Source organism: Thamnophis sirtalis, unplaced genomic scaffold (assembly GCF_051295495.1).
Source record: "Thamnophis sirtalis isolate CommonGarterSnake01/CBP01778 unplaced genomic scaffold, rThaSir2_p1.2 scaffold_6, whole genome shotgun sequence".
NCBI classification, from domain to species: Eukaryota; Metazoa; Chordata; class Lepidosauria; order Squamata; family Natricidae; genus Thamnophis; species Thamnophis sirtalis.
Genome location: NW_028261386.1, coordinates 24,958,049 through 25,030,137, shown reverse-complemented (window position 1 = coordinate 25,030,137; position 72,089 = coordinate 24,958,049). Strand labels below are relative to the sequence as shown.

Below are 72,089 nucleotides of genomic sequence, written 5' to 3'. Positions count from 1 at the left end.
TGAGTCTGGCAGAGTGAAGATGCTACATATTTGCTAGATCACACAATTAGCCCCTGCGAATAAAATACTTGTGTGTATGTGTGTCCTATTTTAAAATTGACATAATGTAAAACAAAATTGAGAAAGTTCTAAATTATCCTGGGAGCTTTTACTAATTGTATACTTTGGAGATACAAGGAAGGCAAATAGATCAGTTTGGGGAAAGGATATGGTCTGAATTGTTCTTTGAGCCTAGGAAGATCTTGGGCTCTGATCTCTTATTTCCCCCCACCCCACATTGCTGTGCTGCATTAAACAAGAACATCTCCCCCCAGAGGATAAAGCAACTCACGCCACAAACTTCCCTGTCCATCTGGCTCTTCAGGGGGCTCATGCAAGGAATTATCTGGCAAGTCAACATCTGAAGGAGCTTCTCTACCTCTTTGAAACATTTTTCTGTCTCCTGAAAACATTTGGCTATGTAAAATGAACCTTCAAATCCAATTAGCAATGCACATTGTTAGCAATGGGAAGAATAAACTTCATGGGCTCCTTTTTTCTTCCATATTATTTTAGTACTTTTCTAGATTAAAAATATAAATGAAAGTAGCAAAAACATTTGATGCATTAATGAAAGAAAATCCATTTGAAAGAAATGTTAAAGAGAATGTTTAAAGAGGTATTATGAGGGTTGCTGATCAGCAGGAAAAGGAGAATAAGGTGCCCAGGAGTTGGTTGGGTTCGTAAGTGAAGACCTGCTAGCAACTTTATTGGATAATATATAACCTCATTAAGTTCTGGACTGATGCTTCTCTACAACCATAACTTTAACTACACGACTCTTGGATTGCCTACTTTTGATAGGCAATTCCATAAAAGTATTGGATTTTGGACAGTAAGCCCTGCAAATTTTATCACAATATTTAAGGGAACATTTAAACTCTTTCCTCTCTTAAATTTTCAAAAATAGCTGGGCTTAAATATCTTTGCCCAGTATTAGTTCAGCCAATGTTGTTTCTTTCTGGCTCATAATTTTATTTTTCCCCCATCTCAAACAGAACAGGAACAAGATAAGGTTCGCTGTATTTCACTTCTGCTCCCAGGCGTGCTAGCTGTGAGTCTCCTCTGTAGTGAGGACCCTAGAAGTCTATATTGATAAAAGACTTTCTTTAAAGTCCTTCATCTATAAACCCACCACAATTCATAAATTTCATTTAATTAATGTTTGTAGGAACAGATCTTCAGTGCCAAGATTTCAAAACAGATGGTTCATTTCCTGACTGTCTCATGACTATTGCAGCAGTCTGCTGGCTGGATTATCATGGCTTTGGATGTATACAATCCAAAGTATAGCTCTGGTATATACACATTTGTCATAATAAAAAAAGACCAACTAGAGAACACCTGTGAAATCATCAACAACATCTTCAGAAGATGAAAACTCACTAGGAAAGAAAATAAAACCAAATACTTTTCTTGGGTATCCTCATCAGAAGAGGCCTTGATGACAAATTAAGTAACACCTCCAACGAAAGAAGACTGTCATAAACCAACCAAATACTCCACTACAAACAACAACCCCAGGTCCCACAGGAAAAGAACACTGTTTAGAGGAACACAATCATACTGCAGCAACTTGAACATCAGAAAAAGGAAAGAGATTGTCAGCTCTGGAAGCCATCTTTACCGTTGGAGCTTCGGGGCCGCCACATTTAGTGCCTGGGAAAATGTGAGGGGTGGGGATTACACAGAGTGGAGGACATTAGCCACAACAATGGCTTTTCTCTGGGAGTCAGAGGCATTCGGCTTGCACCTGGATGGGAGTGACAGGGGGTTGCCTCCAGTTGGGACGGTGAATTGATTGGACCATGTGATGGACTTGTGGTTGCAGGAATGGATCTTTGACTTTCTTTTGGGTGGGGAAAACCTGGAAGCTTTCAGATTCGGGTTTTCCCAAATCCTGAATCTGAAAGCTTCCAGGTTTTTCCCACTCAAAAGAAAGTCAAAGATCCATCCCAATATGACAGCGGCATTAGCGGCAGCGTCGGCAGTGTGTAAGCATGGCCGAGCGCGGGTGTGGCATTGGCGACATTGGCGATGGTGGCGTGGAAGCCCTTGCCGAGGTCAGGAGGTAGCGGCACCACGGAAAAGCCGCTACCCCGCGAATGTCAGCATGAGGGCTGATACCCATGGCATCACCCTAGCACACAACCAACTAAAGCCCTCCAAAACATTTTAAGTTAACCAAAAGACCCAGCAGCCTCAGAAGAAAAATCCGGAGTCATCTACACCATTCAGTACAAGGCAGAACACATCTATTAACACCACCTAGCAGTCAGAAGACATGATGAAATCTCCTTAATACTACACTTGATATCAGCCTCTCTAGGTAGGCCAGACCAGACAATTCCACAAGAAGGCTCAAACTGCTTTTATTGAGATTGCTATAATAACAGATCCTTGTAAGTAGGATTGTGGTGCACCTCCTCTTTGTTTTGTGAATTAGGGAGGCCTCTTAGCCATTTCTGAATGTTATCCTATTTTTTTAAAAAAATATTTTGGCGAGTTTATGGTTCCTGCATATTTCCATCAAGGAGATATTCCTTACTCTCTATACTTGCCATCTTTTTCCACTTCTAACAGTTCAGACTCCTCTTTATTAAGTTGGAATTCAAAGTAGAAATCATACCACCCAACTTAGAATTATATCCTATAAAATATAATGAAAACTTTTCATAACCTATAGTAAAATTACAGTACTGAAACTATCTGTAGATCTGATTAGTCTCAGTTCTGTTGATCTTTTACAAATCCCTAAAGATATGGTAGTGTTTCCAGGCATGGGGGAGGGAGGGAGGGAGAGGGGGGGGAGGCTGACTGACTGACTCCTGCATGTGAAATATTTCTTCAGTCCTGAACTAGGGCCTTCTGTATATTAAGTCACTTCTTGTAAACAGAAACTGTTGGTCTCTCAGTATTATCAATATGAATTCCCTACTGGAACAAGTTGAACAAGGCACAGTCAAAATTATATTCTAAAGAGTCTTTTTGTAAATAAAGATCAGCTATCATATTATTTTGATAATTATAGAAGTAGCATGTACTATCTGTTCTTTTTTTCTTTTTCTTTTAGGTAATATTAGGAAAATATTGATGTTTTATTTTGATAAATCAAATAAACAAGAACTATATTAAAATGCAGTACTATGAGTTCCGTGTGATTTGATATGATATTATCTAAAAGCGACAAAATTGCTACTTTTCTGTTAAGGGGTGGGGTGGGGTATGAATTTACAGTTGTCTTAATCTTTTGTCATGCATTATTGTACCATAGATTGACAGATCTTGAACACACTATATTTCTTAACCTACTTGCATTCAAGCTATTGTCCTTTGGTCTCTTTTGCTAATTTATTGTTGTTTAATGCTAGTCTAATTAAGCAGGAATGTTGCTAGGCAGAATACATTTGGCTTCAGTTTTAGTTTTTACTCATAGATATTTCTTCCTCCAAATATGCCCATTAGGAATGAAAGTCTTAGACTGGGGAAAGTTGATGTCAAGTCTTTATGAAATTTAGAATACTACTGTATGTCCTACATATTTCTTACTATATACAGTAAAATATAGTATTGCTTCATTGTAACTATATACGTTACCAACTTCATCATCCTTCTAAGCTTTAGCTGTTAAAAATGTGCTGATTGTATGCATTACTCAGTGCTTGAGACATGGAAATAATCAAGAATTTTGAGGAGAAGCATTGAATTTGTTCTGGCTCCTCTGAGTTTCTCTACTTTGGCTATGCCTGGGTGTCATTAATGCTGCCTACAGCCAGCAATTTGCATAATGGATAGTTCTTTATTAAGTTTGTTATTAACTTATTCCAGCCTGCTATAATAGATGCTCTTTAGAGAATTCTAAATATGAAAAATCCATGGAAATTTGCTTTTTCTGAGGCTGGATATCCAGATGGAAAAAATAACTTCGTTGGGGAAAGTCAAGGATGTCCAGATGTGTCGCTTCTTTGTATACAGTATGTGTTACCTTAAAGTCTGATCTACCAATCCCATAAACTAGCCTACTCAAGTAGGACCACAAGGATGCATTAAGATTGCAGTTCCCAGAATTCCCTACCTACATGCACCAATACTAAAAATTCTATAAATTGTATCTAAGGAGTCCCTATTGGGAACATCTAATTATAGCCAATTCTTTCCCACCAATCAATAGTGTCCCATAAAAAGTGAGCTAGATAACTCTTTCAGAAACAGCTCTGGGCATCTTTGGTCACAAAAACTGTGTTGGAAGAAATATCCATCTGGTTCAGTTCCAAGTAGGGAGAGAGACACTGGAAAAATGAAGGCTGATTGGAAAGATGGTTTATTGATGAACATAACCACATGGGTTTGAGGTCCTGGGAAGCTGACCACAAAGATGTCAGGTTCCTTTTGGATCTTTGGCCTACCACACTTCTATCTACTATGCTGTTTCTATAGTGGGGAAATGGGAGAGGGATAGTAAGATGTAGAATGTGATGTAACCAAAATAAAATTCCTTTTAGATTGTCAAGGTCATCCTTTGTCTTGGTACCTCTGAATCTGACCGAAACTGGATGGGTGGAACTGCCAGCATGGCAGTGGAAGATTGGACCATGTGATGGACTTGTGGGTGTGGGGGCAAGATATTGAACTTTCAACTGGGTGAGGAAATCCAGGAAGCTTTCAGATTCAGGTTTTTCCCGATGTGCCAACATGGCTCTCTTAATAAATTGGAACTTCGAGCAATACTTTGCCTTGGACTCTGATTTAATTTTGGATGCTATTTGGAACCCTGACATTAGATTGGGGAGTGAGGGTTATTTATACCCTCTTGGGCCTTGCCCTTTAGCTTCCTGTTCCTGTGCAAGAAATGTATTCTATTGATTGTTGTAGGGATCACTACTAACTTTGTAGGTTGTTTGAGTCCCAGGCTTGGTTGAATCTTGCTGGGTAATGCAATGAAGGGGCTTGTTGTGCCATGATGTGAGGTAAAGGGCTAATCATACGTATGTCCTGAGGGGTCATGTCTTAATCCCATCACTCTGGTGCTGAAGGTCTTTTGTCTTGTAGATAGGCTGTCCCAGCCCTGCTGGGGATATGAGGAAAGTTGGGGGCTGCTTTCCAAGATTATGTTTCTCCTTTAGGGAAATATAATATTCTGCGTTTTTTAATATTTCCCAAAATATTTCATTCTTCTAGGAGAGGGGTGAGTGCTAACTTTTTACAACTGGTTAAGTTTAGCAGCCGGGTCAAATTATTCCTTTCACTACTGCAGTGTAACATCTTTCTCATTTATATATACATAGAGCAATCTTTTTTTTTAAACAGTGAAATCTTGCAAGGCTTGTAGGCAGCCCATTTTTCCATCTGTGGAGGAACTCTAGCTTTTCCCTGAGCTCTTGAACTTCAGTTGACTTAGCAGATAGTTTATGGGAATGATGATTTGTGACTTATCAGGGTGAAATTAATTATGTTAATTTCCCCCTTCTCTGTAGAAGGGAGGACTAGGAAGGAAGAGTGCCAGTATATGTGGATTTTTAAAATTACTTGTTCCCCTTTTGTATAGAGTGGTTATTGGGGGGATTTGGGTTATTCCAGGAAATGGAAATATGCCATTAGTACGTTCTAATCCTGCAGCCTGCATTTTGTTGAGGATGTGTTCCTCCTCTCTTACCATCTCTTAATTTGTTGCTGCAGCAAAGTACTGGAAAAAGCTGGGAGCAAAACTAATGTTATAATGTCCTATCATTTTTGCAGCATCAACAGGATTTTTAATATAAGAGGAATTAACCACTAGTTATCTAGGCAGCCTAACTCTATTACACACCCTTCACAATTGCAACTATTATCATTATTATAAAAGAATGCAGTAACTGAATACTGCACTCTGTCCTATCACACGACAGCTCAGACATGCTTTTAATAAGCACAGGCTGGGAGATAACAGCTTTCTCACTGGGAAGGGGAAGTAAAAAAGGTTTTTTTTTAATTTGTTGATGAAAAGAGAAAAGTGAGTTACGACTTGGAGTGGAGGCAGAAGATGAGCCATGTTGGACTAGCGAGCTTTTGAAAACTGCTGATGTATCCAGAGGAGTCCAGGAGAAGACCACTTAGTAGCCCGCAAAACATAAAAGGAAAGGGGGCCAAGAGACATGATTTCTTTGCTTAGTTGGCCCAATGGAAGGTGAAGAAAAAAAAAGTCAAGTCCTGACAACTCTGAGAGATTTCCAGCTGTGTAATTAATGCCTTTACTTAAACCTGTGAAGGGAGGGCAGCTGTAAAACTAGCAACACAGATAATGGATATTGTTTTGCATATATTATAATTTTAAAAATCACAAAGTTTTAGGGCTAAATGTCTGATTACCTCCCAAGAATCCTCAGAGGCCAAGGACAGTTGTTATATTTGGATGGTGAACATGACTAAACAATCTCACAATTTTTGAAAATGTGGATTGAGGGGAATCATACCGGCAATTTGTGTAGGATTTCAACTGTGTGGAATGTACTAAATGTCATAAAAAAGGGCATAGATAGCCTTTAGGAAGCTTATAAAGTGCTGCAAAAAGGGGGCAAAAAACCGGGGCATTTTTCGTTTATTTCTGCCCTTCCCAGCCCCCAGGAGCTCTTTGAAAGCCTCCTACAATCTATGCGCCACCATTTTGGTGAAGGGGGCAGAGTTTCGGGAGGCAAAAAATGCTGTATTCAGTGTATAAGACTCACCCAGATTTATAGCCTCTTTTTTGAGGGGAAAAAGGTGTGTCTTATACTCTGAAAAATATGGTAAATCTTTTTTGGATGTTCCTGTTCCTCAGCTGGAGGGGAAACACTGACTGACGTGTTGTCTTTCAGCATTTCAAGGTGGGCCATTTGAAACAGTCCAATGACAAAGTTCACGTGAAGTAAAAGGCAGAAGCTTGTTTGATTTTGGCTCAGTGTGTTGAGAAAACCTTATCTTTATAGTTTGTAAATGATTATTTATTACTTAACCATAATGGCAACCAGCCAGTTACTCAGTAAAGTATAATTTAAAAATTGTGGTGTAGTGCAATGTATGAATCCGGCCAATACATTTTTGTCTGAGGCCGCTCAGAAATTGTTTAATTGGGCACTGCTTTGAATCTTGCATTTTCCCTATAGCAGTGTTTCTCAACCTGGGCGACTTTAAATCCTGTGGACTTCAACTCCCAGAATTCCCCAGCCAGCTATGCTGGCTGGGGGATTCTGGGAGTTGGAAGTCTACAGGATTTAAAATCGCCAAGGTTGAGAAACATTGCCCTATAGCGTAGCAAGCAGTGATTCATGCACTCTGTTCCCCCATTTGTAAATTTCAGAGATATTACACTCCAGAGCTGGGTGTTTGGACAGGGAAGAAAGCATGGGAGGGGGCAAGTGGTAAAATATGGATAATAATATCATCACAAAAATATGGCAACTTGCATCAGATCACAGATCACAGGACTAGCAGTGGGATTACATTACTATGGCTGTGTAATCATTTGGCAGTGCTGTGGCTTGTGGTGGATAGTTGGCAGTATTTTGAGGTAAACTTCAGAATTCAACTTTTTACTTTCTCACATAAAAATATTCCAGTTTGCAATCTTTCTCCATGAGTGTACATTTGGCTACATATATCAAAACATCATGTAGCCGTAGAACCACATAATTGGAAGGATTAAAAAAACAAACACCCACTTACTTCTACTGTTACCAGCTGCAAACTTCCCTGTTATCACTGAAGGGACCTCTATGCCAGTGGTGGATTCTGGCACCGGTGGCATCCACATGGATGCGCGCAGCACACACGCACACACACGCAGCACGCATGTGCGTCTTACCACCTCCGCGATGCTCCATCTGCTCAGCGGAGTGTTGCGCAGGCACTGTACGTGCTGTGCATGTGCGTGGAAGCGCCGAAGACTTAAAAGACGCGGGTGAGCCCTCTGGAGCACCGTACTGGAACGGTATCAGGTGCTCTGGGAAGGCTCTGGTACGTCCGTACCGGGGCGTACCGCCTGCAACCCACTATTGCTCCATGCTGATTGTCATCCTTGGAAGGTATTTCAAGACAGGATACATGACTAGATGAACTAATTCTGACTTCATTGTAATCTTGAAAGTCTGAAAGTACAAACTTCCTCCTGCCATTTGTAACAACTCAGTCCATCAGGGCAGGTTCTTTCTGCCTAAGGTGCTGGGGGGCTCCTGCCTATCCTGAGTGATCATTTCCTAGACAGCATCTCTTCCCCTCATTCCTCAAGGTCGCCCACACATTCCATTACATCACTACTTCAGAAGGATATTAGAATATCTCTGCTCTATTGTGCATTAGGTCCTAAATTGAAAACAGCTTAGCTGCTACCATTGTTCCAACTACAATGTGTTTATCTCAGTAAATTTTGCTAAAAAGAAGTCTGTGAAAGTTGTGCTTGGGAGAAGAGTCACTTTCGATTTAGGCAGCTGCTAAAGATCAAGGCTTATACTAAAGCTGGTAATTTTAATACTTCAAATTAGATAGAATTGCACATGCCCCACCCCTGTGAAGTGCATGCGGCTCCCCCACATCTGCCCCCTGCATCTGTGCATAACCCCCCCCCATGCTCCCCGCATGAGCAGCAGAGATCCGACAACCAGCTGGCCGGTGGGTTTATGCGCCTGTGCGGTGGAGCGGAACTAGGGTGATGGCACACATGCCATAGGTTTGCCATCACGGCTATAGAGGCTAGCCAGCAAATGACCGATTTTACGTTTTATTATTCAGTAGCTTTTAGCCATGTGCTTTCAGGGGCTGCAAGCCCTGGATAAAATTTGGCATCTGTCATCTAGTGGTAAATTCCTCTCCGCCCCAGTTATTCAGATCATGAACAATGATGGAAACAGAGTAGAGAGAGGCAGTTTGGGCCATTGAAGTCTACCTTGTGCCTCGTTCCTTTTCTCTGAATTGGTTCCAGTTTATTAGACTTTGTCTCAAAATCTGGTATCCAGAAGTGAGCATGATAGAAAAGTGGCATCTGACTAATGCAAAATAAAATAAAATCTTTGTGTTCTGTGATTTGGAGAGCATTAATGCAAACTGAAGTTGCCTTTGTCTTTTACATTACATTGTTGACTCAATTGGTGATGATTTGCTGAAGGCCCTGAAGATCTTGGACACTCCTTTGAAGCAACACAAATTTAAGCAGGTTGAGCTACTTATTATCAGTCCTGAATTCTTATCACAGTGCTGAGTAGAGTACATCTGCTTCCCCAGATGTTCTGGGATTATAATTCTCAAACTTTACCCACCAGCATGATGCATGCAATACATATGCGTGCAAGTTGAACACATCTGGAGGGCATCATATTGGGGAAGGTTATAGTAGGTGCTTTGCTTGGCAAATGACAAGGAAGAGTGAGTAGGAAGGCTGCCTCTCTCCCCCTGCTGTTCTTGGCTCTGCAGCTCATCAGAACATCTGGAATTATTTCCTCCCCCCTTCAACTCTGAATGGAATTGAGCAAATCTGTTGCAGATGCACTTTGGAGACAACAGTCAGCATTTCACTCCAGCCCCTTCCCTCCCTTCTCTCCTTCCTTTCAGGAGAAATCCCCAAGCTGGCCTCTATGAAAATGAACTTCTGTCAGTAGGTTGAAAAATGGAAGGCTTCTGCTAAGGTCTATTCCAGAAAGAGAAACTACAGATCTTTTCTTCTCCCTTGTATGTATGTATGTATGTATATTAAAGGGATGTATGTATGTATGTATGTATGTATGTATGTATGTATATTAAAGGTATATATATATATATATATATATATATATATATATATATATATATATATATATATATATATATATATATATATATATATATATATATATATATATATATCTATCATATAAATAATATATTATATTATATATATATATATATATATATATATATATATATATATATATATATATATATATATATATATATATATATATATATATATATATATATATATATATATATATATATATATATCCCTTTAATATTTCTAGGAAATATTAAAAAGTCAGAATATTATACGTCCCTTGTTAGATCGGTGAGAAGCAGCAGATGAGAGGCGTGAGTGAGTTTCAGCACTTTTTATTGCAAGAGTAAGTGACTGCGCTCTGCCGGCTGAGCTGCTGGAGCTCGCCTTTTAAGGAGCTCCGGCAGACCAGCCGGCCAATGAAAGTTGTTTAAACTTCCGGGGTTTGGGCAACCAATCCCCGGGGAGCATGTGAAAACATGTAAATTTAACAACATCTGTTGGTACATAACACCCCTCCCCTCCTAGAATGAACAATTTCCAATCCCCGGCCTATGTAGGTGACGTAGTCTTTCAGGTAGGCGGGGCGTGCCGGTCTCCTACTTGCCCTGTGCAGATCACTTGTCCCTGGGAGATCAGCCGGTGCGGTTGAACCTGCTGTTCCTCTGGCTGCCTGGGAAGGAACCTTCTGGAGCTCCTCGCCCCATGGGTTGAGCTCCGGCGTGGTTCCTTTGACTCCTGAAATTCCATTTATTTGCAGGATGGCTTCGGACACTGCTATGTGTTCACGGCTCAGCTTGGATGGTTGTCTCTCGATCTCTTGGCTTGGTGGGGCTGGTTCCTTCCCATCTGCTTCCCGGCTGGCAGTTGAGCATGCTCTGCGGCGCGGAGACCTGGGGTTCTCCGGGAGTTGTTCTGAGCTGGCAGGTGCGGTCCAATCAGTTCCTCAGTTCAGCATCCCCCAGGCAGTGTCAGAGCTGATTGATGTGCCTCCTCCAGATTCGTCCATCCTCTAGCTCCACTCGGTACAACTTCGGCCCGGTGATGGCACGATTTGGCCTGCCAGCCAAGTTGGGTACCCGGCGTAGTTGTGGGTGAATACCTGGTCGTTTATGTTGAACTCCCAGGTTGATCGAGCGGAATCCAGGGGATTCTCTGAAAGGTACCGGTTGAGTCTGGACCTGTCTTCTCCCATCAACAGCTCTGCTGGGCTTTTGTTGGTGGTCGCTTGGGGTGTGTGTGATATGTTGGGTGAAAAGGAATTGGTTGACCTTTTCCTGCCAGCTTCCTGGTCCCATTTGGGTGAGAGTTTGTGAGCCTCACCATTCCCTTGGCCTTTCCATTGTTCGCTGGATTGAATGGGGTGATGAGAACATCCCGGATCCCTTGCTCTGTGAGGAATGCCTCCATTGTCTTGGTGGTCAGTTGTGGGCCATTGTCGGAGACCAGGGTGTCCGGTAGGCCATGGGTCACAAAAACTTTCTGGAGAGCTGTGATGGTGGCTTCTGCCATGGTTGATTGCATGATAATGACCTCCAGTCATTTGGAGTAAGCATCCACCACGATCAGGAAAGTCTGCCCTTCCACTGGTCCTACCAAGTCGATGTGGATGTGTGACCACAGTCCCTTGGCTGCTTCCCATTCTTGCCCGGGTGCCCGGGGTGGGGCTGGTCATGTTTTCTGGCAGGGTCTGCAAGTGTTTACCCACTCCATGATGTCCTTATCCATATTGGGCCACCAGATATAGCTCTGGGCTAGTGCCTTCATCCGTACTATCCCTGGGTGACCCTCATGGAGGGCTTCAATGGCTCGCCTCCACAGCCTCTGGGGTACAATGACTCTCTCCCCGCATAACAAGCAACCCTTGATAATTGATAGTTCTGCTTATTTACTCTGGTAGCTCTGGAGCTCCTCACTCAGCTTCTCCTGTGGCCACCCCCTTAACCCCCAGTTCAGAACCTTTTGCAACCCCTTGTCCTTTTGTGTGTGCTCAGCAATGTACCTGGCAGTGACCTGGCTAGCTGGGTCAACATCGATTAGCAGTACTGTCGTGGTGGGGGCGGGGGTTTTCACCAGCTCCGGTAATGGGCAATGGCTGAGTGCATCGGCATGGCTAATGTCCTTCTCTGGGTGGTGGATCAGCTCGTAGTCGTACGCTGTGAGGAAAATGGCCCTTCTGGTCATCCTTGGGGACATGTACGATGGTGTTTGTTGATTCCTGGTGAGGAGCCCCAGCAGTGGCTTATGGTCTGTGATGAGTTCGAAATGTCTACCATAAACATACTCATGGAATCTCTTGATCCCTGTGACTGCAGCCAAGGCTTCCTTGTCTATGTGGCTGTAGTTGCATTCAGCCGGGGACAATGTCTTGGAATAATAGGCTGTGGGAGCCTCCAATCCATCTGGTAGGTGATGACTGAGGACTGCTCCAACTCTGAAGGGGGAGGCATCACAGGTGATCCGAACCGGCAAAATATGGTTGCACTGGATGAGCATGCTGTTGGAGGATAGGAGCTCTTTTACCACTGTGAAGGGCCGGTCTTTCTTCTGTCCCCAGGTCCATGGCCCTGTCTTTCCCAGGAGCTTGTGCAGTGGCTCAGCAATGGTGGCCTTCTGTTGTAAAAAAATACTATAAAAATTCAATAGTCCTAAGAAGGCTTGGAGCTCTGTCTTGTTCCTTGGGGTGGGGGCTTTTCTAATGGTCTTTACTTTGCTGTCGGTGAGGTAGATGCCAGACCCGTCTATGAGGTATCCCAGGAATTCTACCTGCCTCATGCTGATTTTACATTTCTTTGGGTTCACTTTAAGTCCCTTCTCCTTGAACCTCCCCAAAGTCTTGCACATGCATTCCATCAGCTGCTCTATGGAATCCCCTGAGAGAATATGTCATCAAAGTATGGCACCATCCCCTGGATTCCTTGCAGTAGCCGTTCCATTAAACACTGAAACAGTCCTGGGACTACGCTGACTCCAAACTGCAGTCTGGTGCATTTGAAAGCCCCCCTGTGGGTCACAATCATCTGTGCTTTTGCGGTGGCTTCGTCCACAGGCAATTGTTGGTATGCCTGGGCCAGGTCCAATTTGGTGAATATTTTCCTAATTCCTAGGGAATGCAACAGATGTTACACAACTGGCACCTGGTACACGCTTTGCTGTAAGGCCCTATTCAATGTACACTTGTAACCCGCGCAGAGGTGGACGGAACCATCTGGTTTCACGGGGGTTACTATTGGGGTTTCCCATACCACGTGGTCGGTCGGCACGAGGATTCCTTAGACAATTAGTTTGTCCAATTGCTCATCCACCTTGGGCCGTAGAGCAAAGGGGACACTAGGTTAAATGAAATGGGTTTCCCTGTATATTTACCTAGGCCCCTGTCAAAGACATCAGTGAACTCTGCCAGTAGCCGATCCAGGTCGTGGGTTGACATTCGATGTAGGGCGGTGATGTTTAGCCCCAGGGGCTTCAACCATTCCACTCCCAGTAGGGATGGTCAGTGGCTGGCAACAACCGTGAGGGGTAGACGGCCCTGGAATTTGTGGAACACCATCTCAACCTCCATTCTTCCTAGGACTTGGATCTGGTTCCCCTGGTAGTCGTTCAGCCGGACGTTTGGTGGTTTGAGGAGCTTCTTGCTGGCTGTCGGGTTCAATTTCTTAATTTTTGCCAGGACACGATCGTAAAATATGATCCTGTGACAAGCTCCATCTTGCATGGTCCCCCTTCAATGGTCACCATGGCTTGGAACTTTTCCCCTTTGTAGGTGTCTGAGTGGCCCACAGTGGTGTGATGGATCTCCCTCTGGACTTGCTGCTGTTCCTCTCTCCACCTATTCCGCTGTTGTCTGGGTCATGGGTGGTTTTGCCTCCCCTGCAGAGCCATGGGTCTTGGATGAGACAGGGTGGGCTGGGATGCTCTGCACGCCTTGGCAATGTGGCCTTTCCACTGGCATCTGCGGCTGATGACTTCCCGGAAATGGCACGTCGCTCTTGAATGGAATCCCATGCAGCCCAGGCAACATGGCTGCCTGCCCTCTATGTCACTTGAGCTTTGTCTCCTCTCTGGGTACACGCGGTGGATGGCGTTGGCATCATCCTCTTCATTGTCGCACTCCGGAACTTCGGATGCCCAGTTGGGTTCTCTGAACGTTTGGTCTACCCCACTGGTTTTCCTTACGTTCGCTGCCAAGTTATCCAACAACTCAGTTGCCCGGGCTTCCTCGACCACATCGAGGAATGAGACTCACTCCTTGAATGAGACTCCCCTTCTGATTTGTGGCCTTCCCAGTAAGCTTCTGACAAAATCAGTGGGGAAAGCCAATTCATTTAACAACCATGTGATTAACTTACCATATTTTCAGAGTATAAGGTGCACCTTCCCCCCCTAAAAGAGCATGGAAATCAGGGGTGGGTTCCTCCCAGATCGCCCCAGTTCACGTGAACCGGATGGTCAGTGAACCCGGAAGTAATTAACTTCCGGGAACGCCGGTACTGCTCCTGGCCCCGTTCGCTGGGTGCCTGCAGGGTTTTTCTTTTTAAAAAACGCCTCTCCGGATGATCTTGAAAACCTGCAAGGTTGCTTTGGAAGGGGATAGATGGGCAGCATTTTCCCCTGCCCCCCTCCCTGGGTGCCTGCAGCCTCGGAGCCTGCAGCCTTAAAGCAAGCCTTTGCACAGTAAAGAAAATCTCACGAGCGAGAGAAGTTCTTAATTGCCTTTATTGTGCAAGTTGCGGAATGCTCCGAGGCTGCATGCAACCAGGGATGGGGTGAGGGGAATACTGCCTGTCTTCCCCCTCCCAAAGCAACCTCGCAAGTTTTCAAGATCATCTGCAGAGGTATTTTTAAAAAGAAAATGGTCTTCTTGGGAGGGGGAATGGGCTGCACTCAGAAGAGCCGGTGCCTGGGGCACCCTGAAACAATGTATCCCCGCCACCTCCTTCTACTCAGCAAGCGGGGACATCCCGTCTGTGCCCGCTTCCACTGCCGCCACCTCCGCTCCCAAACGCAACTGTCAGCTGCGAGCAGGTGCCTGAAGCTGCTGCTTGCAGTCATTTACGGCTGCAGATAGATTGTGCCTGTAGCGGGAAGCTCTTCGCCCTGTGAGAGCTCCTTTCCAGCACTCCTAGTTTGGTAACATCATCAGTGCTAGAAGGGAGTGGGGTTGGGGGGGGGGAGGAGAAGTTAGGACAAAAAAGAAAAAGATAAAGAGGGAGAGGACTGTGGGATCCTTGGGTGTTCTCTGAACATGGTGGTTTTTAATTATTTTAGGGAATTTTTATTTATTTATTGTTTATAGAATGTTTATTACAAGAAATGTTATTCCTTTTTGCAAATGTTTTATTTGTGATGCAATATGTTGCTTTTAAGTGTTCAGACCAGGTTTATGTGTCTCAAAGTCGCTGCTTTTCTATGGGCAGGCCAGGTTTGTTGCAAGGCAGTGTGTTTCACCCTCCTTGTTTAGGTAATTCTGAGGTGGTTGATGGTTCTGTGAGTGCCTGTCCTTTATAATTTTCCACATTGCCTTGATGGTTTTTATTCCAGTAACTTTGTCTTTCCTGTCCTTAAGCTTAGGAAAAAAAAACTGGTTTCATTGGCAGTCTTTTTTTTTTTGGGGGGGGGGGGAGAGATTCTTATTTTTTTGGTGTTTTCCTAGCACTATCATAGTTTGTGTGTGGGTGTGGGTGTGGGTGTGTGTAATGTCCCGCCGATATCTACGCATTAATAATGATCTAGTAATATTAATAATATCTAGTAATTAGTAATATCTAGTAATAACATCATCTTGGCCACTCCCACCAGGTCACATAGGCGGCAAGCCACTCCCATCCAGTCACATGGGCAGCAAGCCACTCCCACAAAGGAGGCCACGCCCACAGAGTAGGTTCGAACAATTTTTGAAACCCACCCCGATGGAAATGTTGGTGCATCTTATACAACAAATGCAGCCATTTTATTGGTCTCCCAAAGCTCTGCCCCTGCATCCCATTCTTGTGAAAAATGGGCAAAAACGGGCCATTTTTTGCGAAAAGAGAGGCATTTTTGCCTTCCCCCAGCCCGGCTGAAGCCTGTAGAGTGCTTCTAGGGGCCGGAGAGAACAAAAACTTTTTTTCTTACTTACCTCTTTGAAATCTTGGTGCATCTTATACACCGGTGCATCTTATAGTCTGAAAAATACAGTAATTGCAGTGATCTGCTTAACAACCGTGGCCAAAAAAATATATCATAAAATTGCACACAATTCACTTAATTGTTATCTTGCTTAGCCACAGAAATTCTAGTCCCAATTGTGATCCTAAATTAAGGACTATTTGCAATAGGCATATATCTCCTTCATCTTTTCTTCTCTCTACCTATCTTGTTGGGTGTCTTTTGGAAACAGGTTCATTTAGGCCTATTATGAACATACTGTATCTGCTTGCCAGACAGGCTTAGGCATACCCAGAATGGAGAGGTGCTCTTGCTTATGGTCAAAATAACCCAGTTCCTCCCTCTGCTGAAGATCAGAAAAGTTTGCTCCTTTTAAAACTAAAAAGGTAGACCTCAGGGGAAATCATGGGAAATTATTTAGCAAATCAGGTTGGTAAAAAATAGGATCTGCCCATTTTTCCAGTAGCCTTCAAATTAAGGTATTGAAGAAAGAAACGCCCAAATAATTGCAGTGTATGTAAGACCTGTTTCACAAGTCTCTTCTTTTTGAAGAAATAAAAACATTCTACCCAGGAATTTGTGCTATTATCAGGTTGGTTTATGTTCAGTGCGTGGTGCTAAGTTTAATATTCTTTATTTCTTTGTACAGTATAAATTAAGCAATTGCACGTAAATTTATTCTTTCAGATATGGTCTATTTGAAAAGATAGGCTTTTTCCTTTAAAATATTGTGATTCATAGTAATAATTTTGAAGTTCTGAAGAAACTCTACAAATATTTTGTAGCAAAACAGCACTAAGTTTTTTTCTTCACAGAGCATTGGATTCTCTTCTAGGTTGCTTTGGGTTCCAATTTTTAATCTTTTTTTAAAATAAAGTTTGCTTTTATTTCTTGCGAGATTAATTTATCTCCCAAAGAGGACTGAAATTCCTTAGATTCAAATTTCTATGTTTTGTAGCCAAGAAATTTTTCATATGTTTACTACTTAATTGCTGGGAAAGCAGTCCTATCACACAAGATGATCGGATGTGAAGGGGAGGATGCTACTTGAAATTCCCCTGGGAGATAGATGTTAGCAGCAGAAACAACCAAGGACTACCCCGAAAATAGGAGGGATGGGGCAAGATGTGAATTTCCACAGGGCTTCTGTGCAAGGAGGTTTGAGACCCCCAGCCTTTCACCCTTGGAGTTCAATTGTCTGCTGCAAGGTAATAGACATGATTATTTCTAATGAGTTTGCTTCAAAATAGCACCAGGTGATATGAAAGAAGTGTGGGAACTTAAGTGGCAAAGTAGCTGAGTTATCTCAAGTTCACTGAAATACAGTATAAATGATGTACGCTACTGTACAAATTCAGTACAGAGCCCATTTGGGTTATTTGATTTGCTTATATTTCATAGGTAAACTAACATCTAGCAGAGTTTCCCTGGGTAGTTAGAGCTTTGAATTTACATGTTAATCTTAGTCCTGGAAACTGTCTGATTGTAAAGTTTTAATGGGTTCTTGGCTGATATACTATAGTTACATACAGGAGTGAAATTCAGCAGGTTCTAACAGGTTTTGGAGAACCGGTAGTGGAAATTTTGAGTAGTTCAGAGAACTGGCAAATACTACCTCTGGCTGGCCCCAGAATGGGGTGGGAATGGAGTTTTTGCAATATCCTTCCCCAAGAGTGAGGAGGGAGTGGGGATTTTGCAGTATCCTTCCCCTGCATTGCCACCAAGCCACCCCCACAGAACCAGTAGTAAAAAATGTTGAATTTCACCATCAGTTATATAGTTATTTAAACTATAACAAAGACTTTAGCCACCCTGAAGTTAGTTGGCTTCTGTGCTATCAGTTGCTATTCTGAACTGCTGCAAAATGTTGGCTTTTCACAGTCTTCCAGGCTGTGTTGGGGGAGGGCAGAATTAAGATGCCTGGGATAGCTGTGGGATGTTAGCATCCCTGCTGGAGTGGAGGGGCTACTAGGCTCTGCTTCTACTTCCAGCTCTTCTGCTGTTGATTTCCTGGAATCCACACCCACTCCTTCTACACCATCAATCACCTGCTGAGCCACACTTTATCCTCCCTGATGTTCCACACAAATTCTTCCTCCCTGATGTTTCACAGAAGAATCCACTTCTATCTCATACTCACTCAGCATCTTCCTTTTATCATTGTAAACAGGGCGTGGGCCAATACTTCCTTTCTAGCAAAGGAATAGAAGTCATGCTGACCAGGGGTGGGTTTCGGCTGCTGCTACTGCTGGTTCGCTCAGGGACGTGCTGCATGCACCCGCTTGATGCACGCTATGCCGCATGCGCAGTACTTAAAAGATCCTTCTTCGTATGTGCAGAAGCAAAAAGGAAGATGGTGCCACCTATGGCGCTGCCAAGAGAACCAGTTCAGGGGCGTGGCAGGCCAAGTTACTACCTACTTGGCTGAATCAGTGCAAACCAGTAGGAACCCACCCCTGATGTTGACCACTGGATGGCTTTCCCTCCTGACTGGCCTGAAGTCACCTATATGGCTTCTGTTCCTAAAGTAGATCTACGACTCCCCATTCCTGGTTCTATATCTTAACCATTAGATCAAACATGTATTTTTTTAAATTCCATTCAATTGTGTCCAATTCTGGGAGGCTGCCTGGACAAGTCTCTTGCAGGGTTTTTTTGGCAAGGTTTTTCATCAGTGGTATTGCTTCATTCCTAAGGCTAAGAGAAAGTTACCCAGTTGGCTTTGTACTCAAGGCAGGGCCGGAACTCATGGTGTTTGGGTTTCAAGCCTGATGCTTTAACCATTACAGCTCTTATTATTTAATCACTTAGCATTTTTTCACTGTTGTGTTCAGGAGCTTATCTTTTCACAAGGGCTCCTGAGGAACTCAAAATATCTAACAAGCTGTTATATGGGACTTGTCAGACTTTCCATTAAGTCATCAATGCTTTTTAACATCTCTATGTGGCCTCTGCTTGCGGTCATCAAGTGATTTGGTATTGATGACTATCAAAATGCTACCAATTCCCAAATTTGTTTTTCCATTGTTCTCAGAATACTTCAGTCTGTCTCAAAGTGCCTATCTATGGGCAATAATGGGTTGGATCAGGATAATGAATTAAGATAGAAAGAGATGCTTATCATGGGGAGGGTATTGTTATGGCATTATCTGGTATCTCAGACTGAGGTCATGCCCAGGAGCCCAGCTGCAATTAACCTTAACAGCTCCTTTTATTTCATTCACTGGCCCTGCTCCCATCTATTTCTGCCTCTTGAGTCCCAGCTGATCGGGAGGAAATGGGCATTTTGCAGTAACCTTCCCCTGGAGTGGGGAGGGAATTGAGATTTTACAGTATCCTTCCCCTGCCACACCCACCAAGCCACAGAACTGGTAGTAAAAAAATTTGAATCCCACTACTGGTGGTCATCCCAGTATTTTGTGGTTCAGATGTAGGAGATATATGGAACGTTGAACTTTCTTTCCCATCCTAGTGAAAGCTGTATCTGGCAAGCTCTTAAATGTTAAGGGTCAAAGATAAGATATCAAACTGCACATGTGTAAAACTTTTGTGGTATCTGTAATCATAAGTTGCTTAAGGTACCTAGCTAGTTGTTATGGTTTCAGACCTTCACTTAATTTCGATTTAAAACATGTTTTTGTTTAAGCTTTACTATGGGCTGCTGCTGCTGTTGAGGGCCAGCAACACTTCAGGAAATTATTCACAGTATTGCCACATGTCCGAATGATGCTTTTTTGCAAAGAAGATTGATAGCTGTTAGGCAGAATGGCCAAGTCTTGTAGAAAAGTCTCCAAGGGAAAGAAACCCTGCTTTTCTCTCTTGCCAAGCATTCACTTATTCCAGGATGCAACTGGGTATTTCTTATTCCAGTCTTGCTTGGCCCACAGTATCATGGGTGTGGTGACTACACATTGATCTAATAAATAAAGTTACATGTATGATAGCTCTAATCTCTTTTGCACTGTTATAAAGTACATGAAACTGCTTACTGTTTGTTTAGTTATCATTTGCATTGGCAGCTGTAAATATTACATAATGCAAAAACAAAATAAAATGTGTTCGATAGATGTTATCCAACAATAGGAGGGAGGAATCTATGGCTCTCCATGTTCCTGGACCAAAGTTCCGTGCGGCCTGCCATTGATGACTGCTGAAAGTGGTAGTTCAGCATCATCTATTGTCTTATTTATTCCCTCCCCTGTTTATTGTGAGCCGCTCGGAGTCCTTCGGGAGTGGGTGGCATACAAAACCAATAAACCTCAAAACCAATAAACCTCAACCTCTAAAGCAGGGGTCTCTAAACTTGGCAACTTTAAGCCTGGAGGACTTTATCTCCCAGAGTTCCCCAGCCAGTTGCTTTAGAGGACCATAGTTTCCCCATTATTGTATGCTGTTTCTTATCTATTAATTTTATAACTCATTAATATGAAATTTTGCATTATACTTTGATTTTTTTAAAAAAAGAATATATAACCATTTGATTTCCATGATTCCTTGAACTACTGAATCTATAAAACTATAAACACATAAAGTTTGAATAGAGAGCCGGTTTGGTATAGTGGTTAAGACGCCAGGTTAGACTGCAATTTCTAGTCCCATCTTAGGCATGAAGCCAGCTGGATGATCTCAGGCCAGTCATTCTTTCTTAGCCCTAGGAAACAGGCAATGGCAAAACATTTCAGAAATCTTGCTAATAAACTGCAGGGACATGCTGTTGCCAGGAGTCAACACTGATTCAAAAGCACGGACAAAAAAGTTTGAATATGAAAGGTACTTAAAATGGTGTTATTGCCATTTTACGTAATTATATTACTCCATAAACCTGTTATGGCTGTGAAAGTTGGACCATAAGAAAGGCTGAGCGCCAAAGAATTGAGGCCTTTGAACTATGGTGCCGGAGAAGACTCCTGCGAGTCCCTTGCACTGCAAGGCGATCAAACCAGTCAGTCCTAGAGATCAACCCTGACTGCTCTTTAGAAGGCCAGACCCTGAAGATGAAACACAAATATTTGGCGACCTGATGAGAAGGAAGGACTCACTGGAGAAGAGCCCAATGCTGGGAATGATTGAGGGCAAAAGAAGGGGATGACAGAGAATAAGGTGGCTGTGTGAAGTCACTGAAGCAGTAGGCGTGAGCTTAAATGGACTTCAGAGGATGGTAGAGGACAGAAAGGCCTGGAGGAACATTGTCCATGGGGTTGCAATGGGTTGGACACAACTTCGCAACTACTGTAATAGCAACAACCTCTGTATAATTGTAGTAGTGTAGAAATACAATAAACTTTGGTTGTTGTTATGAATAAGCTGCTAAGTAAATTTAAAGTGCTGGTCTTAACAAATCAAATTCCTTAGGCCATGCCAAAAATTACCTTCAGGACTGCAGTTTCCCAGTAGAATCTGCCCAACTGCATTGATTTTCCTGGGAAAGCTCCCATTTTGAGGATGTGAAGTGAGTGGAAACTAGAGGAACTGCTTTGGGAAATTTATTATATGTCATATGTTTATAACTTCAAACTAATCACAAATGCTTGTAAATTGCTCTATGTATCCTGTGAACCAACATGTACTTTCTATATTAGGACTGCTACAAAAATTATAATACATAAAATATACCAGTAAATAAAAATTTGCATTCTTCCCTTCAAGAAATATGGGTAACATACATAACTGGAAACAGATGCAGCATCAGTTTAGTGATGTGCTGTTTAATCCCCCCCCCCAAATGTTTATTTTTATTTCACAACATTGCTAACTTTATTTGCTCCAATGCATTTAAAGGGAAAAATTCAGTGCTGCAAAAATTCTAGTTTTCCTGAATTATTTAAATCATTTTCAATAAAAAGTAAAACACTGTATTTTATGGACGTTAATGATAAATGAAGGAGGATCTCTTTTTTACTCCATGTTCCATTTTCTTGTATTTGCTATCACTGCCACTTCTTTTGTTTTTGTTTTTTATCTGTGTGTGTTTGTAGTGTAAAAGCATCAAAATCGCTATTTTCTTTTTTGTTCTTTGTGAAAGAATGATGGCTGTCTATTTGCAGACAGATGTTACATTTCTGCCTGATATTTCTCCTGCCAAAATAATGGTGACTGTTTTCCAAGATAGATTTTTGGCAAACCGAAAAACTAATGTTAATATAGAAACCTTATCCAAAAGGGGGAAAGGGGGACTGTGGGGAGGGGGGGAGAAGGAAAGGGGGAAAATACATATATACTACTACTGGACTAGATATAAACAGCCCAATAATATTTATTGCTTTAAATTTAGTTCTTCTCCCCATCAGTTTGACTTCACCTGATGAACAATTTAGATAAATTAAAATAAATACATTAATTAATTAATTTTCCATTTTCTTGTATTTGCTATCACTGCCACTTCCTCTGTTTTTGTTTTTTATCTGTGTGTGTTTGTAGTGTAAAAGCTACAAACACACACATAAATTAATTAATTAATTAAACAGGAAACTCCCTGGGCAAATAACTTGCTTCTTCGCCCCTCCGTGGCTGAATTCCAGGGGTGACTCGATGGCGGGAGAGAGAACATTTTTGGGAACTTTAGCTGAATCACAGACGAAATGAAATGAAGACTGCCGTTCTCACGCCTTCACAACCAACAGGGCTGGACCCTGGGGGTGAAAAATCAGGGCGGAAAAGTGAAACCGCAATGCAAAGCGCAGCACCTTGGTCGGTGCCAAATCTGCCCGCTCCGTCGGCTGTTAAAGGCCAAGGCGAGGGCTCGCCGCCGTCACCCGTGACTTCGTCAAAGGCGCGAGATTCGCCGGCGCCCCGGTGCCTTTAACTCGGCTGCTGGCTGGGACTTTAAAGGTGCAAGTTTCTTCCGTGCAGGAGCGCGTCAGTAGCCTCTCCCTTTCCCCGCGCCCTTCACACGAGAGCGGCCTACGGGACCGGGCCGGAAACCTTTAACCGCTGCTCTTTCATACCTGTCTGGAGACGGACAGGTGGATCCTCGGAGCTTTCCTGAGGTAGAAGTCTAAGTAACCAGGAAGTAACTTCCGCCTTGCGCTTAAGAAGAGGGAGCCTGCTGCCCGCAGCCACGGCCATCTCCCTGATTGCTGTGGGGAGCAAATTTCAGACGTGGTCCTCGGAAGGAAGCACTTTTTCCTCGCTAGCAAAACGAGACCCTCGGGGAACCCGGAGGATCCGTCGCCTCCTCCCTCGTGGTGAGTGTTGCCATTTCTTCCGGCACCTGCAGCTTCCAGGGAGATGAATGAACGCCTTGGGTTAACAGCCCTGGACTCTCCGAAGTCAGCTTTTCCCTAACGGGGGTTGCCCTCTAAGTATATCGGTCAGCTTCCCAACCCGTGAAGGGCTGTGAGTAGCTTGGGGAGCTGCTGCGTTGGATAAAACTCCGTCATAATCTACTACAGCTTCTATGCCAGCTGAGAGTTGTTGGGAATCCAAAAGTGCTAACTTAAGTAAGATAATCCTGCAAGTTCTGTCTGGATGAGAATGATCTCCAGTGAGCCCAGGAGGTATTGTTGCCTGAAGCAAAAATAAAAAACAATTTCTCCCTTCCATTCCACTTCCAGAAGAGGGTTTGATCGTTTAAGCAATTTTCAACACTGGCAAAATGTTAAGAGCTCTCCCTGGAGACTAAAAGTTAAGGAGGTAGTTCAGATTGGAAAATATTTCAGTTTCTGGTCTCCCAACAGGCAGGAATGGCTGAAATAACCATGGGACTTTTTAAACTACTTGGTTTAAATTCACTCATTCCGAATCTGCAGAAAATCAAAGTACAGTAGGACAAATTTTGCTATCCTGGTTGTTGACATCTATCCTGCCTCTTGTTCCAGCCACTACCTGTGGCTTGATTTCTCTCCAAGGGAATCTGTGGTAGAACTCAAGTAACTTTGTGCACTTTGAGTTGGCCCTTAGGTATTACTGGAGTAAAGAGGAAAAACACTACAGCAAAGAATGACTTAAGCCTGCCTCAATCATGGTTTAAGGAGGAGATGAAGATCTAGGAACAAGCAGGAAATAAGTATTTATTTAAATTAACCTGCTTTGCCCGCCCTTCTCCTGTTCATTGTTTCCTTCACAATAACTATGTTATAGCAGTTATAACATGCCTCCACTCCCATCCCTGAATTGTCCAGTTCCTGGTGAATTATAAGTCAGATGCATTCTTGATATTTGGCAATAAATATATTGCCCAATTTTACCTTTTATTTTACTGTTGGATCAGATGGGTAGTCCATAAAGTCCAAAATTCTGTTTCTTGCAGCTACAAACTGTGGGTAGAGGCAGGTGATAGCCTTCTAAAGATATACATAATTGTTGTTGTTAGTTGCAAAGTCATGTCTGACCCATCACAACCCCATGGACAATGTTCCTCCAGGCCTTCCTGTCCTCTACCATCCCCTGGAATCCATTTAAGCTCATGCCTACTGCTTCGGTGACTTCATCCAGCCACCTCATTCTCTGTTGTCCCCTTCTTCTTTTGCCCTCAAGCATTCCCAGCATTGGGCTCTTCTCCTTCTCATCAGGTAGCCAAAGTATTTGAGTTTCATCTTCAGGATCTGGCCTTCTAAAGAGCAGTCAGGGTTGATCTCTAGTACTGACTGGTTTGATCACCTTGCAGTCCAAGGGACTCTCAGGATACATAATAGATATTAGTAAATATGCTGCCAGGGTGTGAAAATATGGTAGGTTTGGATAGGTTCATGAGATATTCTGTTCACAACCTAGCCAACTAATCAGAGAGTAGTTAGTATTTGTATGAACCTGGCCTGGGTGGTTGATTTACATTTCAGATTGTGCATACTTGGAGTAATTCTATGGTTTAATTTATCGGATTTGGATTAATTTCATGAGAACAAAACATTATCTTGGCCAATTGCTATTAGTCAACTGTTTTTCTGCCTAAATTAATTTTCCAATCTGCCAGGGTATGGTGGGGTTCAGTACAGAAGACACCAAGTTGTAGTACGTTAAAGTGTTATTATTTTTTAAAAAACTAGCTAATAACATGTTTTGGAGGAGGGATTTTCATGCCTAACAAAAATCACAATATGGAAGGGTCATAAAATATACTCCCCCCTCCTTTTACAGATGGGTTGCTTTGTCCCATGATTTTCTTAGCCAAAAACTTGTGGAGAATGTGTCTGAATCTTGGATAACTGTCACAACTGATGAAAGCTCCATGGGTTGAGCTAATAAAGAAGTGTAAATGTGCAGTGATTTACAAATAATAAAAATGTAGTTAATCCAAAAATTACTTGCTGGTGTAGAGCGATGAATAACAGCCTGCGTTTCTTATTTTCCTGCAGGTTTAATCTAAATTAAGTTAAACATTCTGTAACTCAACTTTTCTCATATACATAGGGACCAGTTATTCCCAGAATTCCCATGCTGCTTAGGGAATCTTTGAAGGGGTCCTTCAAACAGCTTCTTCATGTGCTTTCCTCCAATTGTTAGGTTGGGAAGAAGAGAATATACATGCACCCATAGACTGTGTTTTCTGTGATTTAGGAATAGGGCTCTGCTGTTGTCCAAACAAGGTTTGCATGGAACACTGCAATGAGTGTAGTAAGTGGCTTTTTTGGCTGCATTTCCACCCCTCGCTTATGTTATCAACCCAGTTGAAGAAGCTACCACCGATACGTATAGCAGCACTGGCACTGTGCTAAACTAATGTTTTAGCCACAAGATAATTAAACTCCTTCAAGATTGACAGTGATGTGGGAAACTAGAGGAGTCCCATGCAATTCTGGAAAGGGAATCTCAGTTGAAAAACTCCCATCTTGGGGATAGGGATGGGTAAGGAAATCCTGACATTTTTTACACTATTGTTCAACTGTTGGCTCATCTGTTCTTTCAGAAATTAAGAGGACTGTATCATTCCCACCTAAGGAGTGGAATATTGAGACAATAACTTCTGCATTTTTGTTTTAAGAGTTATCTAAGCTGTTGGAGTCTTTTCCTGAATATTCATTCTGAAATTCTTTCGAATTTCACCAATTCATCAGCAAGGGTCACTCTGCATCCTAGAATAGATGGCCTTGCTCATGTGCCTTCATGTCTGCCTTACATATTTTTGATATGTAGGAAGGTAGGGATACTTTCCTTGAACATATTAATGCATCATTGTTATTTAAATATATTAGAATAGAGCCAATTTAAAAAGATTGGCAATTTTGCATTGCCCTATGGACTCATGCAAATTAACAATAATCTAGAAAGTTTAATGGTAAAATATTTAAGGTCGGATATTCACGTATCTGTTTGAAAAACCAGAACCTAAAAAGCTAGCACTTTGGCTCAGCCCTCCTTTGAGTTTTAGCACGATGCAAAACCATATCGAGTTCATTCATGGGGAAATATCAAAAAACAGACTCTGGACACCCTCCTCAATAAAGAGGCCTTGAAAGCATAAACCAAACTGGTCATCATTGTTTCTTCTGCCTCTCCTAGCATTCCTCTATGAGCTTCTGTAAGGGTAGATTTCATTGATTAGTTAGTTTATATTTCCGCATACCTGGCAGTGGTGAAAGTCATTTTTTTTACAACTGGTTCTGTGGGTGTAGCTTGGTGGGCATGGCAGAGGAAGGATACTGCTAAATCTCCATTCCCACCCCACTCCAGGGGAAGGATATTGCAAAATCATCATTCCCATCCCACTCCTGGGGGAAGGATATTGCAAAATCTCCATTCCCACCCCACTCTGGGGCCAGACAGAGATGGTATTTACCAGTTCCCCAAACTAATCAAAATTTCCGCTACTAGTTCTCCAGAACATGCTGAATTTCACCCCTGATATCTGGGGAATTTCATAAGGATCTTAAGGTCCCTCCCTTTCTGTATTCATGATTCCATTTTGGTGTTCAGTTGGGAAGTAGAAGGAAAGATGACTGCATAAATGATGGTGGTTCCCCCCTCCTCCAATGTTGGAGTTCTAACTTATTGTGTTTCTCGCGTCAAGACTGTGTCCAGGCTTCAGGGACTTCTTAGCAGAGTTCCTATCTGGATAGTACCAGTAGCAAGTTCAATTGCTTAGACTTTCTGTCGAACTTCTGCTTAATTATGTGATGATGCATACTATCACATTTTTTTCATTTACATTTACAGTATATGATAAAGATATTTTATGAGACAGAGCCAGAGGATGTTTACATAGTGATAGAGTTAGCAAATGACATTTGTAGACTATGTACCTGTTGGATGAATGTCTGGCAGGACAAAAGGGGAAAGGAGATTGATGTTTTAATCAGAACGTTAAAGGGAAGTAAAGTATTTAAATGTTGTTCTTCTGAAAGCAAGAACAGGAATATACAACTCAATAGTTGCAATAAGGTTCAATTCAGTGCACTTTTCTTAGAAATAATGCCTGGTGTCAAGGATCAACTTGTTCATAGATAATTCTTACTTTCTGTTTTGTATTATAGAATGTTGCATTTGATCTAGTAAAAGCAATAGCTATTAGACTTATATACCACTTCACAGTGCTTTACAGCACTTTCTAAGTGGTTTACAGTCAGAATATTACCCCCAACAATCTGGGAACTCATTTTACTGACCATTGAAGGTTGAGTCAACCTTGAGCCAGTCAGGAGTGAACTCCTGGCAGTCGGCAGAAATTACCTGCAATACTGCATTCTAACCACTGCGCCACCACAGCTCTAGAATTTTCTGTGTAGTAAGTCAAAATAACACGGCACTCTACATTTGTAAACTGTACCTTTCAGCATAAACTGAGGTTCTAGGAGGGAAATTGATTAAATTCCACTTTTTAAAATTATAACTCAATATATAAAGAAATCATCTGAACATTTTAGATGATTGACTTGTTAGTTTCTTTTGGTTATCCATTTTAAACCCAATAGCCATTTATTATTTTTAAAATTCTAATTAGAATACATGTTTGACCGCATTTCTTATCCATTTAAAGTGTACCTCTAAAACATTTAAGGTGCATCTTCAAATAATTTTATGATTACTATTAAAAATCTGTACTATTAAGATTCATCATGCAAGTTGACTTTCAAGAAAGCAAATTCAGATATATTAATTGAAGAGTAAACCCGCCCATTGTGTATGACTAAATTTGTTTTTCAGAAACAACAGCTCAGTGAGCATAGGTATGTTTGGTTTAAGGGCTGAGTCTTCAGTTGGTTCAACATTGACAAAACCAGGAAATGAGAGGCTATTGAAACCTGAATGCATATGCCCTCTGGCCAGTAAAGAAATTGTGCAAGTATAACTATATATAGAAGACACATATGAATGATATTTGGAACGCTGACAAAAGGACTTGTTTCTTGAAGGACTTCCTGTCTTCCATTGTATTTTCTTTCAGTTATACATCTTGGCTGTCAACACCTTCTCCTGTAGCAACACCTGCCCTCTAGAACAAGGTTTCCTCCAAGATGTGAATCATCCTTCTCAGCTGTTGTTTAATGTGCCTTAAAGTCTTAGGTCTTCACTGGGATTTTTGGCAAAGGAGAGTGAAGATTGTTTGCTTTCTTCTTCTCCAGTTGGTTGTCAGTCTCGCCATCTCCTATTTGTTACATTATTAACATTTTAAATTGGTTATTACATTTGCCTTGTTTTAGATATGAGCTATCCAGAAGCGTAGGGAATTGGGCAGCATTCAGATTTAATTACAAAATAAAATAAAACTGCCAGATTTATCTTTCATAAAGAATTGGTTTATTGCTATAAACCTATTTAGGAAAGATTGGATTTCCTAGGATGAGTAAAGATGCCATAGATAAAGAGTGTCAAACTCAAGTACTCGTGCTTAGATCTGGCCTTCGGGGCCTCCCTGGAAACAGTAAAGGACCGGCCTGTGGTGCCTCTTCCAGTGAAAACAGAGCTTGTGAGGAATGCACGTGGCCTCCCAAGCTCCATTTTCGCTGTCAGAGGGTTGCAGGAGACCGAAACGGAGCTCAGGACCCCATTTTCACTGGCAGAGTGCTCAGGCCACCACAGATGCCCCCCAACATGAGTGATGTCATGTTGGCCATGCCCAACCCGGCCTCCCGAGGTCAAACATAACCCTAATGTAGCCCTCAGTGAAATCAAGTTTGACACCCCTGCCCTAGATGACCATTTCTCTCTGCTATGTGAAATAGCCAAATCTTACTATAGAAGTAGTTGGAAGATAAGGGGCTTGTCAATCCTTTAGAAAATGGGGACTGAGAAATCACCTCAGAAACAATGCTGGGAAGATCTTAGTAGAGATCATCATGCAACAGGATCCTTGACATTTAGTAGATCAAGGGAATAATGTGAATATAATGCACCTAGATTTCAGTAGGGCATTTGATAAACTTGACTACATTCTCCTTTTTGATAAAATAGAATAAATTGATAAACTGGTGGATGATAGACAATACCTTATCAACAGTAATATTTCTGAGAAAGATCCAAGGTGTCCTGATAATTCTAGATTAAGCATGAGCTGCATGTTGCAGCTGGGGTAGGCGTGGCCTGTGCCCATGGACCACCAGTTTGACACCCCTGGATTAGATGATAATCAATGAGAAATACACCAGTGAATCCTGCTCAAGCAGGGGATTTGACTAGATAACTTCCAAAACCCCTTTCATTCCTGCAATCCTAACTTCTAGCAGCATTTAGCTCCATAGACCTGATTCCACTTCCTCTTACTGACCTTATGTTTGTGAAACAGGAAAGAGATCTTGAGAGCGTGCAGGGTGTTGCAAAGTTGATATCTCAGTTCATCAGTTCTGTCATGGGATTTATAATTCCATCCTGTTTGCATTAAAAGTAAAGGTTCCCCTCGTACATATGTGCTAGTTGTTACCAACTCTAGGGGTGGTGCTCATCTCCCTTTCAAAGCCGAAGAGATCTATCTGAAGACATCTCCATGGTCATGTGGCCAACATGACTAAATGCCAAAGTAGAGTAGCAGTAGCAGTAGACTTATATACCGCTTCATAGGCCTTTCAGGCCTCTCTAAGCGGTTTACAGAGAGTCAGCATATTGCCCCCAACAATCTGGGTCCTCATTTTACCCACCTCGGAAGGATGGAAGGCTGAGTCAACCCTGAGCCGGTGAGATTTGAACCGCTGACCTGCTGATCTAGCAGTAGCCTGCAGTGCTGCTTTTAACCACTGCGCCACCTTGGCTCAAAGGCGCATGGAACACTGTTACCTTCCCACCAAAGGTGGTTCCTATTTTTCTACTTGCATTTTTACATGCTTTCCAACTGCCGGGTTGGTAGAAGCTGGGACAAGTAACTAGAGCTCACTCCATTATGTGACGCTAGGGATTCGAACCGCCAAACTGCCGACCTTTCTGATTGACAAGCTCAGCGTCTTAGCCACTGAGCCATGCACTGTTTGCATTACATATGGCTGTTCCTTTGATCCACCTTATCATCCTTCTGAGTGGAAATATCTCTTTCTTTTTTTCATCCCAGATTGCAGAGAAAGGGGTAAACCAACAACTGTTGTCACTTTTGGGTGCAGGTATGTCAGGGATTAAAACAAAATTGTTTTCTGAAACAGAAGGGATCTTTTTTTAGTGTTAACCTTACTCATTAGTCACACAAAGGATGCCTACTTTTCTACTAAGTTTTATGGCATAGAAAGCTTCATTTGATCAAGTCATTCTAGTGGATCATTTGACTCCAGATTTTCAACAATGATTAGTAGCAGCTTTCTAATTTACTTAGCGATAAACAGGGTAGAGTATGAGCCATTCTCTTCTAAAGTATTTGTTTTTCCACTGAGCTATAGCCATCTATAAATCTAATTGATTAATTTGCACTGGATGCCAATAAAAAGTTCCTTCTCTTTCTTGCACTTTCCTTCCTTCTCAGCTTGCTGCTCAGTAAGCCACAACTGGGAGGGACAATTAAATCAAGTCTGTCCTGCTGGGGCTCCTGCGTTGCTCCCTCTGGCTCACCCAAACTGGATTGTCCTGTTTGTCATTTACAACACATGCCATTAGGGTGACTCCAGCAGCTTCTACTTGGTGGTCTCTCACTATTGTACTGCATTCTGGCATGGAACATTTGGACAAACTTGGCCTTCCCCCCCACCTTTTTTTTTTAAAAAAAGAGGAGCTTTTTAAAGCAATGCCACTTCCCCAGGAATGCTGCTTTCCCTAATGTATTACATCTGTGCTGCCCTGTTTCCATTATACTTCCAGTACTAATTTTCTTAATTGTCTGTCATTTTTAAATTAAAATGAAGAAAGCTAGCTAATGGAGTGTTTAATCTCTTTCTTGGGAGAATATGCCACTATTTTTGAACAGACTAGTGGTGGGACTCAAAGATCATCTCCTAGCATTGTCTCCTGGGTCTTTTTTCATCCTGATCTCAGGTGTGAAACTGTAGGATCCTGTTACTAATTCCTGACCATGAGACTGGAAAAGTCTCATTCTTTTATCATGTCCATGCTTTTTAAGTGGATGGGCATAGAGGCACACACATTTCTCCTGATTGCTGTAAAATCTCTGCAGTCACATATGTTCTCAGGCAGCCCTGATTTGCTGGGAATTTTTGCTACATAAGAACAATAAAACATTGTTCTTATGTAGTTCCATAATTACCTTTTGGGAGATCTTTAGAAGAAGTGGGTTCCCCCCCCCCATATATATAAATGAGCATTAGGTAAAGGTAAAGGCTCCCCTCGCACATATGTGCTAGTCATTCCCGACTCTAGGGGGCGGTGCTCATCTCTGTTTCAAAGCCGAAGAGCCAGCGCTGTCTGAAGACTTCTCCGTGGTCATGTGGCCGGCATGACTAAACGTTAAAGGCACACGGAACGCTGTTACCTTCCCACCAAAGTGGTCCCTATTTTTCTACTTGTATTTTTTATGTGCTTTCGGACTTCTAGGTTGGCAGAAGCTGGGACAAGTAATGGGAGCTCACTCTGTTACATGACACTAGGGATTTGAACCGCATTGATTTAAATGAGCATTACTGCTTTGTTAAATAACAGTATCTCACCACCCATACTGCAGCTACCATTATTCATTCAAATCACAGCTAGAATAATATCATTATAGAAAAGAAGAAAAATAGTACTTTTAAATCCAGGGTAGGAAATAAATGAATAGGGAATACAGAGAAAATAAATTATCAGTGGATAAGAGGATGAATGGAGTCCATCAGAACTTTTGGTGTTAGAATTGAATTGGAGAAAGATGCTTTACAGGTAATCCTTGACTTACAACAGTTCATTTAGTGACTGTTCAAAGTTACAGCAACACTGTAAAATGTGAGTTATGACTTTTTTCCACACTGACGAACGTTGCAGCATCCCTGTGGTCATGTGATCAAAATTCAGATGCTTGGCAACTGATTGACGACCGTTGCAGCGTCCTGAGGTCATCATTTGCGACCTTCTGACAAGCTAAGTCAGTGGGAAAGCCAGATTTACTTAACAACCATGCTACTAACTTAACAGCTGCAGTGATTCATTTAATAACTGTGGCAAGAAAGCTTGTCAAATGGGGCAAAATTCACTTAACAAACGTCTCACTTAGTGTGAGATTTAAACTTCTCAGTTGAAAACATTAGGAGACTCCATGAACAATAAAAGGAGCTTTTTTATTACTTTTGCAATAGTAAAAGGGTGTTCTCCTGTGAGCAACAGGAGGGAGCGAATAAGCCATATTCAGTTTCAAAGCAAAAAACAACCATCCCTTTAACGCTCCTTATTGTCATTGGTCAGCTTACGTCAGATAACAGAAATGGGCTCAATTGTGGTCGTATGTCGAGGTCTACCTGTATATCCATCTCAATGTTTTCTCTGTTGAGCCCAGGAGTGTATCCTGATTGGCAGGAAGTTCTTGGTCTTATGTGTTGCAGTGGCTGTTATCAAGTCCTTTTTCATGCAGGTGTCAGGAGCTGAATCATACCTTTCTGTCTGCAAATGATGCCTTTCAGGAGATATGGGCCTCCTGAAAACTGCAGTGGGGAAGGTCTTAATTTGTGATCCTTACCGTGAGAATAAATTCTGCAAACATACGATAGTGGATTTCTATGAATTTCATTTGTTCTTGTAAAATGCACCATGTACTCCCATACACACACATACTCCCATACAAATCCTTTTGTTTATTTTATTGTTTTCTTTCTTTCTTTCAGTTTCACTTCCCTCTGTGGATTTATGGCTGCTCATCTGACAGAGAACATGGAGCTCACATCATTCTTCAAACTCCCATCTTCCCAACTCATTGGAAGTTTAGGATCTGTTGCTCCCATCGTACTCATGATCCTTCTGCTGCTTCTCTGTTTTCCCTTTAAAAAGTATGTGACTTTCTTGGGATGTCCTGGGTGGAGAAGGGAGAAAGAGACAATTGGCAGGCAGGATGTACATTACTGAGATAATGGGTAGGTTATTTGCTTCTTAACTTGCTTTCGTTTTTTAATATATTTTTTTCTACCAGATATTCATTCAGCCTAAATGCTGCATAATCACTCTTTTGACCCATTCAGATATTCATATCATGAGTGAAACAAATTTTGACTCAGATAATTAGTTCCGTATTCTCTGCTTACCCCAAATTACAAACTAGACGATTCTCCCTCTTGTAACAATTATTTATATACCTTATTAATAATATTGTTCCATTCCTTTGAAAAGACCCCATGAGTTGAATTCCAAGCAATAAGAGTGCAGCATAACAGCAAATCAGTTGAAACATCCAGAAAAAACCAAAAGCAAATACACATGTCAATTGGCAATTATACTATAATGTGACAAATGTTGCATTAAACATATTTTGTTGCATTAATATCTCAATAACGGTCTGAATGAAAAAAATGTCCTTAATTGTTAGTTAAAATAAATATGGAACCACTGCTGGATGGTCCTATCCTCAAAACACTGCATTTTGGGCCATGTTTTCTGATAGCTCCATAATTAGAATCTTCTTGTTCATTCAGGTGATGTGGAGATAGGAACTGTATCGCCTTCCCCAATAAAATTATTGTAGAGACTTTGTGGATTCTGATGTGTATCCCACAAATAGGTGGGGTTTGGCCCATTAAGAAGCACACTTCTTTGGGCCACATTTTACATTAGAAACAGCATGTGACCTTAAAGACCAATGAATTGTGGTATAAGATATTGCAAAAAGATGTTACATCTATGACAAAATAGATCTTAGCACAGTTTTTTTGTTTTCTCTGAATGTGTTGGATTAATGGGCCATGCTGACTGGTAATTGTGGAATCTGCACATGTAGAAACCATTAGATTGGGAAGTTTTGCTCCAGACTATGTAACTTTTAAAAGTCTTAATAAGTCTTAAAAGTCTTAATAAGACCACAAGAGTCACTTGAATATTCATGTGTATACTGAAGACACTTTAGTGCAGGAGTATCAAACTCAAGGCGTCACATTGTCATCATGTGATATATCATGACTTTCCCCCTTTCGCTATGCGGGGGTGGGCGTGGTCAGCGTGTGATGCAAATTTGACACCTCTGCCTCAGTGGATTGCCACTGAGATGAAGTATCTGCCATTTGGTTTTGCTAAGCATTGTTAGCACACTTTCCAAAACTCTTTTTGTGGGCATCAGGCAATTGACTAAGCTTGTACAGTAAGTAGCCCCTTATTTAGTTGCTGGATATTCTGAGTAAGACCAAAATGCAGCAGTAGGGGAGACTCTTTGCATGGAGAAAGTCTGTATTTCAGTTCCTGAATCTCTTGTTAGACTGTAAAATATTCCAACCTCAAATTATAAATTTAAATTTAAGTAAGTACATCAAAGATTCACTGCTTGCTCAAGAAACAAATTGGACCAGTGCTCTGACTTGTATATTACAGCTTCTTATGCTAAGGTCTGAAGTATATTTTCTCTGTTATTATGAATGCAGTCCCTTCACAATCAAACTTTTGTGTTTTTATTCAGGAAAAAGCATCGCTTGTCAATCAGAACCAGGAAGAAGGACTTAAATATGTCTGAACTCATCGATCTAGTGAGTGTTTCTGAGACTGGTGTTAAAAATCTGATTGAACAAATCAACCAATTACTTGATTGGAGATGAATTGGAGTATTTATACTTATAAAATGATGACAGTTGTTCTTGTTTTTTGATCAGAGCCTTTGATTCTTACATTTATTTTACTGATTGGGAGCTGTTCTCCATAGTGAGGGGAGGAGTATCCAGGATGGGTTAACTTCATCCTCATTGATTGGACTGAGTCCGATAAGCTCTTTACACCATGCCCTAGTCACCAGGTAATACCCAGTTATCGACTCAGTCCCCATCTGGACGGCTGTGCCATCCTGTTTTCCTTGAAAAATTGCTAGAGAGAAAGAAAGACTGATTTAAAGTGCAACTTGCTATTCCTCAGAGGCGTGAGTACTTTGGTGGCCAGCAAAAACCCCGACGGGGGTAGCGCCTATCGCCATTAGCCTGCAAAGGCGGCGGACATTTCTCAATGCATTTCTTATATATCTATGAGTGGAATGAAAAAAAAATCCATCAGAATAAAATCATAATAAAAATTCTTTGCCTCAATAACAAGCAAAACCTCAATAACGAGTTGGATGAACCAGTTCAGCAGATACATTTTAAAAATTGTGGAGAACTAAAATATGTATATGGCTAGCAAATATCTTTGGGGAAAGGATAGACCCGTGATGGTGAACCTATGGCACGCATGCCAGAGGGGGCACACAGAGCCCTCTCTGTGGGCACATGCGCCATTGCCAGCTGCTGTTCTGGTTTCAGGGGCATGCATGCACGCCAGCAAGCTGGTCTTCAAGTACACCGGAACGCCAAAAAACAGGAGATCAGCTGCCTGGTGCACATGTGGACACAGGAAACACGAAGATCAGCTGGCTGGCATGTGCGCCAGCCAGCTGGTCTTCAAGCATGCTGGAGCACCAAAAACCCAAAGACCAGCTGGCTGGTGAGCATGTGCACGCAGGAAACGCAAAGACCAGCTGGCCAGCATGTGCACCGGCCAGCTGGTCTTCAGGTTTCCAGTGCTCCGGTGCGCGTGCATTCCAATTTTGGCGCTCGGTGCCAAAAAGGTTCGCCATCTCTGGGATAGACCATCGAAAATTCTCCTTTTTTAATAACCATTTTTGTAAATCCAGAAAATAAAAACATCTGGGGAAGGTTTCTTGGTGGAAATTTTATTTCCAGGTCTCTTAAGGAAAGCACCAATCACATACCTGTGGATATTTCAGTGTTACAGTATACATAGGTTCTTAATTTTGTAAGCTGATTTTCCCTTTGGAGCATATGGCCATATATAGTGAAACTGTTCAGTTGTTTCTTTGATCAAAACAGTAGTCCTGATAGTTCTTGCCTTCAGAGGTTATGGATGCTTCATCACTGGAGGCTTTTAAGAAGAGACTGGACCGCCACTTGTCTGAAATGGTATAGGGCAGTGGTGGGTTGCAGATCCCGGTGCAACCGGTACGGTTCACCACATGAATGCACACATTTCCTCTTGCGACGCCTCCGTGATGCTCCAGCTGTTCGGCGGAGCATCGCGCAGGCATCATGCACCTGTGCGCGGACGCGCCGAAGAGCTCAAATACAGGTAAGGAGCTCAGGCAGGCAGGTGGGCCCTCTGGAGCACCATACCGGAACGGTACACGGTGCTCTGCGCAGGCACCGATATGCCCGTACCGGGGCGCACCGCCTGCAACCCACCACTGGTATAGGGTCTACTGCTTGAGCAGAGGGTTGGACAAGAAGACTTTCAAGGTCCCTTCCAACTCTATTATTATTCTGTATTCTTAATAATACATTCAGGCTTCATGGACAACATTCCCTGTTATTCTTTACTACCAGCCTGCAATCTCTGCAGCCCTCTATTTGTAACATGTTAAATGAAGGGAAACATTTATTTCTCTGCAATGTTTCCGTATATCCAGTGAAATACATGAGCCGAAGGTCTTAGAGGTGACCTGGGTGTTGCTAAGACTAGTAAGCTCTCTAACATAACGTGGCTGTGCTCAATTTCCAGGCTGCTCCTCTCATTGGCCGAGTAATAACCAATGTCGACTCTTCTAAAAGTTGCTCTACTCTTCAGAAAGGCATGTTGGAACTATTAGCAGCCTCTAGATGGCAATAGAAACTCAACAATATGACCATCCTTCTTACATCAGAGCACAGGAAGAAAGCATCCAACTTTTTAAAATATATCATAGGATATGTGCAACTAGCCAACTAGCTTATCACCATGTGACTCTGGAATAAAACAGCAATGTATCCATTTCAATTTTATAAGGGCAATCACTTCTTCTTTTCACAATTTCATTGTTCTCATACTTACCCTCCCACTTGTACATAGGCAGCATAGTGGTAAAAGAATGGATGTATAGAATGCAGCATTCATGGGAATTGTTGTTGGGTTCAGTGTGGTTTGTCCTGACAGATGTTGCCCAGAAGAATTCTAAGCTGATCTATCCTGGGCTCAAAAATGCTTCCCAATTAACTTCAGGTAGAATTCTGTCCTACTATTTTTTACTGAATTATTGTTCTAGGATGGCGTTCTCTTGACCAGCAATTGACCAACTGCTTAGCACCTCCTCGTTGTCTAAACATCTAAATATTATCATTGTTATCTCCTTTTACATTCTTGCAACTATTAGCAGCAAAGGAGTTGGTGTCCAAGTTCCCTTGATGCTGCTGTCAAAAAAAGGGTGGAGTGTGATTAGGACTTAGACTTTTTCGCTCATGTAGCAATCCAAAAGCAATTGCAAGAAGACTTTTTTGACTGTTTCTTGCAGAGCTGCAGTCCTCCTCGACAAACCTATTGGGATTTATTTATTTCCTTTAAAAAAGAAATGTTTTGTATATATGGCCTTGTTAAGCCCTTTGTTTAGCCAGGCTGTTGCTTGGCAATGTCCTCTTATTTTATTCAGTCTGTCATCTGTACCTCTATAACTGTCTGGTTTGGCTCTGCAACCAAACAAGACAGACAAAGGTAATGTCTGTCAATGGATAATTAGAACTGCAGAAAAAACAATTGCTACCAATCTGCTTTCCATTGAGGACGTATATACTGCACAAAAGAGGGCTGTGAAAATATCTAGAGACCCCTCACATCCTGGACATAAATTGTTTCAACTTTTACCCTCAAAATGATATTATGGGGCACTGTACACCAGAACACCTAGATACAAGGACAGTTTTTCCCCGAATGCCATCATTCTGCTAAACATCAAATTCCCACAACACTGTCAAATTATTTACTAAGACTGTATTCTTCTCATCCTTCCTAGTGCCTATCTCTTCCCACTTATGACTATAACCATGTTGCTTATATCTTTACAATTCAGATTGTTTTATTTGTTTCCTAGTGTGATTTGATTGCTTATTAGTAACCTATGACTATCACTAAGTGTTGGATCTTAGGATTCTTGATGAATGTATTCTATTTTCTTTTTCTTTATGTACACTGAGAGAGCATATGCACCAAAGACAAATTCCTTGTGTGTCCAATCACATTTGTCCAAAAAAGAATGCTGTTCTGTTCTGTTCTGTTCTATTCTATTCTATTCTATTCTATTCTATTCTATTCTATTCTATTCTATTCTATTCTATTCTATAGGAGCTGAGAATCTATACCTTGACTCATCAGTCTGTTTGGTTTCTTATGTAGACAAAGCTGGAAGACGGGTTGTCTCCAGAAAGGGAGTCTCTTTCAGATCAACGTTTACACAAAGGTAAGGTGGCTGGACATGGAGTCCTTTGGATACTTAAAACAGGCTGTGTGTGTAAATAAGTACTTTTTTTTGCAATACACATTGCACAAGGAATCTCATTGACTTTCAACTTCTCTCCCAAATTATTGTTACGATTCACATTTTTTTCTCTTCTGAACAGGTAAATAAGTATCCCCATTTTCTCAGGAGTTTTATTTTTCTCTATATTAAGCCTTCCTTAAAATATAATGAGATGATTGTGAGCTTCATTGAAGTTGGTCACCGGAAAACAGACAGTAACTTCCCCTGAGTGAACTTTGTCCCTTATATGAGTAGATGTCATTCACTCAGGAAAGCACAATGTTGCAAATTTCCAAATGTTTATTTCTGATAAAAATGAGTGTCTTCCTTCTCTAGGCTACAGTCAGGAGTATTAAGTTAAAATTCCTGTGTGTTTTGAAACAGTTACTCCTTTTCAGCCTGAAGTTTTTAAATGCAAATGAAAAAGGCAGGCACTAAACTGAATGTGGGTGTGTCTTAAGGAAGTGAGGATTAAAATAACAAATCAAAGATTGCAACAAAAACACATGTGATAGATTTACTTCTGCATAAGCATGCCTAGGATTGAGCTGCAGGTGGAAATATTTTGCAATTACTAGAATAGATGCTTCGCTCTGCTATCTAGTTGTACATAAACCTCAGTTTTATTATGATGGAGGGGATTTTGATAATTTTAGAAATCTCTATGAAGTTGTTGCACACAGATAGTGCTTGGGTTATGATGGCAATTGGGACTGGGAACACTGTCACTAAGCAAGGTAAAGTGTAATATTACAAGACCAAGTTGCTTAGCAACAGCTGTTTCAGCATTTCCCAATTACCAACATTGAGCAAGGATGGGGTGTTGTTACATGAGGCCCACACATGATCGCAGCTTTCTGCTGGTTTCCCCATTGACTTTGCTTGTGAAAGTCACACATTATGATCATGTGACTGGAGCTGCAACAATCAGAATTCTGAGCTGGTGACAGAGTGCTTGCTTCACAATCATGATTGTGGGGTGCTGTCACAGTCAGAATTTTGAGGACCCATTGTAACTACCACTCATTCAAGCTGCAAGTTTGAATGGCTGCTGAATAAGTAGTCATTAAACGAGGAACATCTGTACTATGCTTCTTACTGAGTTAAAGGCATACTTTTTCTTGACTATGAAAGAAGCTAGGAGCCCCATGTAGGATATTTTGGTCCATGGCAATGCAAAGAACGCAACATTAAACTAGTTGTACAGATCAAAATTATTTTTGGTAAAGAATGTGTGATTCTTCAGAATAGCCAGAAGTGTAATTTTCTGAAAAATATTGGGCCATCTGAACCTTGATCTCCTATAATGAGGGTTCACATGAATCTTAATTGGTTGGGCAGCCTCTGTGCCATTTCCATGTATACCACAAGCATGACCTGTCCAGAGGATTTTCTCCTGTTTAGCATATTTCTGCTACTGAGATGGCTTCGGCTTCATTATATGACTCCCAGGAGTCATACAATGAATAGGCAAACCATACAGGAATAGACATACCCTTTATTTGCAACTGCAAGGCAGCTGACAATTGGACCGTGCCTGAGCCTTGACAGAGGATCAAGATTGATTATCTCTTCCTGTTGTTTAGCAAGCATTTGTCCTTTCTATTGCTAATCATGTGTAATCTCTTTATAATGTTTGTAAAGTACAAAACAGTGAGATGGATTAGAGTTTGTGTTGGGTTTTGTTGTGCTGTTGTAATTAGGGCTTCTTCCCCATGAGCTCTGGAAGTGGAGGATCCAGAGTGGTCAGGAGGAGAGTAGACCTCTCCCTGTAACAAGAGGCAGTCTTTTGACCACCTAAATAAAAGGTTACCTATCCCTTTCGTTTCTGACTATGACTTTTACTAAGTTGGCTCACATGTCTGGAATCCTTGTGCACTGTGTGGCTGTTTTTTTTTTTGAAGGGAGGCTTGCTAGAGTTTAAATTCAAATGGCCTCTTCTCAGAATCTTTTTGCTCTCTTCCTTTCTCCCACCCTTCCCCCAATGCCATTAGGATGCAATTCTTCCATCTCCGTGAAGGCAAACCTATGGCATGCGTGCCACAAGTGGCATGTGGAGCCATTTGTCAACCAATGCGCAAACCAGAAATTCTGGAATGGATTTCCGGGTTGCCCGTAGGGCCATTTTTTGCCTCCCAGAGGGAGAAAAACGGCCCTGTGGGCAACCTGGGAGTTCAGGAATGGATAGAATTGTGGTAGTGGGCACGCCCATGCACGACCCCACTGTGCTCCCCCCACGTTTGGCATGCGATGGCAAAAAGGTTAGCCATTACTGTTCTATCCAGTAATAGGAAGCAAGATCAGGATAAGTATGTGTTGCTGTGGACTCAGCCATGCAAAGGCTAAGGAGTTGAAAACTAAAACACTGAAGATTATCAGGCTGAGTTATCTCTGTATTAGGAACTGCCCACTGCTTTGGCAGAGTTTCAGACTCCTCCATTTAATCTCCCTAAGGGCCTTTCTCTCTTTGTTTCTTCGCATCATGCAAACATCTTCTGGCAACATCTTTATTCTGCCACCATGCCTTAGCTCAGGCTTGAGATAGCCTCTTCGTAGTTAACTGTACTGGAACTAACATATTGTTTTCTTCTTAAGTCAGCAGCAACCGGTGGCAGTTTAAGGGTGAGGGCAATGTGTCATGCTTCCTGTTTGTCTTCTAGGGATGACCCATAGAAGGCAGGATGGCCCACCACCTGTCATTTAGCCTGGTCTTTCGTATACTTCCTCCCCTGGAGCTGAGGCGGCTGTCCTTTAGATCATTTCTCTTCTGGAGGGAGATAGAACAGGGGAGAGCTACCAGGTGCTTCCTACTTAAAGCTCCTCAGAGCCTCCTGGGTGTCTAATATATGGTGTGGAAAGGTTGCATTGTCAAGACTGCTTTACTAGACAGGCTCTTCACACACACACACACACACACACACACACACACACACACACACACACGCACGCTTTTGGGTGGCTTCCTTTTGGAACAAAACAGCTGATCTGTCGGCTATTACAAGGAAAAGCAGCCCCTCCTGTTTTATCATGCAAAACCCAATACCTGCAAACCTAGCACTTGATTTGTGTGGTAGGTTGGTTTCCCTCACACATATGTGCTAGTTGTTCCTGACTTTAGGGGGCGGTGCTCATCTCCGTTTCAAAGCTGAAGAGCCAGCACTGCCCAAAGACGTCTCCGTGGTCATGTGGCTGGCATGACTAAACACCGAAAGCTCATGGAATGCTGTTACCTTCCCACCAAAGGTGGTTCCTATTTTTCTGCTTGCATTTTTTACCTGCTTTCAAACTGCTAGGTTGGCAGAAGCTGGGACAAGTAACGGGAGTTCACTCCGTTACGCGGTGCTAGGGATTCGAATTGCCGAACTGCCAAACTTTCTAATCGACAAGCTCAGCTTTGTGTGGTAAAGGAGGCCAACTAGTGAGGAAGGAGTGTTGGTTTAGTGGTCTTTTGAAAATCCACTGAAAAGCCCACCCAGCAGCTGATAGGCTGGAGAAGCTGTCTATTAAAAATTAAAGCCATTCTTGCTTTACAAACAGCCCTGACACTACATATGTCAACTATCCAATGCCTGTAGTTCTAACAGAGTATGATAGCTGGCAAAACTGATGTATCTAGCCATTTGCCAAGCCATCCACTAATCAAAGCAGTGTTGTGATGTTTCTTTCTGGCTAGTGATAGTGATATTAAGAAAAGCAAAGCCACATTTTAACCAACAGCTGCGCTCAACGTGCTCTGGCACACCCAAGACACTGTTATTTGGCAGTAAGTCAGAACCATAGATAAAGACGGGCATTTTCATGCTGGTTTAGTTCTTTAGGCTCAAGGATGAGCAGAGAGCAATTTAAGTGATCTGTGGAGAAAAGCTCTCTGAAAGTTCACCAAGAATAGTTGGTGACCCAGAGAATTTTGGTGACGCTTCCCCAAATTGATTCCTTTTATTGGCTTCTAAAATAAATGTTGGTTGTGTTGGGCTTGTATGACATTTCACTTTCCATAGGAGCGTGAGAAAGAATTGTTTTCCCTCCTTGCCTTTGGCCAGCAGTGCAGGCCAGCAGTGAAAGGGGAAATTCACTTTCCTGCTGAAACAATAGCTTTTCATCCGTGAATAGCCTTATGCCTTTAAGGCAATGCTCCACAGAGATATATATCCTTCCCTTCCAGGTCTCAACTGGGTGTTCAGTTTATACGCTTGCCAACTTTTGGAAAATGAGAAAGTATGATCTTTAGGAGCTTTCCTCCAGCATTGTTGCTTGAAGCAAAACTCCTACATAAACAAGGTGTGTGTGAGTGTGTGTGTGTGTGTGTGTGTGTGTGTGTGTTTTCATATTTTTAATGGAAATTAAAAGCAAACACATTTGAAAGCACACACAAATCTCCAGGCTAGTCAGTTGGTATGATCTAAAAATGAAGGCATCTCCTGTTAAAGCTTTCAAGGAAAAAAAATCAATTAAATTAATTCAAAAGAAAGAAAGATGGCTAAACCAGAGCCACAGGATAGCTGACCTATGTAAGTAAATAGATCTGAGCTATTTTAGATAAACTTTGTGATATCCTTGTTGCTACATGAAATGCTTAACTTTACAGCTCAGGTTTTACAATGCTATTTTTATAGCATTGACCGAGGCTGCAGCCCTCTGAATCTCTGGAAATAAATTCTGTAGTATCCACTGAATAAATACAACATATAAATTACACTGCTAACTTGAACAGTGGTCTGCTTTGATTGGACAGGTTTTTCAATAAGAAAGAATAATTCACAGCTTAGAGATACTTTGATGCAACACTCCTACTTTTTCTTCTGTCCTAGCCGCAAACAATATTGTACAGCATTCTTTTTCAGTATAGTGGAGAAACGTAAAGGATTACAAGACAAAATGCAATGGAAAAACAGTAAAAGCAATGCTAAGTCAGTAAAAAACAACAGCAGAAACTAAAAGCAACCAGCAGGTTCTTTTAATCTGTTATTGAAGAGCAGATGGCAGTTGTGGCTAGGAAAGCCTTTGTGCAACTTCATGTTTGTGAACCAGTTACATCCTTTCCTGGATTGTGAGGTTCTGTGCACAGTCACCCATGCCCTGGTCATCTCCCAGTTGGATTACTGCAATGTGCTCTTCCTGGGGCTACCCTTGAAGAGTATTTGGAAGCTACAACTGGTACAGAACTCAGGAAGATGGAGAGTTCCGGAGGCTCCTTGAGTGGTACATGTTACACTGCTATTCTTCACTTCATGAATATGTTACAGCATCCCCACCATCATATGATCAAAATTCGGATCCTTGGCAAATGGCATGTATTTATGACCATTGCAGTGTCCTGAGGTCACGTGATCACCTTTTGCAACCTTCTGATAAGCAATGTCAATGGGGAAGACAACTTAACAGCTGTCTTGTTTAGCCATAGAAATTGTGGGCTCAATTGTGATAGTAAGTCAAGGACAATTGTATTGGTCATCACCTTTAAAGCCCTTTATGGCATGGGTCCAGAATATCTGAGCAACCTCCTTATCGCTATGGAACTAACCTGCCCCACTCATTCTAGCAGGTAAGATCCCGTGAGTCACAAAATTTCAGCTGGCAGAGTCCAGGAGAAGAGCCTTTTCTGCTGTGGCTCCCATCCTCTGGAATATTCTCCCATCAGGGGTGAGGTCTGCTCCTACACTCCTGACCTTCCAGGAGAGCCTAAAAACGTGGCTCTGCTGCTTGGCCTGGGGCCCTGACAGTGGTCTGCTACATTTGGGGTGGCCAATAGAGAAGAGTAAATTCAACGAAGAACCAAGATGATGGGCAGCTCCATCATCTTGGTTCTTAACTTTTAATCTTTTTATTCTCATTTTAATGGTTTTTTTAGCACTTTTAAATTTCTGATTATATTGTAACCTTCCCAGAGCTGCTGTGAGATGTGTGAGATATTTAAATGAATAAATAAAGTAATTTTTCATGCTTCCTTATACTAAGTATAGGGATGATCTGGATGTGTACTTAAATGTGTTTGTCAAGCATTCTTCTTGACACCTTTAGGCCTTGACCACATGGCATGGTACTCTTCCTCTCCACACACACACACACATTCCCCTGTTTGGTTATTTCAGCAGTATACTAAAGGAGAGGCCACCACTTGAATCCCTAGTGCTACCATTAGCCGGTTCTATTTCCTGACTCTTGACTAATGGCAGAACTGATTCTGAGACCTGCATTCCTTTATGGAAGAAAACCTGACGCTGTAGCATGTCAAATACTTTGTTAGTAGTAGAAGAAGGATAATATCAAAATGCTTCGCTGGTTTGATGTTGCTAGAAAAGAAAGTCATCAAGAAGGTAGGAGAAGGTTTACTCCTTTGGTAAGCCTTTCCAATCAGTTGGGATCTGGGAACTGATTTATGTCTCTAACCCTGCTACTCTGATTAGATCTAAGCTGTGGGGTTATAACTCTGGCTCAATATCCCAAAGTCCTGCATTTGAACTTTGTGTGGGCCGGAAATACAGAAATTAAGTAGTGCCCCTTTCTCAGGTAAAAGAGAAAAATACAACCTAACCCTACGCATTACTTGGGAGAAAGTCTTGCTTTCAGTGAGGTTAGATAGATAGATAGATACTTTATTTGTATGCCGCCCTTTTCCCTGAGGGGACTCATGGCGGCTCACAATTCAGGGGGAGGGAGGACAAACAAGTTACAAACATAAAACAATACATCATTAAAAAGCACAACAGTCATACTATTCGAGTGGGGTTGAAATCTTTAGCCCCAGGCCTGTCGGGACAGCCAGGACTTAAGGGCTACGCGGAAGGTCTGGAGGGTGGTGAGGGTACGTATCTCCACGGGGAGTTCGTTCCAAAGGGTTGGAGCAGCCACCGAGAAGGCTCTCCTCCGGGTAGTTGCCAGCCGACATTGGCCGGCTGATGGAATTCAGAGGAGGCCTAATCTATGGGATCTTATTGGTCTAGTGGAGGTAATTGGCAGTAGGCGGTCTCTCAAGTACCCAGATCCAATACCATGAAGGTTTATCATTTAACACATACAGTATATCACAGAAGTTAGCATTAGTGGCTGTGTGTTGGTTATTTTGAGGGGACAGCACATTTACACTGTTATACAAACTGTATATTCACTACTTTACATTGTAGCCAAGTGTCATTTCTTCAGTGTTGTCACATGAAAAGTTATACTTAAATATTTACAAAATGTGAGGGGGTGTACTCACTTCTGTGATATATGTGTGAAACACATTTACTGCCGTTTTAATAACATCCTAATTATTCTGTCTGATGCATCTGCCATGCTCTGCTTATCTATTATTTTATTTATTGCATTTCCATCCAACTTCTCTAAAAGTTCAAGGCAGAATGCTTGGATATCTCCCACAATGTTATCTCTATGATTAGAATAGGTTAAGGGAGTATAACTTACTAAACTCAATTATCAGGCAGAGAATTGTGGATGATTGTTGTCCCACAGGGAATCTGAAAGCAATTTAAAAAAATTACAATGTAAAATTGTAAAATTTAAAATTGTACAATTTAAACTCTTTTCCTGTAGATGCCTTTCAAAAACAACTTAACCTAACCCATTTCTCCAGCTGCTTCCCTATGCTAGAAGTCAGAGTTGTTTTGCTCCCCAATCTCTCATGAACTCTAAAATTAGATTGTCACCTTAGGTGCAGTAAAGAATCCAAAACCATCACTAGTTTTGAAATTAGATTCATCTTCCAGTTCAAATATTAAGTGGAATATACAAAGTTCTTCCTTCCTCCCTTTTCCTTCCTTCCTTCCTTTTCCTTCCTTCTTTCCTCCTTTTCCTTCCTTCCTTCCCCTTGTTTCCTTTCTTCCTCTTCCTTCCCCTTGTTTCCTTTCTTCCTCTTCCTTCCCCTTGTTTCCTTCCTTGCTTCCTTCCCCTTCCTTCCTTCCTTCCTTTCTTCCTTCCTTCCTTTTCCTTCCTTCTTTCCTTCCTTCCTTCCCCTTGTTTCCTTCCTTCCTCTTCCTTCCTTCCCCTTCCTTCCTTCCTTCCTTCCTTCCTTCCTTCCTTCCTTCCTTCCTTCCTTCCTTCCTTTCTGGATAGAAAGAGTTAATGTTCTACTCCAGGGCTGAGCATGTTTCTTTCTTTGCTACTGTTTCCCCAGAGACTTCTACATGTCCAGCGTAACTTAACACCAAACTGCTGTTGGCTAAACAGCACAAGGCCTGTGAGACCAGGTTTGCAGCCAGCTCAATTCCCAGCCTTAAACTACAAGCACGGACAGCTACTCTGCAGCAAGGCAGAATCCCCAACTCCTTGTTCTGCATGTGAGCAGGGCAGGGAATGGGAGAGAAGTAGGAGACAGGGTGGCTCCAAAGCCTGAAACTGTAGTGTGTCATTTGTGGGATTCAGATGTGGGGTGGACTCTGTCTGCGTATCCGTGTGTGTGTGAGCGTGCGCTTGTGTGGATTTGGACACCCAAGGCACAAATCTCTGCCAAGTCTGATGAGTCATTGCGGTTTTCTTTGCAACTTGGCTGAGAAGACACCAGGTTATTGGGAGAGTTAAAATGGCAACAAATTTAGGGCAAATAGTCCTGGCTTGGACCAGGTGTTGTGTATTGACATGACTTCCCCGCCCTGGCTGCAGAGCAGGAATGAAGACTTGGCACAATGCACAGCTCACCCCTTTTAATTGAAGAGGAAAGAGTGGAAGTAAAACCAAACACCCCACTTGCTGCAGGAAAATGGGGGGAAAAAACCATTGCCGTAAAGAAATATAAAGGATACCAGTTGGAGCGCAAATAGGCAGAGGAAAGAAGACAGGCTGATACTTGTGATCCTAATAAAGGGAGAGGCAAGATTCATATGGAAGGGCTTAGATGGAGCTGCACTGTAGGGACTGTTCCAGAAAGGAGCCAGGAAGGAACTGAGGCAGGACGTCAAAAGTCAAGAAAGAGATCAAGGAAGGGAACTGAGGGAGATTCAAAAACTGGCATCAAAGATCAAGGCAGGGGTCAGAGCTGAGGTCAAACCAAGAAGAAAGAAACAAACCCGCTTGGAAAGATTTTGATTTTGTTCCTCAGCAAAAGTTAATTCATACTGGAAGCCCTTTAGGTATTCTGGCTTGTCCAGAAAATCCACGGGCCAAACTGGAGAAGACTTGAGGGCTGGCTGGGAGCTGAGGAGATTTAATAGTGCATTACTCTTCCCTTAAGCCAGTGTTTCTCAACCTTGGCGACTTTAAATCCTGTAGACCTCAACTCCCAGAATTCCCCAGGATAGCTGGCTGGGGAATTCTGGGAGTTGAAGTCCACAGGACTTAAAGTCACCAAGGTTGAGAAACACTGCCTTAAGCTCTAACGCTCGCGGCATAGAGAAGTTACAGATTCAGAAGTTCCCGGTTTGAATGTTAACTGTTTCTGCCATACACCGGTTTGGGCTTTATTTTGGCAGATTAAACCTCTGGAGAGAAGTTGGTGCTAATGAAGAAAGATTGATAAAATAACCAACAGCATGGGAAAATTGTTCAAAGATAACTTTATTATGCTTTATTATGGGCAATAAAGGAGAATCAGAGGTGGGATTCACTTACCTTCCTTGCTGGTTCGCAAATGTGAGCGCGCTCATGTGCACAATGCCTTCTGCGCATGCGCAGTGCTCGCACATTGCGTTGGGGCAGATGGGTGGAGCCTCCTGCAGCCACTGCTACCGGTTCGCTCGAACCAGAGAGAACCCGCTGAATACCACCTCTGGACTGAATAGTATGCTTTAACTTTCACAGAACAAGTGATTGAGGTAATAGAGATGCAATGAAGAAAGGCCTGATTTGTACACACAAGGCATTATGCCAGTGTGTATTGTTTATTTATTGCTTATTTATTAATTTAAACCCCCATTTTGTTGTTTAGGACAAGTTTGGGTAGCTTCTATTGTTGATTTCGGTTTTACAGATTATGTGAATCCAGCCACTGTGGATTATCAACGATGATTTTATGGTTTAGCAAAATATATGAGAGTCAGTTTGGTGTAGGGGTTAAAGCACCAGGATAGAAACCGGAAGACCATGTGTTCTAGTCCCGCCTTAGGCTTGAAGCCAGCTGGGTGACCTTTCTGAGTTGCTCTCGATCAGCACTGCAAGCCACTTCCGAAAACCTCTGCCAAGAAAACTGCAGGGACTTGGCCAGGCAGTTTCCAGGAGTCGAGATTAACCTGAAAGGAGAACTCAACAAATTGTAATGTGGTGAAAAACTATGGTTAAAACAAACTGTAGCCTAGTGCAATAGGCGAACCTCCCCCATGTCTTGTAGCTGTTTGTGCATAATTAATTTATAAAAATCAGGTCGTGCTCAATCCAGTGTAAAAGGACATAAACATCATTTTGAACTATTACATTTTGTTTAATTCCATCTTCTTTTAAGATCTAGAAGGGGAATGGGCAGGAGGGGTTAGGGAGAACCTCTAGCTACGATTCTCTGCAGATCGGAGAATCCCCAAATCCCACTCCTGGCAGGACCCTCCCACCCCACCCAGGAGTCCTCATGCGGCCCAATTTGGATGCATGTAAGTGCAGGACCCAAGTGGAGGCACGGGGAGGGTGAAAACGGGCCTACCAGAAGTTCAGGAAGGGTGGAAACGGGCTTGGAGCATGGGGAGGCCATTTTTGTTCTCCAGAAGGCTCAAGGAAAGCCTCCGGAGCCCGGGGAAGGCAAAAACATCCCCCCCCAGCCATAGTGCAGGAGGCCGACTAGGCCAAACCCACCCAGCAACCGGGCAGCGAACCCCTTGCTAAAAATTTTGAAGCCCACCGCTGTGAGTGGGTCTCCTTATTTTGAAGGTTGCTGGAAGAGAGGGACTAGTTCAAAGTCGTTCAGAAAAAGAGTAGGATTTGCACTTGTATCTGCCCAATACTATAATGCAGGGCTCCTCAGCCCCTGGTATGTGCACCCGCACTGGACCGCAGCATGCCAGAAACCAGGCCACGCAAACAAGCAAAGCCCCATCTGGATTCTGGCAGCACACGAAATCATGCTCCCTCCAGTTCACAGAAAAACCTCTCTGCACACAACCAGTCCCTGGTCCCCAAAAAGTTGATGGGGGGCACTGCTATACATTATCAGAGTGCTTTGGCATAGGATCAAGTGAACCTCAGTTTCGAACCTAAGCAATAGCACTTATAGGTTTCAGTTCTTGCAGCAATAAAGCAGATTTGGAGCAGGAATTTTCCTTCAGGAATGTTTCACAGTGATGAGCAGGGGACATTTAATGAGCAGGCAGAGGAGAGACAATGATGTTGGCCAGTTGGCACAACTACTTCTTGGCCTTCAAGGAAGCTTCTGAGCCTCTTGGCCTCTCTGCCTTCCTTCCGTCATGGACATCCGTCTCCTGTTTATATTCTTAATAACGGGCTGGGTCAATCAGATGGTGGGAATCTATTTTGTGTTCCTCTCTTTAAACTTATTAAGATGGTTTGTGAATTCTAGGGCTAGTGAATTCTCATTCTGCTGCGCAGCAAGTAGTTCTAGATTTTAACAGCCTTGCTCTCCCAAATTTTATCATTTGTGCACAGAATATATTATTAAGTAAATGATTAGGCACAAGTCCTAAGGGTGAGAGACAGACCATCATCACCTATAGAATTTGTGTAGCTGTTACTCATATCAGTGGTGAAAGTTAAGAGATAGGATTGGGATCCCTACTAAAATTAGGAAAGTTTTTTTTTCATATTTGTTTGTGTCTTGGCAATTAACTTTTTTTTAAACTATTCAAGTGTACAAGTGTTCTAAGTAGTGTACAAGTTTTAAAAAGTGCAAAAACAAAATAGCATTGTACAGTATAATATTGTGATAGAATAAGATGCTGTGATTTGGAAAAGAATTGTAACATTTGTCTGTTGTCCAAACCATACAAATCCTGCCTAATTATGATGCCGAGGAGTGGGTCCAATTGCCTTTTTATAAAAGCAGATTAAAGGACAGATCTTCCAGATAATGGTAGAGGTTGTTGGACGTAGCTGGTGTTGTATTTGTGCTATGCGGACTGAAATGCTATGTGATTTCAGGCACTGTTGGAGGAGAAATCTGCAGCTGAAGATCTGACAGGCACAATCTGGTTAAATACGGATTAAATACATTAATATATATTTATATTAAATATGTTAATATATTAACATATATTAAATTAATAGATTACATATAGATTAAATACTAAATATAGATTAAATCTGCCTCTTGGAGGCGGATCTTGGAGTCCTAGTGGACGATCACTTGAATATGTGTGGCAGCAGCCAAAAAAGCTAATGTAATCCTTGGTTGTATAAACAGAGGCATAGAATCAAAATCACGGGAAGTATTGGTACCACTTTATAAAACCTGAGTAAGACCACACCTGGAATACTGCATCCAGTTTTGATCATCATGTTACAAAAATGATGTTGAGGCTTTGGAAAACATGCAGAGAAGAGCAACTAAAATGATTAAAGGAAACTAAAACTTATGAAGAATGGTTGCAGAAACTGGTATGGCTAGTCTAGAGAAAAGAAGAGAGTGACATGATAGCAGTATTCAAAAATTTGAGGGGCTGCCACAAATAAGATGGGGGTCAAGTTATTTTCCAAAGCACTAGAAAGTAAGGCACACTAGAAGACCTCCAAGGTCCCTTCCAGCTCTATTCCGATTGATTGAAGGTTCAAAAGGGAAGGTCTATAGAGGGAATTGGCTGATGAGAACGATTGCAATACGTGTGTGGGGGTGGGGGGGGGGAGACTGGGAATGAAATGAAGAAAGCTTGACTAAGAGGCAGGAATTCCAAGGAGCTCAGGAAAGAGTTATTTTTTCTTCTTCCTCTGTAGGCTTCAAACCAGGCTTGAGAAGCGAAGGTATTGAAGCTGCCAGATGAAATGAGCATATCAAAGTAATGTTAGACAGACACACGTGAGTCAGGAAAGGTGAGACAGCTAAGAAACTACCAAAAACTCCCTATTGAAATGCCTAGTTTGTTCAGCTAAGACCATTATATATTTTAGAAATAAACACAAAACACAAGTGGGAAAAGGACTTTTGGCTTTGGTTTGTTTGCATGGTGTCCTATATTTGTCCGTGGAAAGAAGCCCAGAGAAAAATCTTTTCCAGTCAAGTAAGAAATCGGATTTGGAGCAGAGAGAAGAATCCATACACACAAAGGAAACAAAATGAAAGGGGGAGGGGGGAAGTAGAAAATAAGAAATATGATCTTGACAGAAATGTGCAAGAACCATTACCTAGGCAAAAGGGATTGAAATGTTTTTTTTTAAAGGCCAGAGCAACAAGTTGCATGCCTCCTTGATTCACTGGAGTATAAGAAGGGGGAGGAAGTAAATCCAGTCAGACTGGCAAAATTTTGTTGTTATAGCCAATCTGAATAAAAGTAACTTAGCTTTCATGTAGAGTTGATTATCTAGTCTGGTCTACCAAGTAGAGCTGACAACAAAAGACATTCAAGTATAAAGTTTGAATGGACTTTTCAAGTCTTAATTTAAGAAAAAGTGTTTGTATAGGAGGGTGAGGTACCCTGATTGATAAAGCTTTAAATCTCAAAATTAATTTTTTTGAGGGGGGGTCTGTTTACTAAATCCATCCAAAGTGTCACATAGACCTCTAGAACAGGGGTCTCCATCCTTGACAACTTTACGACTTGTGGACTTCAATTCCCAGAATTCCTCAGCCAGCACGCACTGGCTGAGGAATTCTGGGAGGTGAAGTCCACAAGTCGTAAAGTTGTCAAGGTTGGAGACCCCTGCTCTAGAAGCTTCCTGCTCTGAAAATGAATAAAAGACAGACATGTTATGAATAAGTTGTTGGATATATTGCTAATGTTGCATTTGTGCTGTGTGGACTGGAGGTATGATGTGAATCTGGCGTGACCCGTCAAAAGCGCGGACGACAAAAGCGCGATCGACAAAATCGCGCCTTTGACGTCATCACAGCGCGACAAAAAAGATCGAAAAATTCAAATAAAAATTAATAAAAATTAAATTAAAGCAAGCCGATTCACATAAAGGTAAGGGTTAGGTTTAGGGTTAGGGTTAGGGTTAGGTTAAGGGTTAGGGTTAGCTTTAGAGCGTTAGCGTTAGTGTTAGGGTTAGGTTAAGGGTTAGCGTTAGGTTTTTCGTTACTTTAACGGTTAGGTTTAGGGTTAGGTTTAGGGTTAGGTTAAGAGTTAGGTTTAGGGTTAGGGTTAGGGTTAGGTTTGGGGGGCTTAGGGTAAGGTTTTCGCTTTATTGTTACATTTTTTGAACTTTTTCGTCGCGCTGTGATGACGTCACAGCGTGCTTTTGTCGAGCGCGATTTTGTCCTACGCGCTTTTGTGGTGGAACCGAATCTGCAACGTAGATGTGCTAACCCCCCGTCCCCCAATATTCTGGATTGAGGCCCCTTTCAAGATGGCCCCCACCTGTCTATTTGTTTAGAAGACTGGCTCTTCACTGAGGCATTCAGTGTGAGAGCATGAGATCCCTTCTTTCATCACATTTGCCATCTTTTATCTTTTTTTTTATTTTATGTTTTAGTGTTTTTCTTAGAATTTATTTACTATTGCCTCCCAGAGCCATTGAAAGGTGGCCTATGTACACTCTAGAAATTCCAAGATATTATAAAGGCATTTCAAATACATGCTGGAAATGCAAACAATGAGAAGGGACGTTGTACCATGCTTGGTGGATGTGTAAAAAAAAAACCACTAAAAATTCTGGATTCCAATGCATACATTCAGAAGATTTTAAAGTTTAATATACAATTGGAACCAGAGGTCATTTTTACTTTTACTTTTTTTTCCTTGCACTTTTAACTTTCTCTTTTTTTCTTTCTTTATAGCAGTTTGTATTATTAGTTTTTAATGTTCTTTCATAAAATGTTTAATAAAATGATTTTAAAAGTTGGGTGACATAAGTAATATATTTGTGTTATTAAAAAATAAAACAGCATTTTGCAAAGTCTCAATTGCTGCACAAAGATGGGATTTCTGATATGACATTTTGCCACAGTATCTCTTTTTTGGACACTTAGAAACCTGTATGGTGCAACATTATTTTACCTTTTTTTTTAAAAAAGCCACCTGTGATTTCCAGCACAAATAAATATATGAATTTTTCTTTTTGTATCTTACTGTTTAAGATACCTTTTATGAAAGGCAGCTAGCTACTGAGTTCGCCTCACATGATAGTTTTAACAGTTTGAGAAGAAGGACATTTTTGACATTCGTGGAGCAAAATATAGAAATGCTTGCCGCCTTTGATGTACTGGGGTGTGTGCGTGAAATCTAAGTGCTAAGTAACTAGAGACAGAACGACAGTAGTACTATGCTTTTACGTTTTCACTGTTTCACATGTAAAAAACAATATTATTATCAAAGATAGAACAAGATACCTTTCCAGCAAAAGTGAGGCATGGTAGAATCTTCTCAAATGTTGTGTTGACTTAAGGAAATGTCAAATTCTGATTTTTATCAGAGCTGCTGGACTGGAACAGAGGGTTAAGCTTTCCCCTTGCACTATTTCCCTATTCCACCACTCCACCCCAGGCCAGCTGCTATAAGCTTGTGGGGTTGTGGGGGGGTGGGGAAGGAATACAGGAACAGCCTTTAAAGTCTTACTGGTTCAAGGCCAGCCTGCTAGACACAAATGCTCTTAGTTATTTTATCTTTAGGAGAGGAAACCTGCTCAGCAAGTCTCTTGACAGCTTCTGCAGACAGTGTTGAAACCTGCTCTTTCGCTTAAGTACTTAACAAAAGGAACAAACTCATTACAAGTGTTGGCATTCAGCCAAATGTGCTTGGCCGCTGTGGCGCAGGGAAAATTGACAACCTACAAAAGGTGCCCAGATTCTGCCCTGTGCTGATTCTTTTGCGTGCCTCCTGAAGCATGTGTTAACTGGCACAGAAGCAAAATGTAGCCAAGACCCCTCTTAAGTTGGGAAGGATCACGTGGCTTGCCTCATTAGATTTTAATCCCCCTCCTCAAAAGCCTCTTAAAACAGAGTTTGGCTCTTTATCATGCTGTTCCTCTTCTCAGTGGGAGAAAAGGTATATGATACTTTACAAATACATTAGTTTAGAGGTCTTCAAACTTGGCAACTTTAAGACTTGTGGACTTTAACTCCCAGAATTCCCCAGCCGGCTCTGCAGAATTCTGGGAGTTGAAGTCCACAAGTCTTAAAGTTGCCAAGTTTGGGGGACCCCTGCATTAGCTGTTCCCAGTAGAGAAATTCAAAAAAATTTTACTACCAATTCTGTGGGTGTGACTTGATGGGCGTGGCAGGGGAAGGATATTACAAAATCTCCATTCCCACCCCATTCTGGGGCCAGCCAGAGGTGGCATTTGCCGGTTCTCTGAACTACTCAAAATTTCCACTACCGGTTCTCCAGAACCTGTCAGAACCTGCTGAATTTCACCCCTGTTTGCTCTGATCTGAGCTTCCCTTCTACAGTTATGTTCTGTGCCTCAGTTTCCTGGATGATGCTCATCAGAACAGTGCTTTAATGTTTTTCCCCCTTAAGGGCCATTATTCATACCTCCCTATGCATTGCTAGTTATTTATAGGTACCTAAACAGAAAGTCAGTCAGGAAGAAAGGGGACACTATGGCTCAGTGGCTAAGACATTGAACTTGTCAATCGAAAGGTCGGCAGTTCGCTGTTTCGACTCCCTAGCACCATGTAATGGAGTGAGTTCCCATTACTTGTCCCAGCTTCTGCTAACCTAGCAGTTCGAAAGCATGTAAAAATGCAAGTAGAAATATAGGAACCATCTTTCTGTGTGCCTTCAGCATTCAGTCATGCTGGCCACATGACCACGGAGATGACTTTGGACAGCGCTGGCTCTTCAGCTTTGAAACGGAGATGAGCACTGTCCCCTAGAGTCAGGAATGACTAGCACATATGTGTAAGGGGAACCTTTGCCTTTACTTTTAAACAGAAAGTCAAAATGTCTATATCTAATCTTGATAGTAGCTATCTATTTAAATGGCATCGAAAGAGAAAGACTGGAATCAATTTGAAGATTACTTATTTTTTTTGTTTTGATATTGTAATTTCCATAAATTCCTGGTAATTTCTATTTTAAAATAAACTTGTAAAACACATTTAAATAATCCAAAAAATAATTACATGAAACAGTATGATAAAAATGTAGACAAGATTTAAAATAAAAGTAAAAGCACAGTTGGTGGATATATCTGTCTATAACCACTGATTGCGCTGCCTCTTCTCCTGTCTTACTACTATGGTGACATTTCTAGGCACATTGTAATAATATAATTTCCATCCTTGTCAATTTCAAGCTCTTTCTGCTTGACCTCAAACTTTTCCTTATAGCTTCCTTCTTCTAAGCATTCCATCCTTTTCTCGTGTGTCATCAACCTATCAACATAGTCCATATCTGTCCACATTCCTCTTCTCTATCCAGTTTTCTAACAGAATCCATATAAATCCATCCCAACTGACTCTAAGCCTAAAAATCTAAATGAGTGTTTCTCAACCTTGGCCACTTAAAGATGTCCGGACTTCAACTCCCAGAATGGCTGGGGAATTCTGGGAGTTGAAGTCCAGACATCTTCAAGTGGCCAAGGTTGAGAAACACTGATCTAAATCTTATACCCGAGGATTAGTCATCTTTTGAGAGATGCTCTTAGAAATTACAGCTTGCTGAGACTTTGTAGTAGGAAGCCAGTTCTCATCCACTTTACTACTCCTTCTTTTACTTTGCCCGTGCCATATCCTGAAGCTTTTCTCATTCATGGCAGCAGGACTCTTCTGAAGCTTATCTTACTGGATGGCCTAACAAGATTTTTATTCATTTTGTGCTGGTCTCTTGAATGTGTTTATCAGAGCCAACCTGCACATGTCTGCTGACTGGGTTTGTTGCAAGAGAGATCGATCCTTTGGGACAGAGGACAGTGCCCTTCTAATGTGTATTAAATTGCCTAGCCCATCTCTTGTAAAAGCATCTCAAGCAATGTATAATTAAAGTAATATTTTTTCTGTGCAGGTAACACTTTGCCTAGCCGCCAAGCACAGGAGCAATCAAACGGATTTTCTTCAGAGCTTCAGCAAGGAAATGCAGACTCTCCAAAACACACACAGGTAGTTAACTCAAGACAACAAACGATGGAGAAACTGAACATCAACCAACAAAGAAACTTGAGTCCACAAGCACCAGGTTCCAACGTATCATCCCCAAGCTCACTGCAGTTCAGGAAACTCCCAGTGACTCCTAAAGAGGCCTGCCGATCTAGAATGTTACCCTTGACACAGAACCTGGACAACCTAGTTTACGAAAGCATTGGCATTAAAGAACAGGAATTATATAGCCAGGAAGGGTTGGAAGGAAGGACAGGCTGTCAGATGGCAGCGAATGATAATTCGATCACTGCCACGACCCATGGATCTGGAGCAGGGCCTGTGGCGCTTGGTGGGAAAGATTCTGAAGCTGCAGGATCCAACAATGTGCATGTGCCGTTGTGTCCAGCTCAACCATGCCAGGAGTCATGTGGCCAGTTGCAGGAAATGGCACCTGAGCAAGAGGCCCCCCAGGCTCAGCTTGAGTCTGACTCAAGGAGACTAAGTGCCATGTATGCTCGAGTGTGCAAGCGAACCAAGGCATCTCAGCCAATGCAACCTGAAAATCGTGATGAGCCTAAGGAACAAGAAGAAGAAGAAGAAGAACCCCCACCCATTCCAGAAAAATGTTTTGAGCACATCTATGAAAGCCTGAAGGTTTATGACAAGCTGCACGATGGGGGCTTGTAGGTGCATCTCTTTCTAAACTGGAAGGTGTATGTTCTAATTGGGCAACTTTAAATGTCATCCATTAAGCAGAAAAGTCAGTTATGTACATTCATATGGTATTCATAAATATCTGTGGGATATATGTGCTAGTAAAAAATTGTCTGAAATGTAAGTTTTTTTAAAAAAAAATGTTCAAACTGCTACTATTTTCCATCTTCCCCAAAATCCCAGTACTGGAAAGTTCTATCCTCTTCTTCCACTTTTGTAGCAAACACTTTTTTCCATCCTGACATTAATTCTGACTTCTCTGGCCTTTTTTTTCATTGCCCAGTCAATTTGGAAGCACTCTTCTGGCAATGGCAGGGCCAATGTGAGCTGGCAAGAAGGTGTCCATCCAAAAAGATGAAGAAGTCTTTAGAGTTGATAAACTCAAGACTTCAGTTGGTTACAAAAAATGTTAAATATGTACTTGGATATAAACAAACTCTGAAAATGATTTGGCAGGGCAAAGCCAAGTTAGTTATCCTAATCAATAACTGCCCGGCTTTGAGAAGGTCAGAAATTGAGTGCTGTGCTATGTTGGGCAAAACCGTTGTGCATAACTATAGTGGCAACAATATTGAACTGGGAACAACTTGTGGGAAGTAGTGCAGAGTAGGTGCACTTGATATAATTGAACCAAGTGACTTTGACATCATGCCAGAACAAACAGTGAGAAGTAAAATTAATAAACTTAAATTCTGTATAATAAAATTGGCTATAAATCTATGGTAAAATGATGTTCATCATATCATAATACCCCTGAACTTATTTCAAACCCTCATTTGACGGATGTGGAAATTGGGTTTTAGAAGAAAGTTGACAAAGACTGAACAACTATGTGCATAACTGACTATATGGTCTTGACTCACCTGTCTTTTATCTTGCAATTAAGCAGGATGGTTATCAGTAGTGGGTGGAACTTACAGCTTCATAGAAAACAAAAGTGAACTGTACTTTTAAGATGGGAAGCAATTTAAGGTTTTTTTAGCAGCTTGGTACTTTCTGTGATTATAACCCTCTTATCATTTCCACAAGGGAGGATGCTGTGAAGGATAAAATTAGATTTTGGACTCCCCAAAATTTGGGTCCTTTCTTGGAGAATACACTGGGAATGATAGGTTTTATAATCCCAAACCTTCCATAATCTGTAAACATAACCCGGGTGATGGGACTGGCATACAGAATGCCCCAAAATGTAGGAAAAGTAGTTTTAAGTAACTCTAAACTGGGGTTTTTAATGTGGGATTTTACATCACTACTCAGTGGTGGCTCTCCTGTTTGAATATGTATGCTCTGAATTGTCCTACACTCTGCCACAATTTAATTCCCAGAACTCTTAAAGAGGGGAGAGGGAAGAAATCATTTCTGAGTCTTGGAACATACATTCAACTAACTACACTTTTGGGTAATTATTTTGCTCAAATGAGAAACTGCATTATACAAATGATAGGGGACATTTTGCATTCTGTCAAATTGTAATATTCAAGATACACCAAATCTATTGCATGTGTTTTAAATATGTATTTAATCTATTTTTTAAAATAACTTATCTTCACTTTTTGCATTGACAAAGGAATCAAGGCAGCTAATAAAATTAAAATGGACTTTTATTCCAGGATCAGTAACTTGATTGTTGTTTGTTTATTCATACAGTTTAAAGGCCACACAATTCCCAATTATTATGGGGTGGGGGGTTGGTATCACCAAACTAAGGAATTCATAAGTGTTCCAAAGACCAAATATACCTACTGCACAGGGAAGGCACATTGCTTAATTACTTAATGGGACCTGAAGTACATCCACTTTGTCCAGTGTCACTGGGTGATCAGAAACAACTGGAGACAATTGGTTGCTCAATCAGGCCATTAAAAGCTTTATGGGAGAGAAGCATCTCCCACAATGAGGCAATTTTTTTTAAATTGGCACTGTTGCAAAAGCTCCACTACCCGAGTCCCAAGGGCAAAACCAACAAGTAAGTGTTCAACCATAGCACAGAGAGCAACTTTCCAGCACCAGTATGGTTTTAAGATAGATGAAATAGTCCCACAGATGTCTCCACCCAGCCTGGCAGTGCTGCCAGATCCCCGGAAGTCTCCAGCTCCTTTTCAGGGACCTCTTCACTGTCGTGCCCCACCCCCCAGACAAAAGAGTTAAATCAACTACCCAAGGCCAAATAGAAAGCCCTCTAAGTTTTAGATAGACCCACATCTCAGAAAGCTGGCAATCCTACTGTAACCAGTCACACACTTCCAGTTGATGGTCGGGAACCTTGCCTGATCTTTTCAACTGTAGCTCACCACATATTCAGCTGGCAGGGAAACCAAGACATGCTCAGCTTTAGACCTCAAGCCAGTGGCTTGCCAGCATGCTCCCTGCTCCCCTTCACAAAGTGGCTGCAGTCCAATGCAAACCCAAGCATGGTCTCTGGCATTACATGCTGGTTTCCAACCCATCTCCTTAGTCTTTCTGACTATCCATACCAAAGGTGCTTTTTCAAGAGGCAACTGGGCTTTCTGTTTTTTTTTTCCTTTGAAGATGTTTTGCTTCTCATCCAAGATATTCGCTTCTTGGATGAGAAGCGAAATGTCTTCAAAGGAAAAAACAAAGTCCAGTTGCCTCTTGAAAAAGCACTTTTGGGACAACCATGACCTGGATGACTGAGAATCTCCATAGAAATCCATATTGATAGTTACAAAAGAAAGGAAGCTCTATGTGCACGAGAGTTCAAACATTATGGTTCTAAAGAACTGGTTCTTTACTGGTTTTTCTTGCATATAACAGCACTCCAGCATGTTCCTGGTGGTGCTTTTGATTAGAGCAGGATATTCGCTAGACTCTGTAATTTTAGAATTGCAAGGACTAAGAGAGTGATTTATGCTTTCTCAGGAAGCCTAGGTCAGAACAATTTTGGGGAGTGAAATAGACGACCATGCTTTCTCAACCAAAGCAAGATATGCCTTATTCTATGATCTTCTCGCATTGAATTGGCAATGTGATTCCATCTAGCAGAGATGTGGAACCAGTGGTGGGTTTCAAAAAAATTTCGAACCTACTCTGTGGGTGTGGCCTCCTTTGTGGGAGCGGCTTGCCGGCCATGTGACCTGGTGGGAGTGGCTTGCCAGCCATGTGTTTTCCCTCTCTCTCTCTCTCTCTCTGTCTCTCTCTCTCTCTCCCTCCTTCCTTTTGTCTCTCTGTCCCTTTTTCCTTTCTTTTCTTTCATATCTCTCTCTTTTTATTTCTTTTTTCTTTTTTTCTTTCTTTCTTCCTTTCTTTCTCTTTCTCTCTCTGTGTGAATCTGTGTGTGTATGTGTGTGTGTGTCAGTGGTGGGTTTCAAAAATTTTTGGAACCTCTTCTGTAGGTGTGGCCTGCTTTCTGGTGGAACCTCTTCTAACCGGTTCGGTAGATTTGACGAACCGGTTCTACCAAACTGGTGCGAACTGGTAGGAACCCACCTCTGTTTGGAACCTATTGTAATTTCCAGAGTGAGTTGCACAAATGTATCTAGAAAACAAGAACAGCCTGGTTTTAACAACTTCCAAGAGACTGGATGCCTTTTTATCTCCCCCTCCCCCCTTTCCCTCAGTGCTTAGACATATAATGTAATTCTTCTAATATCATGACTAATTCATAATGTGGAAATTAAATAGCAGCCAGCCAAATATTCATCTTTGTCGGCCATGTATTTGGGAATTAATGTTTTTAATATGACTAATCTCCTGAGCTTTGTGTACTGATGTACTCTCACAACAGGTGTCAGCGATCAGCTGTTCAAGGACTAATTCTCATTGATGTCCTGGTGACCTGTCTTTGAACTGCACCACTTCAGATTATAGGTGGGGGTTTATGTAATTAATTGAACCATGAAATTTTTGTCATGGTTTTATTCCTTTCGAATAAAACTTCTCAGGGAAAATCCTTCTCATTCAACATGCTAGGTCTTCTATTATTTGAGAGAAAAGGCTACCTCAGAAGGCCTTTGGAAATACATTCGCACTGGCAACGAATGTGGGTCATTTTTATGGAAATGCTGACATTTTACGTACTGTTTTATTGATATTTGCATTGGTAACCTGTTACTGTTGCTCAGAAGCACCGTTTGCCATTTTGAGCCAATCAGACTGATGAGCTACATAAATCTTACAAATAAATAAAACACTGCATTTTACTTGAATGTTAATCTTTGGGACTAGTTCCTGAAATCTGCAGTGATACACTGTAGAGAAAAAATGATTTTAACGAGGATTAGAAAATTAAAAGGGAAGAGCCATTTTCAATGAAGAATGTAATCTTTCTTTCAGAGGGATAGCTAACTAGAAGATGTTTGGCTAGATTCATGCATAGGTTAATCGAAATACTTTTAGTAGAAAAGAGATAACTCAGTATCTCGTGGCTATAAAAATGAAGAGTTTTGTTCTTCGTATTGCTGTGGTACAATTACTATGCCTCCTAAAGCATAATAAACTGGTTCCTTGCTTAGTTTTCCTGAAATAGTGCATCACATGTAATTCCATTTATAGAAAAGCAGAACTGATGAAAACTAGATTGTGTATTTGTAATTCCTCCAAAGGCCACAAGGAAGGTGCGGTTAGTCCCCAAATAATTTTTGTTTTGTTGGCCAGACCCAGGACAACACAGACAAGTGCAATTGCTATAAGACAGTGAACAGTCACTCTCCCCCAAAATGTTGCCTTACATTTACATCCTTCTCTTTATATAAAATGGTGGATTCATGAAACTGTGGATAAATATTCAAGAGGAAGAAGGAACATGGAGGGTCTATCTAGAAATATACAACCAGGAAGCCCAGATATTCCCTCAGGAATAAACATCTGCTAAAATCCAAGAGCTTAATCAAAGAGGAAATCAGTAATTAGTTTAGCTAATTCTGTGTGATTTTTCCCCCCTGTGATTATTTTCCCTATTGCTAATGAAATTTGTCTTTGGCTCCCTTGGTTTTAGAAGGGAATTTTGGTCTTTTTTGCTTGTGCAAGACTACATGGTCATACAGTTATCTTTTGGTTTTCATGATGGTTAAGTTCAGTATTTCTAAGCTTGATGTAGGAAGACTGAAACCACTGTCATTTCTATTTTGTAGAACTGTGCTGAAGGGACAGGTCTGGAGTACAAAGTTTAAGATGCCTCCAACTTGACAACCTAGGAGGGTGAAGAGGATCTTTTCCCTAGCACTTTTGGAAAAAGGAATGTGTCTGAGAGATGTTAAATAAGTGTTTACCAACTTGGGCAGCTTCAAGATGTGTGGACTTCAACTCCCAGAATTCCCCATCCAGCATAGCCATTGTTAAGAACTCTGGGAAGAGGCTTCCTTCATTATGCACTGTTAGGCTAGAGATCTACTGGAAATCATAAGGAGACCTCTCATGATAGAAAACAGTGGTGGGATTCAATTTTTTTACTACTGGTTCTGTGGGCGTGGCTTGGTGGGCGTGGCAGGGGAAGGATACTGTAAAATCTCCATTCCCTCCTGATCAGCTGGGACTCGGGAGGCAGAGAATAGATGGAGGCAGGGGCAGTCAGAAATGGTATTTACCGGTTCTCTGAACTACTCAAAATTTCTGCTACCGGTTCTCCAGAACTTGACAGAACCAGCTGAATACCACTTCTGCTAGAAAGCCTCAAGACCTCAAGATCCCACACAAGAGGGATTCCTATAATTTTAACAAATGCCACAATTGTTATAATTGGCCAGTAACAATGATAAAGTTCTGGGAATTGAAGCCCACACATCTCTAAGTTCACCAGGTTGGGAAACACTGTTTTACATTACACGTACCCCTCCCCCATTTTATAGGAGACTGAAAAATAGCGGCCATTATTATGTCATTATTATGTAAGTCTATAATATCTGGGTACTTAGAAGTTGAGAAAAATACAATGTAAACAAAGTAAAAAGGATTCACCATTACCCTTTCAGTGGCTAGATGCACTTCAGGAACAAAATGTGTGTAGAAAAACAAACTGCTTTCAATTTGCAGTGTTACCCTTGTCCCATCACTCTGAGATCAAAGAAGACATTGTCTTCTGCCCTAATTCCCCTTCTCCCTCCCAACACTTCTGAATACTGGCTGCTATCTGTCTTCTAATGCAACAAAAGAACACTATGTTAATGTACTGGCCAGCCCTGGGCTAGAACAAAGGGAGATCATTTAGAATTAGGGCTCCGGGATAACCCCGATGTTGCTGCCTGGTTGGGGGCTGGCTGGCATTGAGAATGGAAAGCCTGGCGTGGAAGAAGAACTGAAAGTGAGACGAGAGGACAGCCTCATCACCTCTGCCCTAAAGGTTGGGTCCTACCCCCCCCCCCACCTACTGTTTCTCTCTGATTAAAACAGACTTCGCAGGTTTGGGAAAGAGTACAGAAAATTATATCCTCTCCCCATGTTCTGGCAATGACCGTGGGACAAATACTCATATCCAGGCAATCTTTGTCACTCTGCAAAACTTTTGGCTAAATCTCCTGCTTCTAATGGGTAGAATCCTATCTATTTCACATGGCACTCTTGAAGTCTACTGCTTTGACAATAAAGTAAGATTGGGTGAGTTTACTCACGTATACCTGTAAGAGGTATCTTTGCCTACTGTTTGCATTCTAGCCTTCTGAGTCACAATTCTGTCCTGACTGAACAAGGAAATGACTCCTTCCAGTTGTGCTCAATAACTGTTGATTTCATGGGCTGATCCATGCAGTGTTCTTAGAAACAATATGGAAAGTGGTGTTTTTTTAATTGCCTTTTTTTAGGCTGTTTTTCAACTTCCCATTTTAGCCTACAGCCTTAGTATCCCCTGATAGTCTCACTTCTGAGTACTAACTAGACCTGACTCTGCTTAGATTCGAAGCTGAGGAAAAAAACACAGCCCCTCTGAGATCAAGTAATTAGTCCATTTTCCTTTGATGTGCACATGCAGCAGAATTTGATACTTTGAGTAAAAAAGAGATGGGGAAGTATTCAAAGATGCAGTAGAACATCATTTCAGTGCTCTACTATTCGGGAAGTATTAGAGACCCCGCAATAAGCCACAAAAGTCCTTCAAAGTACAAATCCAGTCCGTCCGTCTGTCCGCCCCCCCCCCCCCCCGCCCATCCTATCCTCGCAGTCTATGGAGCAGAAAAATGATGTTGTGTCTCTTATATTACTTCTGTCTGAACAGATCCATTGAAGTCATGAAACCCAATAGCCTGCTCAGGGCAGGAATCCAGATTAAAACGCCCTTGTAAGTTAGCTTTCCAACCACTTCTTAAACAGATCCAGTCAAGGGTTGCTCACCACCTCTTTCTATTCCAATAAGAAAGGTTGCAGAAAAGATCATTGGGCCGCAGCTTCAGCACTGGGGATAGTACTAAAGATAGTAGAATAAACTCTGTTTCCATCAATCAGCCTGAAATTGTGTTTGGTTCTTTAGCAATCCATTCAATTTGCCAGCTGCCATTCAGTCTGTGAATCATCACAAATCTAATCACCTTTATACAGATGCTATCACTGAGTCAGGTTTCCTGTATCTTGATTTCTTTTTTAAATGAAGAAATTTGTATTTATCTCTATTAAATTTCATTCTGGTATTTTCAGCCCACTTTTGCAATACTTTTGTAATATATTTTGTAATATAAAAGATATTTCTGAATGTTATTTTTGTTTCAAGATATCAGTTATTCATATAGTTCTTATTAGCATTCTCTTGAGTTCTCCATCAAGAAATGTCCATGAAGAAATGTTAAAGAGTACCAGACCCAGATCAGAATCCCATGGCATCATACTTTACCTTACTCCAGTTTGATGAATAACACGATAAGTGTTCTTTAAATATATATTTTCTGCTAGTTATGGTTCCACTAAATAGACATACCATCTTCCCTATAATTAAATATGTTGCAAATCATAATGTTTTAAACTTTTTATTTTATTAAATGCTTTTTTAATCAAGATATATTACATCTACAGAATTCCAACTATCTACCTGTATTAAAAATGAAATAAAATTAATTTGACAGTCTTGTTCTTGACAAACCTATCATTGAATTGTTTCTGAGTGCTTACAGATCAATCCATTTTATGATATAAGGTATCAATCATCTGAGTTATGAAGACTGACTGATATTTCTAATTCTCTTCTGGAGATAGGAATAACATTTGTCCTACGCAAATATTGGTACTTCACCTGTCATCCAGTACTTATTATAATTATTTAATACTTTATTCTTTGTCATGTATATGCAATATAGCAGGGGTGTCAAACTCAAGGCCTGAGGGCCGGATACGGCCCACAATGTCAGATTTAGCCCACAGGGCCACCCTTGAAAATGTAAGGGACCAGCCAGTGTTGCTTCAGCCTGGTCTACTCATTGCAAAGAGGAAACATGCCATCAGTTTGGGGAGTGGTGTCAAGCTGGCCACGTCCACCCAGTTCATCATGCCGGCCACGCTCAGTGAGTGGCATCAAGCTGGCCACACCCACCCGGGCCCCCAAGGTCAATCACAGCCCTGATGTGGCACTCAATGAAATTGAATTTGACACCACTGAAATATACTGATATAATCTAATCTTTCTATGATCAACATTTTCAAGAGGCAGATAATTCCAAAAAAAGAAGAAATACAATCTTCACAGAATTATCTACCTCCTGCAAATGTTGATCATAGAAACATTTGATTACATCAGTATATTGAATATACATGTCAAAGATTGTATTTCTTCTTTTTTAAACAGATTCTGGAAAGTGAATGAGGCATGATAGATACGACTTCTAGAAAGATTATGTTATGTTTTTTTCTGCCTTGCCAGCTTTTGAGCAGCACATATCAAAAACTGAACATGTCTGCATATCAGTCATCACTGTCCACCCTTCTGCAGGTGAGTTGTGTAAGCATGCTGTAGCTGATGATTGAAGCCAACTTTCTGAGTGTTGACCACCAACATACCCTGCTAGCCATACTGTATTTCTCTCTTTGCTACGAAGCTATAAAAATAAAATATTATTATAGGAAGCACCATTACACCAATCAATTCAAGAATTCTTAATCCCCCAGGTTGTTTGGCTGCTTTTCATTTGCTGCTTCTATACTATTGCCAATTCTTCTTTTAGTAATGGATTCAGCGACTGAGTGCTAAGTGGATTGTGATGCTTCAGAGATATAGAAGGAAAGATACATTAAAAGCTGCTGAGAGGAATTCCCGACTTTGCAGGGCTACGTCTCTGTGAATCGTAACTTGTCTCCTGATGACCTGAAGAGAATGAGAACTGAGCATGCTCCCTCGTCAGAGAAATCTGGAGAGAGAGAGAAAAGAACAAAAGAAAATGCAAGAGAAGAAGAGCAGGTAGTCACACCTTCTCAACAGAAGCATGTCATACATGAGCAATCTTTTGCAGCAGGTTTAGACCTGCTTCTGTTAAATCATTTTATTATTATATTTTACCCTGTCAGCGAGGTAGTTTTTATTTCTAGGGTGGGAATTACAAACACATATAAAAACAACACGACATTAATTTGAGTCCTCTTTCATTCATACATTTGCAACATAATTCAAACTTTGGAAAAATCCTATTGCCCTGCAATTAAGATTGGCTAACAAGTTGCTGAATAATGAAATAAGAAAAGGAGATGATATTCAGCCATGGCCAGTTCTGCATTTCTTGTCACTGCCCATGGCTTTTGCCTTCAATCTGCCCTTCAATTTGCTTGATCTAAGGCGATGGATCACAGTCAATTACTTATATTACCGTAGATATCAGTGGTGATTTTGTATACATATGTATGCTCTGTAAAACAATATTTGCTGAGCTTCCATTTTTGACGGCAGGTGCAGGCTCATTGTCTGATGGATAATTTTTCAAATAGATAAACAGCACCTCAGGAAATGGGAGGGGAAAGCCAATGAAATTTGAAGTGAGGCAATATTAAACTAGTGTTTCTTAAACCACTTTAAGACATGTGGACTTCAATTCCCAGAATTCCCATCAGCATGTTCAGGAATATAGAAAGGGAAATTTAATTTACAATACTAAACTCCTCCGGGATTCTTTTTTCTTACAGTATCTTTCTCAATGTGTCCCTTCTGTGTGTGCTGAATTGCAGTTATAGATAGCATTGAAGGTCACAAATATGAAAAAGATGGCTTAGGATCATTGCTATACCTCCAAGTTTGTCTTCCCAACAAGACCGTTTCCCCTTGCTTGATTAGGCATACTACTATATCTGGAATATCTGGTCTTTCCTAGCATTGCTATAGTCCTTGGCCAACCACTTGCTCTCATTATCTGCTTTAGCTTTCTTGCTCCATACAGACTTGGGATATATTGAGAAAACACAGTCAAGTTTGTTTAAGAGCTTTGCCTATGAAAACATTACGCAAATATGGTAAAATAAGCAGTTATGTGGGGAACTGAGACAGCAAAACACATGCAAGAGCGTTGAAGTGTATGTGGGCTGCCCATTTGCACAGAGTTTCCTCAACTCAAGCATGAAAATGGGCAGAATGTGACAAGAGATTATTGACTGGCTGCAATCATATGCACTCTTACAGGTAGTCCTTGACTTAATATCATTCATTTAATGACAGTTCAAAGTTACAAAGGCACAGAAAAAAATGACTTATGACCAGTTCTCATGATTATGACATTAATGATTTATAATTCTAACATTTATGATTTATAACCCTAACTCTAACAAATCCAGGTATATTCAAAATACATAGAACACTCCCCCGCCGCCAAAATGTTCATCTCACACACACACACACACACACACACACACACCACAAGTATTCATATCCTTTGGCTGAGTTTTCTCTCCAAATCAGGCAGTTGACTGAGGAGGCAGGATTGTGGCTTGAGGTTAAGAGAAATATAATTGGGAAATACTGCAAGTTTAAAACTACATCCTGGAGTAGCTGAAGCCACTTGCTGATGGTCTACTAAAAACATCTGAGTTATTATGGGGAACTGGTGAAATGACAGTTAAATGGAAGGAATCAAATATCCCTATTTTCACAAAGACGTTGACTCCCCGGTCCACATTATAAAGTAATCAGAGACCTTGAAAGTAGTGTAATATGATGACTACCAGAATTCAGGATTAATTTCTTGTCAGATTCATCTTGCATCTTCCTTAGTAGATTATAGTAATGATGTGGACATACTAAATTTCGATTTTAGTCAAAGATTTGACAAAGTATTTGTCTGATTAGCGTGCTAGTTAAGTATGTGCTGAATGACATAACAATTGTATATCTAGGTGACTAGAAATATAATGATCATTAATGATTTAGAAATGGCTGAAAGTAATAGTATTACCAGTAATTGTAATAGAGAAAATAATGTATTAATACAAAACGAGGGATTTTTGGCTTGGCCAAGTACATATGTGAAATATCTTGGAATTGGAGTTGGCGAGTTTAAGTTGGTGAATTCGCATAAAACGTCATATGAAATTTTAAGCTGTGTCATCACAGTATCATTTCCATACGGGGAAGTAATCACTCTGTTTGCTAATAAAACAAATATTATGTCCACTTCTAGGCATTATACTTTAAGAATGATACAAGCAACTAACACAATGCAGAGAAAGATAAAGAAGGTAATCAAGATGTTAGAAATTAAGTCTTATAAGAAGACATTGAAAGAAAAGAGAAGTGGCACACGATGCCTATTTATTTCACTTGAAATATTACAGGCTGCCCAATGCATTGTTGTTTGGGGGTGGGGTGGGGAAACCTCTTTGGAAGCATCTGAAGGGATGTCATGCAGAAAAAGGTTGAGACTGGCCTTTGATCATCCAAGTGTATCTAGAATAGAACAATGGATTCAAAATTACCAGTAGGTAGCTTCCAATATAATGTTAGAAGAACTTCCAGATAGAAATAATACAATAGTTTGATAATAGAACAAGTGACCGAGAAAGGTATTAATAAATGAAGCACTGGGCAAAAAAAAAAAAAAAAAGCTGTTATGGGAAAAGCTTAAATTTGTATTCCAGCAGAAGGTTTGACAGCTTCAATGTGCTCTTCCAATTCTGTGATGATGATGCTTGTATATCAAACCCGGAAGGCAGGGAGGTACCTACTATATTCTTTGGACATGAATACCCATCATAATTCATGTGAAAATGCATAGTTTTGTATAAAACTGAATCTGGCCTTTTGAAACATTTCACTTGGCACAAACAGACCTGTATTTACTCTGAACAGAAGATGTATTTTGTACAAATTGCCAGCTGCATGCCAAAGGTTTTGGCAATGGAAACCCTGAATGGGGTTTAATTTCCAAACTTTTACCAACCATTGAGTTGTCAATGAAGAAATACCTCAGAAAGGTATTGAATACAAGTTAGGCAACCTGAGTTGCAAGGACAGAAAATATAACCCTGCCATACAAACAGAGATGGCAAGGATGTCTTACTCTGCTGCCTTAGAGATACGTTGCGCCAGAGGTAGTATTCAGCAGGTTCTGACCAGTTCTGGAGAACCGATAGTGGAAATTTGGAGTAGTTCGGAGAACAGGTAAATACCACTTCTGACTGGCACCATCCCCATCTATTCTCTGCCTCCCGAGTCCCAGCTGATCAGGAGAGAATGAGGATTTTGTAGTATCCTTCCCTTGCCATGGCCACCAAGTCACGCCTACCAAGCCATGCCATGCCCACCAAGCCACACCCACAGAACTGCTAGTAAAAAAATTTGAATCCCACCACTGTAGCGTCTACAATTCCCAGAAAACTCCAAGATCCCTTCCCTGCCCTTCTCAGAATGCTCACATGAATACATGTGGTTTTTCTCTCTAAGACAAGATTCTTTGTTTTGAAAGAGCAGCTTTCATGGGCAATTTTAGAACAAGAGGACGTCTTGTTACTGTTTTTCGAGATAAACAAAGAAGGAAGAGGATGGAAAATGAAAGCAGAGAAGAAAATAGGGTGATATGTGATCAACAATGTAAAAATATACAACTTTGATGCCGGACTTCAACTCGGGAGAGAGCTTTACAGAAATGCTGGCTTGCAAACTAGTTTGTGCATGTATGTTATCCACAATACAACATATTTTAACATCTGCTCTATAAAGTTCCTTAGTTCATTCCCCCAGCATCGTAAGATAAAACTGAAATGACTCATCCGAAACCTTGCAGGATCCATATAAGCTCACAGATTTGAAAGGTTGAGATATGTTGTTTGTCTGTACCAGTTTCATTTAAAACGAGATGACAACTAGATTTTAAACATAAGTTTGCATTTCTAATGGCATTGTTCTTCCTTCATCCCCCTGTCCTAGGCATAGACAAGTGAGGTCTAACTGTGGGTGGCCAAGGAAGTCATATGCTGAAAGGTGACTTGGTGATGCACACACTCCACCTCTTACATACTTGCATGTAACATCATAATCCTGATGTTTCTATGGCTAGGAATGTTGCCTATGATGCTAAGGAAGAACTACAGGTAATTTTAATCAATAAGATTTACCTTAATCTTTCTAAGTCTAAGACTTTGGCTTTAAAGTTTTTAAGTCAGTTTAAAAAATCCTTTTTTTAAGTGCTTGTTTTCTCCTGTTTATATAAGCTGCCACTTCTTCCCCCTCTGTGATGGTCAATCGGATAATTGAAGATTATCATATGTTACCTATCTTTTTTAAACATACCCAGATGCTTTCATTAGTCTTAATTCTGCTTGGTTTCCTGATTTTTCATTATGATTCATTCATTTATTCATTCATCCATTCATATTTCATATTTCTCAACTGCCCATCTCTCTCATAGAGGGGCTCTAGGTGATGTACAATGTAATATAATAAATAAATAAACAACGTATAATAACATCAAAATTAAATTAGGATTAACAACTTTAAAATTATAGATTCATGACAATTAAGCATCGAAAGGTTTAAAATCCTAAGATGACCATTAACACTGCTTATTGCAAGGCGAGGGGGCTCTAATAGGATTGGCCAGTCCCACAGATGCATGGTCCACTGTGTCCCCCACATAAAGCCGCAAAGCCAAGATTTGACCACTGTGCAGAAGGTCTGTGGGGGCTTTCCTCACCTCTACTGACAGAAAGGTACAGCTAGTAGTAGAGAAGGTTCTCTTCCTAGTCCCCACCAGCCTGATAGAGATAAGCTGATGAGATGAGGTGAATCTGCTTTTGTAGGTAACCTGGCTTTATAGGTGATGACCAGCACCTTGAATTGAACCAGGAAGCAAACTGGTACCCGCTGTCCAGGGAAGGTCATGGAGCAAGGGTGTTATATGTGCCCTTCTTTGGGCACCTGGGTAGCTGAGTAGCTGCTCTCTTCTGAACTCGATTCAATTTTTCCCAGACCTTTTTGAACTGATGGCTTGATATTTCAAGTGGTGCCTAACAAGGCAGACTACTATGGCATATTCCTGAAAATCTAGTATTTTTCCCTCTTTGAAACTCATCTCGTGGTTATCTTTGTAGAGTCATCGAGATTGAGATAAAATCATTAAATGAAATCATAACAAATTCCTGCCTTCATGTTTTCCTTTTGTTTTTGGATAGGCACATTACTGCCAAAGCAGTTTACCATAATCCTAGATTACCTAACTGCTTTTTCAATGGGACAGCAATTTTCCCCCATTAAGCAGATAAATAAATAAATAAATAAAAATACACAACTAAATTTTCCTTTGAGTGAAAAATGTACCATGAACTTCAGACAGCATATATTTCAGTTA

At 41.3% G+C, this 72,089-nt stretch overlaps 1 protein-coding gene and 1 pseudogene across 1 annotated transcript; both read left to right on the top strand.

Annotated features, from left to right (window-relative positions):
* Positions 1 to 22,480: 22,480 nt before the first annotated feature.
* Positions 22,481 to 58,737, top strand: LOC106550492 (uncharacterized). Its single transcript, XM_087717445.1, has 5 exons — positions 22,481 to 23,124; positions 33,031 to 33,192; positions 34,803 to 34,869; positions 38,522 to 38,585; positions 56,612 to 58,737. Exons 2-5 carry the CDS (start codon positions 33,053 to 33,055, stop codon positions 57,370 to 57,372), a joined length of 1,032 nt encoding a protein of 343 aa, XP_087573571.1. The 5' UTR covers positions 22,481 to 23,124; positions 33,031 to 33,052; the 3' UTR covers positions 57,373 to 58,737.
* LOC106550489 (large ribosomal subunit protein eL30 pseudogene) lies at positions 57,754 to 59,009 on the top strand (annotated as a pseudogene).
* The last annotated feature ends 13,080 nt before the right edge of the window (positions 59,010 to 72,089 follow it).

What these genes read in the sequence shown, in the direction of transcription:
- LOC106550492 (XM_087717445.1), top strand. Translation starts at nt 33,053, where the DNA reads ATGGCTGCTCATCTGACAGAGAACATGGAGCTCACATCATTCTTCAAA. An exon ending in CTCTGTTTTCCCTTTAAAAA is followed by an intron (nt 33,193 to 34,802) that starts GTATGTGACTTT and finishes GTTTTTATTCAG; the next exon opens with GAAAAAGCATCGCTTGTCAA. An exon ending in AGATCAACGTTTACACAAAG is followed by an intron (nt 38,586 to 56,611) that starts GTAAGGTGGCTG and finishes TTTTCTGTGCAG; the next exon opens with GTAACACTTTGCCTAGCCGC.